Source organism: Archocentrus centrarchus, chromosome 18 (assembly GCF_007364275.1).
Source record: "Archocentrus centrarchus isolate MPI-CPG fArcCen1 chromosome 18, fArcCen1, whole genome shotgun sequence".
In the NCBI taxonomy this organism is placed as follows: Eukaryota; Metazoa; Chordata; class Actinopteri; order Cichliformes; family Cichlidae; genus Archocentrus; species Archocentrus centrarchus.
In genome coordinates, this window is record NC_044363.1 from 3,563,053 (window position 1) to 3,635,141 (window position 72,089).

Sequence of the window (72,089 nt, forward strand, 5' to 3'; positions counted from 1 at the left end):
AAAATTCACGGATGCTCATCGTCTTTATGATATAGCGAAAGGTAAGGTTAACAATAACAGTATGTAGTTCCCTCCAGGCTGGTCTCTAAGCTGCTGGACCTGGGCCTGGGCCCATCCCTGTGCAGGTGGGTTCACAGCTTCCTGACCAGCAGACCACAGGTGGTACGAGTGGGTCACCTCACCTCATCCTCCCTCACCCTCAACACTGGATCCCCCCAAGGCTGTGTGCTCAGCCCTCTGCTGTACTCACTGTACACCCATGACTGCGAGGCCACGTCAGAGTCCAACGTCATCATCAAGTTTGCTGACGACACTGCTGTTGTGGGACTAATCTCTCACAATGAGGAGACAGCCTACAGGAGAGAGGTCTCCCGCCTGGAGAACTGGTGCCAGGAGAACCACCTCCTGCTCAACGTCAGCAAAACGAAGGAACTGATCGTGGACTTCAGCAGGAAGCAGCAGAGGGACTACCATCCACTTGTCATCAGTGGTGCTGAGGTGGAAAGAGTGGACACTTTCAAATACCTGGGAGTGACCATCTCACAGGACCTGCCCTGGACTCATCACATAAACATCACTGTGAAGAAGGCCAGACAGCGTCTCTACCTCCTCAGGCGGCTGAGAGACTTCAAGCTCCCACTCAAGGTGCTCAGGAACTTTTACACCTGCACCATCAAGAACATCATGCGTGGGAGCATCACCACCTGGATGGGAAACTGCACCAAGCAGGACTTCATGGCCCTAAAAAGGGTGGTTCGTTCAGCTGAACGGACCATCAGAACCACCCTCCCCAACCTGCAGGACATTTACACCAAGCAGTGCAGGCTGAGGGCCATGAAGATCCTAAAACAGCCCAGCCACCCCGGACACTCTCTCTTCTCCCTGCTCCCATCAGGCCGGCGTTACCGCTGCCTGAGGGCTAAGACTGAAAGGTTGAAGAAGAGTTTTTACCCACAAGCCATCCGTCTGCTCAACTCTGAGCCCTAACTGGACCATTATTGCACAATGTAAATATTATAATTTATAATCTATAATTCCACATAAAAGTGTGTATAGTGTATAGTATATAGAGTATAGTGTATAGTGTGAATTACTTATTTTTATTTTTATTCTTCTTATTTATATGTGTGTGTATATATGGTTGCAGGTACAAAATACATTTCACTGTGCATTGTACTGTGTATAACTGTGCATGTGACAAATAAACACTATCTTATCTTATCTTATCTTAAAATCTGTGAAACATGTGTCAAACATATCTCTCATGAATGATATGTCGTTCTTAGCGAGAAACAACACTCCTGTCACAGGTAGAAGCTGCAATCACTTCTTGGCAAAGTGCCTTTCATAATTCTTTATTAATGAAGGTAAAAATTATCATTGACATTAAAAATGGCTTTTTTCCTGAGAGATCTGCCAAGAGGGCTGCAGAAATTGCAACAAATATAACATTACAGTTCTATAAAGGGTAGCCAAAAACGACTGGATTGATTATAATGCATTTACAATAATGCAGTCATAAATATATTTGCAAAACAAGTCATTTCTTCATTTTATATATAAGCCCTTCATAAATCCTGTGTGCCACAGTCTATTTACCGATATAAGCAAAGATAATACAGTAAAAAAAAATAAAAATAAAATCGGAACTCACTTTTTGGCACAACACCGGAAACATGAAAATTCCGTTGTTGCCATGTTTTGTGTACATACAGCAATACTGCGGCCCTTCCTACGCTGTGGCATCGCCCGGACCTCTCTTCGGCACAGAGGGGGACACCCCACCCCCAGACCTCGATTCGTCCTTTAGCGAGTTTTGAGACAGCCGACAGTGAGTTTTCTTACACAAAACTTGGCAACAGTGCCAGCCGCCAATCACCAGATTGTGTACAAATATAAGCATAGATGACAACACACCAGGAACATATAGAATTAATGTACATACCTTCTGAATAAAATCCATCATGGTTTTCTGCGGTTTACTGCGTACAGCTTACATTTTTGATTCAGCTTTTTGGAACACTACTTCCCCCTTCCTTGTTGAATTTATCTTCGGCGGTTTTGGCTGCTTTCCACACCTGCTGCGCCGCACTCACAGCTTATTCCTATCCAATATCGTTATTGAGTCTGTCAATCGATGATGGCCTATTTTAGAAAATTCAATGAAACCTTTGAATTGATCCGCCAGATCGGAGGCCATATCGCTGCAGACCACGCAATTGCGCAGTGGTGTACAAGTGAACTAGAGCGCCTCCGTGGATGTGCTGAGTTCTACGCTGTTGAATTTACTCGCGAGAAATGAATACCTGCACTCGCGGAATGACATTATTTGCGGGGATTATGTTTGTTTTTTTCTCGCGCATAACTTTTGACTTAGAAGTATTCCATATTCCTCTGATCCATAATTGGAATTTGCAGTTTTCCAGTGAACACTCATTAAAACAGCCACTCTCTGTCTTCGGGGGAGGGGCGTGGTCACAAACAGACTGACAGGTCACATGCAGACGGGCAGGCCAGACCCATGCAGAGAAATTTTCATTTTAGACTTTAGACTCATTTTAGTTCTCCGTTTCATAAGCGAACTGTTCAACCAGATAGTTATATTTTTATTTACAAAAAAAAGCAGATAAAATTTCAAGCACTTTCAAGCACTATATCCAGAATTCAAGCACTTTTCAGACCTTGAAAGGACAATATAAAATTCAATGGTTTTCAAGGATTTCCAGCACCCGTACGAACCCTGACTATTACATACATACTATTCACTCTTATGTTAGAAATGCATTACCATCTTTGAATAGCTGGGGGCTCATATATATGTTTCGACAATATTTATTAATTTACTGTTAATCTATTAGCATAACTTGCTCTTCAAATAGCCATTTAGATGACTGGGGGATGAATAAATGTGACTGCTGCCTGGGTCTTCTAGTTTCTTGTTTGTCTGCAGTGTTTTATCTCCTGACATCAGACGGCTCACTGTGCGCCTTTCATCCTCGCTGAAGCTGTTCAGCCTGGGATGAGCGTCTTCCTACTCACATCTGTATCTTTGCAAGAGTTTAATTTCTTAGGACATGGTGCAGTAGCGGGTGGACAGTAAAAAAAAGGCGCAGATGTGTGGTGTCTGTCTGTAGGCAACCGAAACTGCAGCACGCTCAGGCAGCACCGGGAAACCACATTTAACTTCCACATAACAAACGATTGCATATTTTTCGTGACGGGCAGCAACGCTAGTCTATACTATAAGGATCTACTCAAGATTAGAGCCTAAAGATGTTCTATTTGCAAAACATTAAGGTCACGTAATGTTAGCTAGCAAACAAATTGACTAATGCTATCCTAGTCTATTAATTAGCAGCTAGAAAAGACAAAAACACGTACTTCCATAACGTTCGATGAAGAATTTAACTTGTCTGCATGTCATAGTATATCCTAAAACCGTATTAGACTGTGTAAACTCCATGGCCATACGCATATGGCCAAAGGCGCAGGCATGCACAATCAACCTGCACATGAATCCTGCTCCTTCCCGTTTATTGACCAATAGTAGAGGAGCTGGAGCAAGAAGGCTGCCCTGCATACTGAGGCAGAAAAGGAGGCAGAAATGCACACGGTAAAGGAAAAGGAGATGAGGAAATGTAAAAAGAACAAAGGCTTGTATAAGGAAAAGGCAAAACAAAATATATATATTTCTTGACGAAAACGCATGCGTAAGGAAAAGGAAAAAGAAAATATATACAATTCCCGATGAAAACGCATGTATAAGGAAAAGGAAAAACAAAATATATACAATATATATATATATTTCTGCTTTTATTTCTAATTATGTCAGTTTTGGTCCTCCATAGATAGGTGCATGGACTTCATCTTCAAATAAAAGTTAGATATTTTAAAGTAAAATATATTGAAAATTTTTTTTTATTATTTATAATAAATTATTTATTTTATTTATTTATTTATTTATTTATTTAATACATTTATTTTACTGACCGATGTGGGATGGTGTCTACCTGCGAGAGCATTTCTGCGTGCTGGAGTAGCTCATCCATCTGGGGTGGTGAGGACGTGAACAGGCACTGAGTAGAGTAGGACAGCCTTTTATGCACTATATGTGCCATTATCTGTTCATGTGGATCAACTTTTTAAAAACATTTTTAAAAGTAAATAACATAAATTTGTAGTCATTGTGATCTAGTAATTTAGCATTGTATGTGACAACATTGGGTGGCAGCGTAGCATTTTGTGTTGTTTTCCAATGAGCTGCATTTATTAATTGCTTTTTGAGTTAGAAATCTAATAAATAAAGTATTGAGTTCTAATCCCAAAATTTAAATTTATGTCATGAGCAATCATTTAAAATGAATTTTATTATTATTTCTATTATTATCTACTATAGAATTGTGCAGTTAATATTGTTTTTAAAAATGTCAGTCCACCTGCAGTTCATGTCATCAGTCTATTAGGATGAAAAGAGGAAAGAATTCAAATGATGTGCAAATCAATGAAAATGCAGCAAACAGTGCTGGTGTGCTCTTGGAACCAAGTGCCTATCACAGAGAATGTTTTGCACTTTTATGGTGGCTTTCTTTTTTTTTAGCCCAAGAGTACTTCACAGTTATTCTGCCACCAAATTCCAACAAAGCAAGTAAAACGTCAAATGAGGTACTTTTTAGGGATGCGCCGATCCGATATTCAGTATCGGTATCGGTCCGATCATGGCCTAAATTACTGGATCGGATATCGGAAAGAAATAAAAAATGCAATCCGATCCGATCTGACCCACATTAGCTGCACTACAGTTCTCTGTCGTCGTCTTCTTCTTGTGGGTCTGCGGTTGACCAAACCAGCTTAGAGCTGCATTACCACCACCTACCAGTGTTGCCAACTTAGCGACTTTGTCGCTAGATTTAGCGGTTTTTCAGGCCCCCCTAACGAGTTTTTTTTTCCAAAAAGGGACTAGTGACAAATTTAGCGAGTTTTCTCAATGATCTCAGCGACTTTTGGAGAGTTTTTTGTTAACCTTAAATCCTCCGCTATCGCTGTGTTTTGTGTGCACACAGCCCGAGAGTACCTGGCTGTTGGTATGCACCGTAAGTCACGTGACCTTAATAACGGAAGTGGGTCTGTTTGTGTCCTAGTGATGCAGCCAGTGGATATGATGCCGCACTGAGCGGGTGGGCCTGTTGCTGTGATACGTCAGTGTATATGTCTATGGATTTACTGAGCTGGCTGAAATCCTGCTGACTGAAGGATGGAAGTTTGTTCATTGAGTCTGTTTACATGTTTGTTATCTTACACAGGAGGAAGCACTTTGGTGAAGTCTACTTCACTACAGACTGGCTTTTAAAAGATTAAGTCAGTCTTTTGCTATTTTTGTTCTGTATCTTTTCTGTTTACATTTTAACAGCAATTCTTCTGTTATGGAGGAAAAAAGCATTAATTTATTTGAGGAGCATTATTATTTAAATATGCCAGTGGTTTATTTTTGAGCAATTTCTCATGTACATCTACAGCTGAATGTTAATAAAAGTGTCTGTGTGACATTTGGGACATGTATCTTCGACTCAAGATACAGTTCGTAAATTGCCATTTGGGTAAAAAATATCGAGATATTATATTCCCCAGCCCTAGTAGTTCTAAACATATTTAGAGTGTTTTTTCTTCACTTTTTGTCTCTCCAAAAATGTTATTCCGCTCTCCTACAGCACTGATTGCAACTACATGCAAATAACCAATTATGCAAATTAGGTGATGATGTCATACAGCAACTTCTAGTGACTTTTAGGACAGCCAATAGCTACTTTCCTTACTGAGGAGTTGGCAACAATGCCACCTACTGAAATGGAGTGGGGATCAGGAGTTAGAAAAAAACCCAACTCATTCTATAAAGTTCTCCGTCGCTGCGACGGATTCCCTTTGACACTGAGCGATCATCGCTGACATGTTTTTCTACACCTCCACCATTCTCTGCTGTGTTTGTATGCATTGCACTATTCCTGTTCAGACATTAAGCACACCCCTTCATTAATCTGATGGTTTTATACAAGATTTTAGTCCTGACATCACTGTGAGTAACAAACTGCTCTTGAGCTTTATTTGTTTGCAAAATTTAAAAATTGTGTTAATTATCCCAAAAAATTTAAACTGTATTTTAATAAAAAGGCATTAAGGATTCTCTGGAGCTTGAAGAAGAAGAACTGGATAACTCCAGTTTACCCACCAAAAGGAGGAGAGACATTTATGGATTTATATTAGGTCAAGGTTAAGCCCTCATCCTGTGAGGGTGATAAAAGTGACCAATCATATGAGGGCTTGTGAATCCTTGGGGCTTCACCCCAAATGGTCAAAAGTCTCTTTCCTTGCGCAGAATTTTGCACCACATGCAGAGAATCACCCGCGGGAGCATGAAACTGCTGCAGCATGTGCACAGCAGGCAGTCTCACCTGTGCACTGGCTTCTTTGTGCACGTGGCTGCTAAGTTCTACGCATGTGGAAATTCATTGAGTGAATGTGAATGCATTCCTGTGCCAGTGAAATTTAATTATTTGAGCAGATTGTGTTTGCTTGTGCACTTTTGACCTAAATATAATTCCATAGACCTTGGTTTGAGAACTGAAGAAGCCTTGTGGATTGGAGGTGAAATGTCTTCAAGAAATTTAAAGAAGTAGAAGGCGGTTCTCCCGGCACCAGTTCTCCAGGTGGGAGACCACCCTCCTGTAGGTAGTCTCTTCATTGTGGGAGATCAGTCCCACAACAGTCAAGTCGTCAGTAAACTTTATGACTATGTAGGACTCTGACGTGGGTGTACAGCGAGTACATCAGAAGTCTTCACACATACCCCTGGGGGGACTCTTGCCCTTTGGGTGTGGGAACCCCACCTGGGACCTCCCTTCTGCTTCTCCAGGTTTGGGCATGTGGATATCACTGGGATGTCTGTTCTCGGGACTTCATTGCTCATGGGGGGCTACAGGCGGTCTGGGTTTCCTGAGTCTACCTGTGTTTGTCTCTGGCTATGTTGGTTCTTGTGGTGGCCTCTTTAGGAAGCTTCAGGGGCACCTGGGTGGCTTAGTGGTGAAGCTGGCGACCACATACATATGCCGCGTTGCGGTGCGGGCGGCGCGGGTTGGCGTCGCAGCCTGTCGCCAGTTTGCCTGCGTGTCTTCCCCTGTATCTTTCCCCCATTTCCTGTCTCTCTCTACTGTCAATAAAAGCTGCTGTGGCCAAAAATGCAAAAAAAAAAACCTTTAGGAAGTTTCATGTTTCATGAGAAATGCGCACACACATACACACACACAGACCTATATATAAAAACAACAGAACAAGAGTATGTGTTTGTTTCTTCTCTTTCAGGTGCTTTGTTGTAGGGGTTTTTTTGGTTTTGTTTTATTTGTGTGTGTCTGTGTGCGTGTGTGTATTAAATTACAAAAGCAGCAGTTGGTGACACCATTGTTTAGCACAGAAAGTCCCAGGTTTAATAAAAGATTATCTTTGACTGCTACACAGTGTTACAATAAGTAAAATATGTCAAAACTAGAGTCAAAAACATCACGCAATTCCAGAACAAACAGAATCAGTGCAAATAAAACAGCTGCAGAAGCTGTACAATTAAAGGCCCGGAAGCCTGGTATAAAGAGTTTTTCTCTTGAAAAGACAGTTAAATAAAAAAGAACTTGTTTTAACTTAAAACCTATAACTTGTTAAAACCTATAACTTGTTATAAGTTTTAATACAGGTCGATAATTATTCAGGGGCACCAGATTTTTCTTCTTAAAGAATGGTGGCACTGTTGTTTGTTTAACATACCAGAATGTAACCTCACATTTAAATCTGTTACAGAAGTGGAATGTATTATTATTTAACCCCAACAAGTGCAATGAGTTGCTTCTCATTTCTTAAACAACCATGTCTAAATCACACATCGCGTGATTGTGGAAAAGATGTCAGTCTGTTTGAGAAGGGTCAAATCATTGGCATGCATCAAGCAGAGAAAACATCTAAGGAGATTACAGAAACTACTAAAATTGGGTTAAGAACTGTCCAACGCATTATTAAAAACTGGAAGGATAGAGGGGACCCATCGTCTTTCAGACGAGAGGCAGGTGAAGTGTTGCACCCATCATGCCTAGTGCCTAGAGCCTGTGGGGGCAGAGCTATGATCTGGGTTTGCTGCAGTTGGTCAGGTTTAGGTTCGGCAACATTATGTGCTCAAAGAATGAGATCAGCTGACTACCTGAATATACTGAATGACCAGGTTATTCCATCAATGGATTTTTTCTTCTCTGATGGCATGGGCATATTCCAAGATGACAATGCCAGGATTCATCGGGCTCGAATTGTGAAAGAATGGTTCTGGGAACATGAGACATCGTCACACATAGATTGGCCACCACAGAGTCCAGACCTCAACCCCATTGAGAATCTTTGGGATGTTTTGGAGAATGTTTTGCGCAGTGCTCAGAATCTGCCATCATCACTGCAAGATCTTGGTGACAAATTAATGCAACACAGGATGGAAATAAATCTTGTGACATTGTAGAAGCTTACTGAAACAATGCCACAGCGAATGCATGCCATAATCAAAACTAAAGGCGGTCCAATGAAATGTGACCTTTTTTTTTTTTGGGTGGTGACTTTTTTATTAAGCCAGGCAGTGTATATTAATAATGCATGTTTGTCAAACTCGTTTAGAGTGATTATTAAGATCTTCTCAATTTCCCCGTTCGATGCAGAAACAGCAGAGGTAAGACCAGACTGCTAGGAAGAAAAAGCCAGTCGCTACATGTCACAATCACACAACTAGTACCACTGTTTGTTGCAAATATAAAAGTCCAAGCCAGATTCCAAGCGAACCTTATCAGTAGGACTCCCAGTATGGCTAGAATAGTGTAAAATGCCCTGAGCTTCGTTGGGTCAACCCTGTCCTTCTTCCCACCCTGTTCTCCTGGCCTTGGATGAATCAAAACACAGAGAACAGAAAGGCTGCAGAAGGAGATGATCGTTGAAGAGAACATCAAGAGGCAGAGATCAGCGATTGTGATTTTTACCATCAAAAGACTTGTCAATGCAAAACATACCGGCCAAACACACCCAATGATGATGTTTCTGATCCTGATCCCCCTTTTGTCTCTCAGGCTCAGGTACATGATGGGATGAACAACAGCCAAGTAGCGCTCCACACAGGTAAGGATGTGGAAGAAAGTCTGTCCATAACCGGTGACAAAATAAAGGAAGCTCCCCACTAATAATATATTCAAATCTTCCCTGAAAATACCACCAAAGCAGAGAATCCGTCCAACGAGACCAATCAGCTCCATGATGACCATGTGGTAGGTGAAGCTGTCAGAGTGACTCATCATTACTGCTGAGGAAGTGGAGCGCTTTTGCCACCATTCTTGGAGACCATGGTGGAGGATGAGGATGGAGAGAGGAAGGAGGAGGGAGATGCTGGTGGTGCTGAACGTGATAAAAATGATGGAGCCTGGTCTAAAAAGTATGCAATCAATGTCAAAACTTTTGTAGAGATCTATAGAGGAAAGGTGTTCTGGAAGAAGAGAATCATTCAGACTGATGTTAACTGGCATCTCTGGAACATAAAAACACAAACATACTGATTAAATAACTGTTCTAAAACAAGGACTGAGTTTCTTGTGATGTCTGTTATTACTTTTTGTTTGTAAGTTTCTGTTGTTTATGTTTTGAGTTAAGTATATACTGGATGTTTTTGATTGCATATATTCCAATATTCTATTATATTAAATGTTTTTTTTCTGTTGCTCTTTCTTATGAGAGCCTGACAGCTGACAAATTGCAACATGTTCAAATTGCACATGCCACACATGATGATGATAATAATGGCTCACTGCATTACTTTCAATGGATTATCCACTTGAAATACACCACCCCTGGTGTAAATAGACAAGATAAGCAAAACAACTCAATTTGTTGATAATGTTATAATATTGTGGAATATTTGAGACTGCTCTTCTGTAAATGGCACACTTACAATTTTCTAGACATCATCCAAAATGTATAAATAATACGTATTATATAAAAAAAATTGAAAACATCCTGCCTAAAATATGTTGTTTAATGTCCTGCCCCATCTAATATATTTTTCCTTAAATATTTTAAGTCAAAGTTTTTGAATTATGTTATGGACCCCACAGTAAGTAAATTTTCTTTCATTTGATTACAGGAAAATACAGAAAAAAAAATACATTAAAGCATTTCCCCAAATAAATGTCCAAACACTATTTTTTGGTTATTTTTCAGTGTATTTCTGTCACAGACAATATTTTGCATCTAAAAACAATGTTGGTATGACAGTTAATATAAATAATAAATAAACATTTACCTTACCAGTCTTTGTCTCTGATTTTCCTCCCTCTGTTTTTCCTGACTGTGACTGCAGCTCCACTCTACCTTTCACTGTCAGATGATTTAATTCAAATATGTGATTTGCATGACAAAAAAGAAATGACCAGTTAAACCACTACATGACAGACAAGCAATTACAGAAACATGTCTATTTTAATCAAAACAGAGGGAACTTATGCAGACATCATGTATTTATTTTAAACATTTATATTAATACTAGTAATGTCTTTCATTTATTTAAGCAGTTTTTGATCCATTTTGTACAAGGATTAAATGATATGAACAAGATTGGAAAGAATTAAGATGTATCGAGATAAAGGGCGAAGGAATGAGTTCAGTATTGGGGGGCGGCCACATATCAGAAACTTGACAGATAAGTAAATACTCTGAGCAAAGCATACAAAAAATGCTATATTGATCACGTCTATCGCAATACATATTTTTACTGATTTATTGCCAAGCCCTAAGATGTATACATTATATCTCAAACGCTGTCAATTCTGTTAACAGCATCACCTAACCCTTACATTAAAAGTTTCCACTCATTTATTTTAAGACCTCTCCTCGAGCCCAGTGCAACCCTCTCCTTTTCTGTCTCCTTTGTGCTGCCCCTGTATTGCTGCTCCTAAACATACAAAATGGTTTCAGAGATAAGGTACAGCTCCTGAACCTAAAGGTGGCTCCTTTTATACTACGGGTCAAAAAAATCTACTTAGTGGTCACACTGTAAACCCGGGTAAGTTGAATCTAATTTAAAAAAACAAGGTAACTCGTTGCCTTAAATTTTTTAAGTAATGAAGCATTAGTTGAATAAGTGCAGTGGACTATGTTCAATGTACTTGAGGCCCTTTTGGAATGGAATGAAAGATCTAAGTTGAATGTACTAATAACAGAGTTTCACTAACTGAAGATACTTAGTTTAAGCAATTATTCACCACCCATTTATAGAACTCAGCTTGTTACGTAACCACTACTCCACTACCAATTGAAATAAATTGTATGTTATAATTGACCAAACTTATCTTTTATAGTTCTTAAAAATTAAAATGTCTTTTAATCAATCAAGCTGGGTATATTAGTGACCAATTAACCTAACCCCAATAACTACATGTCTTCGGATTGCAACATGGGGAGAACATGCAAACTCCATATAGCAAGAGGCCCGGGCCAAGGTGGAATCAAACCCAGATTCTTAGACAGTTATTTTAGCTGTGAGGCAGCAGTGCTAACCACACTCTTAGAACAGATGTGTTGTTTGATGTCACAAGTTTTGTGTTATTCCCAAGTAGACACATATTGTGTTATTTTCTACACAGTATGCGTTGACTGGTCTAAATGCTGGGACACACATATCATGTGTTAAACCACTGACCAATCACATTGCTTCTTTAACTCCTACTTGCCCGCCTATTTTTCTTTTTTAATTCCTTTTGAAAATGGACGCACGGTAACTGTCACGGCAATTTTAACAAAGAAGAATAACTAAGGTAAGTGTATTTTATACAGGGATTGTATTTGTTGATGTGAAGCTTAATTTTTTTTTTGGTTAGACAAGTTTTCACCATTATTGCTGAATGTAATGTTAGCGTTGAACACCCTTTAGGTTTTCGGTAGTTAAGCATAACTAAGAAGGAGACTTGATCATTCTGCTATACATATCATCATGCTCTCACCCCATGTTACATGCATGCTTGACATGTTTAGTATGTAACGCTTATGTGAGGTCGGAGCAGCCTAGCTAATTTAACATGACAAACTTGTTTGCATAAATAGATTAGCTAAGAAAAACTTGAAAGCTTAGATAAAGTAGAAATCATGCTAACCGTTTAGTAGGCTTGGCTTTCTCTATATACACCCCAACAAATGCGGCTATGGCTGAGCTAGTCTGGCCTACTTAACAATTCTTGAGTTACCCCAGTTATATCTTTACACTGATAGAAGGATTTGAAACTGCATGGTGACTATGCTGAAACGAAGTTGATCCCATATTTATTTTAGCTTTATTTCAGTCACATTTGTGCTGCAGCAATTGTCTTAAAAGCTTTTTGTGAAACGATGTTGTTTTAGCAACATGCCCATGACCTCCATTCAGGGGCGGGCTGGGGTTGAAATTCAACAGCGGGAAGTTCGTGCCCCTGCCTCCATTTCAGAATTCTGTTATTTGTGGTGTTACAGAAACCATAGGCTTGAATACTATATCTTAAATGAATCGTATGGATGCTGGAAATCCTTAAAAATGCTTGGATTTTAATGTTGTATTTTCAAGGTTTGAAAAGTGCTTAAATTTTGGATATAGTAGTGCTTGAAAGTGCTTAAAATTGTAATTGCTTTTTAAAATAAAATTGACTTAATAGTTCACTTATGAAACAGAGAAAGAAAATGCATTGGAAAATCTAAAATTAAAATTTCTCCACCTGGTCTGCACGTCTGCATTTGACCTGTCAGATTGTGAGCCCACCCCTCCCCCGAAGACAGACAGCCACCATTTTGAGTGTTGGCTGGAAAATTGTGGATAGATGAGTATGGAATTATAATTTGGTCAGAAGTCACTCGTGAGAGAAAACAATATACGCAAATGTCTTTCCGCGAGCGCAGGTATTCAACAACGAGTGTGTGTAGAACGCAGCAGCCGCGTGTGCCTTGTTGTGAGGAGCATTCAGCAGCATTCAGCAATAGTGCTGTAAGCCCAGGGGTAAAAACCTGTATGCTTTTTTGCACCTCAGACTTTGAGGGTGTTAAACACATCTCCAGTATTAATCCTGTTTTATTTTAATATTTTTAAAAACCCATTTGTACCTAGTTATTTAACCTTTGTTTGAAAATGGGGTTAAACAATTTTATCTTAGAGGTTTCTGCACTGCAGAGTTGTTACTCCAGAGAGAAGTAGCTGTTTTAGTATACAAATTATACAGATTTATTCAAACTTTTGTCAAAATTACTGAATTTTTTTTTCTCTATTTTTTTTAGCAAATGGATGCTACAATGAAGAAAATCCTTGCAACAATTTTTCTAGATGGCAAAGAGATCTGCAAAAAAGTTTATGAACTTCATAATTCTGCAGAATTAATTGATGCAAGCAAATCCCAAGTGCCTTGTGCAGTCACATTAGATAGGTTTCTCAAGTACAACACAGACTTCAATGAATTCATTGATTCAGATCTTGACATAGACATTAAAGAGTTTGATAAATTCCACATCTTTTTTAAGTCGGATTCAGAGTTCGGGAATGCACCAAGTGAAGGGATCTGTTTGGTAAGACTGTTAGAATAGAAGACTTCTCAGTTTTTCAATATTACTGTAGTCTTGTTTTTTAATAAGACATATCATATGTTTGTCTGGAGGTATAATCTGCATGAATGGCTTGTAAAATTTGGATTTTGTTGTATTTTTATGTTCTCTAGCCTGCTCCCTTGTCAAACAGCGAGCCAAGATGGACTACTGTTTTACCTGCCTGTGATGGCAAGAATCAAGATGACTGTGGATGGGAAGCACTTAGAGCACTGATCCAAAAGAAGGCTCCAGGCATATTAAAAGAATATGAGGAATCTGGCACCATCTGCACAAAATCCAGAATGCTACTTGTTAGGATTGGTGTCAGCGATCTTGTGGAGAGACAAGGATTGTAAGTTTTTACTGTATCAGTTTGAGACACACAAAAAACACATGGCAATGGAATTAAATCTATTTTCTGTATTATACTTTATAGTCAGTGTGTGAGCGTGATTGGAGACTGTTAGTGATCTGACTGGTAAAAGCTGCTGTCTGCTATTTTCAGTTATCCATCCAGTGATGAAAAGATGCGCCTTGCCAAGAATATTGTCACCATTTTTCCTAAACTAAGTGTTAAAATCCAGGAGCAGAATGAAGGATATGTAAGTAAATATAAATTGTCATTCCTGTTGCACAGTGTTGTAATGAGTGATGCCTCATTCCCACTTTCTTTCTTCTTCCTTTGAACTATGCCAAGGAGCACTACTATGATCCAGACTCACACAGTGGCTTCATTGAAATGAAACTAAGAAACCTTCGAAGGGATATGGAGGAGAGCCAGAGAAGATATCGCAGGAAGAGCAAGTCAGCGAGCACTGTAACTTTGATAATGACAAACACGGATGAAGATGTTAGTGAGTGGGTCACCCTGGCTAAAAGAATGAAGCCATCCCCTCAAAACTTCTCAACAATCAAGCATGCTATGGATAAGACCTATACACATCGAAGAACATGGATAACAACACAGTCACCAACATTGGCTGAGATATTTCATCAGTATCCACGTTTTATTGACATGCCACTTCTGGTAAGGAAACTCATTGATGCTATAATCTCCTTTAATTTCTGAATACAGGTTTCAGTTGTCACTCTTTTGAAGCACAGCCAGAATATTTGATTGTAAGAAGCCATGCCTCAGTGAATGTGGAACAAGAGCAAAATGTATTGAAACTGACTAAAGAACGGTTTCATCTTCTTCTGTATCTTAGCTTGATGCAGATTTTGGAAAACTGTTTGAGGGGAAGACTGATATTTTTCTTCGCAAATGGGAGACAAACATCATCCCCAGGTTGATGAAGATTGGTTCTTTGGAGTTGCCTCAAGATCTGGTAAATCCTTCATCAGCTCCTGAGAACAACAGTGATGGTATGTTGTGTTGCACCCATTTAATAGCTTTAATGCAATTAATATATACTTCAGTCATTTTAATTGTTGAACATGACTAAGGTAAAGGTCTGTTTTCTTTTAGACATGCTTTGCTTTAGAGCCCTTCAGGTGCTCACGCAACTTCTTCCACCAACTGCTTCGGGACAGAGAGCAGGATGGAGTCGCTGCAGTGTGAAATCAGCCATCTCCTACCTCTTGGACTTTGTACCAGTATGTTATTTTTGTCTTAATCTTTCTGTTTCTGGCTTTTTGAATGTAGAACATAATTCATCTTATTCCAGATTTTTGGTAATGCTAGTGTCCATTTGCTGGTTTTGTAATGTAGTTTTTCAAACTTTTTGTGTTACAGACTGGAACAAGCATCTCTTCTCTTCTTGAAAATCCTGATTCAAAGACCCACCAGCCTGTCATCATTTGCCTTGGACACCCTAGTGGAACTTCCCAACAGTATGTGATCATCGCTAGAAGTGACAAGATTGCTCTTCCACTTGGAGACGAAGGGCTGACAAGTGCAGTTGACAAGCTGTTCAAGATGTATTGGGTTTGCAACCTTGTTTATCCAATCCAGCTGCAGTCTCTCTTCTCTTTTCTGGAGCACATTTATGAGATTCCCATTTCTGGTAAGAAGAGATCCAAAGTTGTTGAGCTCATCTCCAAACTCCAGGCTATTTCATAAGTAAACCATGTATGTGTGTCCAAAGTGTAAGCGTAAAACTGGAGGAGAAGTCAGGAACCTTATTCGGCATCTCAGAGCCTTTCATGCCTTATCAGATTCAAATGACTTTCAACTTATTTGTTGCCAGAACAGCTGCCAAAGAACATATCACAATCTAAACTCTTATGCAAAGCATCTCAAGAAAGTCCATTCAACAGTGCTGAAAAATGAGCAAATTGACTATGTCCCAGGACAATTGGAACATTGTAATATGTCAAATGACGTTGGTAATGAACCTGTTGGAGTAGAAGCTACAGCAGCTCTTGAAAATGAAGATGTAACAGCTGTTTCACCAAGTCTTAAAGACTGTGCTGCTGCATTTGTAGCCCAAATGTATTCCTCACCCAATACAACTCTCAGTGATGTGCAGAGGAGCATTACATGTGCAAAGGAAGTTATAGACAGGACTATGGACAAGGTTCAAGAGAGAATGCTGACCTTCATAGATACCCATTCCATACCTCAAGATGATGATGCTTTCATAACTTTGATGCAGGATTTGGAAAGTGGGAGGAAAATGTTTGAGGATGTTGACACTCCCTATAAGATGAGTAAATATTTCTCTGGTAAAATGTCTCTTGTGAAACCAACAGAGATATTTTTGGGGCACAGGGCAGATACTGCCAGAAAGAATGGACAAGTGGCACAAGTGCTGATCTCAGAAACATGTCAATATATTTCTATTCTTGACACCATCAGACTGCTTTTTAGCTGTGAGAATTTTCAGAGTCATTACATGAAGTCTAATAAAAGTATGGATGCTAAAATGCGAGACTACTGCGATGGGGCACATTTTGCAACACATCCTTTGTACAGTAGAAATCCAAATGCATTACAGATACAGCTCTATTTTGATGATGTTGAAACCACTAATCCCTTAGGTTCTAAGACGAAAATACACAAAATGGGTGCTGTGTATTTTTCTTTGAGAAATCTGCCTGCAGAGTACAACTCATCTCTGGCTAATGTTCATTTGTGTCTTCTTTTTAATACCATCGATAGAGAAAAATATGGCTTTAGCAAGATACTACAGCCATTGCTAGAAGACATTAAGTATCTTGAACGTCAAGGTATTGCAGTTAATGTCAAAGGTCAAAATTACTTGTTTTATGGTACAATTTGCCTATTGACTGCAGACAACCTTGCTTGTCATTCCCTTTGTGGCTATTTGGAGAGTTTCACAGCTAAAACATTTTGTCACTTCTGCTTAGTAGACAAAAAAACTGCTCAATATGTCTTTGATGAAGATAAGCTTGTAACACGTGACAGAGTCAATTATCAGCAACATGTAATGGTGAATGATCCCAGTTCCACAGGCATCAAAGATGACTCTTGTTTGAACACACTTAAATATTTCCATGTGACAGAAGGTGTTTGTGTAGACATCATGCATGATGTGTTGGAAGGTGTTGCGCCTTTGGAAGTAAAATTGATGTTGCGACAGTTCATATATGTGGACAAACAGTTTACATTAGAGCAGCTTAACAATCGAATATCAAGCTTTGATTATGGCTACATGAATGAGAGGGATAAGCCATCTGTAATTCTGAATCTAAGAACAAGTGAACATGCTGTTAAGCAGACAGCCAGCCAAATGTGGTGCCTCCTCCTATTTTTACCACTCATGATAGGGAACCTAGTTAGTAGGCAAAGTGCACACTGGAAATTGTTTCTTCTTCTTAGAGAAATCTGCAGCATAATATTTGCACCTGTAGTTACAAATGGACTAAGTGTGTTTTTAAAGCAGTTGATAATAGACCACCACAACTTGTTTAAGACACTGTATCCAGACAGACCACTTATCCCCAAGCACCATTTTATGATTCACTATGGTAGAATGATGATTAAGTTTGGGCCACTTGTGAAGCTATGGTGCATGAGGTTTGAAAGTAAACACTGTCCTTTGAAACGTCAAGCTCATGTAGTCTGTAACTTTAAAAATATTTCAAAAACACTGGCTTATAAGACTCAAATACAGAGTATGTACAACTGGAAATTGGGGAAGCCACTTGAGAGAAAAATATGCGTTCCAAATGCTTTTCCTGTCATTGTAGGATTATTGGAACATGGTGAACTGCTTCTTGAAAAGCTGCATGCAAAGAATGTTGATCTTGACACTCTAAGCACAGTCCATGTCGCACACACAGTCAGTGTGTTTGGTCAGACCTACAGAACAGGCAGTGTTGTCCCTCTTAACTATGATATAAGAGGTGAACGCCTGTTTGGTGAAATAGTTCACATCCTTCCACAATGTGAGAACGTAGAGGTATTGCTGTTTGTCAGAGTTTTATCAGTTGAATGTTTTGATGATCATTTCTATGCTTACTTGGTTGATAGAAGTGATGTATTTGAAGTGGTTAGCATAAGTGACCTTGCAGATGTCAGACCATTAAACCTGTTATGTCTTGAGGGAGACAGATTTTACTTAAATCCCAGGTACAAAATTCTGTAGATCATTCTGAATTGCATGTTCAAAATCTGGAAGTAATTTGACATCCAGTTTAACATTGTAGGCTGGGAAAAAAAATGACAATATGAATGTATTATAAGTGTATTTTGTTACAGTATGTTGGGAATTTTAGAAGGATGTTTTTCCTTTAAAACTGGTGATTTTATGCCTGGAAAAATTGAATGAAATGTTTTGTTCAGGACCATGGTTGTAAAAGAACTGAACAATAAATATTAACCTTTTTGTACAGTTTGGTGTTGGTTTATTTAAAATCCGATCAGAATTAGCACATATTAAAACACATTAATGTATCAATATAAGGACCACACAACCTGTGTAACATTTTACACAATTACTGTGTTGACGATCTTAACACAAACCTTGTGTTAAATTTTCAACACAATGATTGTGTGAAATGTTACACAGGTTGTGTGGTCCTTATATTGACACAGTAATGTGTTATAAATTGACACCACTTGTGTTGATATTAACACATCTGTTTTAAGAGTGCACCGTGCCACCGTGCTGCCTGTAGCAAAAATATTTTTTACAATGGTGAACTGTGTCTGTTTAAATTTGGTAAATAAACAAACATGTTTAAACTCAGCCCTGCTGAACAATGGTACATTAACATTTACAAATAACATTTGTCCATAGAACAATTAAAAAAAACTGTACAAGTAGAGAACCAGAGGGTGAACAAAAAAACGAAGAAAAAGACCAAACATCTGCTCTTTCAAAATGCACACAGCAAGAGGACTGAGCCAAGGTGGAACTGAACCGAGGCCTTCTATATGTCATTCTAGCTGTGAGGGAGCACTGCTAACCACCACACCACCCTGCTGCCACTCATCAATCAAGTCCGTTAAAACCAGTATAAACTTGATTTTTAGCAGGTGCAAAACCTGATATTAAGTTGTTTGAACTCAAACACACAATTACAATAAGATAGACCATCAAAAAGTACAGTATAATCAGAATTAATAAGTAATGTTGTGAAATAGCATCTGTTTAAGTAATATAAACTCAGTTTACTTCAGTAGGAGCTGTTGATTGGACTTAAAAACACAATTACAATTAAAAAAAACATGAAACAGCTCAGCTTATTCACCATTAACAAGCAATGTTCACATACTAGGCAATTTTATGCCAGCACACAAAAACCTTTACAAAACAGTAGGTTTTTGTGCTGTTGATAAAATTTAAAATACTTAATTCTACAGCTTCATTATATTTTCCAGTCAATACCTTCTACACTCAGTGTGTAGTAACATAAAAACAAACAGGAAAAATCCAGGCGAGGCAAAAACTCTCAAATTTTTCTGTGTTCCAAACTTAATAGCTACATACTCATTACAGTTACAGCATTTTTGACTGCAAAAATGAAAAATATAGCTTGTCTTCTTCACAAAGACACCAAGCTTTTGCATTTACTCCAAAGAGATCAGGAACAGCAGCTGATTTAATTTGGGTATGCTTTTTCAGGCATTTTTGGTGATTTTGGAGCAGCCAGTTAACAGGTTAAAACAGGCAGTTTAAAATATATTATGGTCAGAGCGCACTCTGCAAGTGTCTCCAGATGGCCATACTGGAAGCGGAAGTCTCATTTGCATTTATTTTAATGGATTGTCTGTGTAGATTCTCAGTCATCCAGGTCATAGTAGTCTCTGGAGCTTGAAAAAGGCGACTGGACTTCTTTTTGTTTCTTGAAGACGTTTCACCTCTCATCCGAAAGGCTTCTTCAGTTCTCAACCAAAAGGTGGAGAGACCCAGGTATTTAAACCCCTGTGGGCGTAGTCCCCTGGAGGTGGTTATGACCCTCTATTGATCATGTGTGTGAACACATGTGCCCAGGTGTGAAGGGGGCGTGGGTCATATTTAATCAGTGGTTTCAGTTGAAACCAATTTAGGACTCCGCTCCATTGTTTCCTGTGGCCTATTGAGGTCACTGGAACAAAGGTGTGAATGGGGGTTGAGACGTCTGGGAAGGGAGCTCAGGACAGCACTGTAAGCGGGGGAAAGTTGGTGACGTAATCCACCTCCTCTGTTCAATGATGGTTGTTCACAGTGGACATAGATGGCTTCTTTCTCAATAGGCCTTTATTCAGTGTCCAATAAAGACAGGTTGTCAGGCGAGGTCAGCGTGAGAGCCTGGTGCTACAGGTCAATGAGGAAGAGTGAGGCACCACACAGATTAAGTGTAGGCAGGAAGCAGTGTAATGTTGTTCACCCCGTTCAATGGGGTTCAGTTCAGTTCAATATTAAAGGCCCACCAACTTGAATGTTTTATCTCCCTGCTTTATCACACATAATTTGACTGGTCAGATCATTTGATCAATGTGTGTTTGGGTGATCAGAAACAAATTTACATTAAGTTAATACTATACAGCAAAGCTATTTCAGTTATCAAGGATGGTTAATCAGATTTTTTTCAGTAGGGAGAGAAGGCAACACTAAGCATTCAGGAGGGTATGCCTGTTTTATGAGCATGGGTCAGTAACCATAACACTGAACCATGCTCCTTGTTGGCTCTTTTTCCAGAAAGTGATGTTACATTTCTAATTTTCTTTCTTGTTCTTAGATTAAGCTTCTGGATTCATCACCAGTGGCGCTGACATCCAGCCAGTGCTCCTGTGTGGCAGGCACTGTTATGTGCAATCACACAGTGGCACTGCTCTTCCAAACAGCGCACTACTCAGAACTCAGAGTTCCTGTTGTCCCTCCTGTCCATAGCTGCACCGAATCTGAACAGCAATGGCACAAGCCACGCACAATGGTAATTTAAATGACATTAAAGTTTTTGTATTAGTCCATGTTTACATATAGACAGTAGAACCATCCATAGTAAATATGTCTTATGTTAGGGTGTGAAGACAGGACCCATCAACTCTATGGTCTTCACTAAGCCGGTACCAAATAGGATGGTCCAGACTGGAGTACGGTAAGTAGATTTATGAAATTTTGTTTCCCATGTGTCAAATGCATATGTGTATTTGTTCATGCATATACAATATGCCAGAAGCAAGTTTCTATAAGTTCAGAATATGCATTGATTTACATATGTGTTGTTTAGCACACTACATATGAGAAGGCAGCTGATTATTATTACAGTTATTCAGAGATTCACATATCTAGACATACATCCCAGTCTCAAATATATGCACTGTTTCAGTTTTTTTATTTTTACTTCAATATAATAACTTTGTCCCTTGTATTGTTATCATTATGTTTTTCCTTTAGGAGTGGATTCTACAGAGGCATGGTGGGTCCATTACCAGATCACTGCATGTTCAGAATAACAGAGGCATATGCAAAATTTAAAATTGAGGACAGGCCACTTGTGACCACGATGAACATGAGACCTGATAAGCCCCTTGTGGAAAGTGCCTTTGGCCTGGTGCAGGAGGGCAGTGTTCTATCATATCAGCAGCCAGTTTTGAAATCCCGGTACATCACACTACACCATGATGCACCACCAACACCACACTTGCCTCTGGAGGGTTACGACATCTTGCCATTAGACTGTGCGTTTGTGTGCTCAGAAGAGGAGCTCCTACATCTCAAGAGCTTGTCTGTAACTCTGGAAATGGTTCAGAAAATAGAAGCAGCTACACGTGAGCAAAGTTCCAGCTCTGAGTGGCATCTTCTCCGCAGGCCCAGAGTGACTGCATCTAGGTTTCGCGAAGTGTGTCATGTCAGAGGCCAGAGCTCTGCAGAGTCACTTGCTGAACGCATCATGAAGGGAACAAGGCAAACAGCAGACATGAGGAGAGGTGCTGAGATGGAGCCAGCAATAGCAACTGAGTACAGTAGGCTAATGAATGTAAACTACTCACCCTGTGGTCTAGTCATTCACCCCACTGCCCCCTGGCTTGCTGCATCTCCTGATGGTGTTGTATTTGACCCCAATGAATACCCCCAGTTTGGTCTTGTTGAGTTCAAATGCCCAAATGTACAAAACTTCATTGACTGCAAATATGTACAAATAGACTCTGGTTCTCCTGCACTAAAGAAGAGCCATGCATATTACTGGCAGGTACAAGGACAACTGCTCATCAGCGGGATGCAGTGGTGTGACTTTGTTGTGTGGCACAGGAGGACTACCTTGTGGAGAGAATATACACAGATGCAGAGGTGCAAAGAGCAATCAGAGAAAAGAGAGCTGACCATTTTTTTTTCTACACATATATGCCAAGATACCTGTGTCTGAAAAATGAACACTGAACACATAAGGGTAAAAAGGATTCTTCAGGTTTGCTTGTGTAACAGTTACATTTTATTTGCAATTTAAACATTTTATGAATTTGTTTCAACAGTTTACGTTTGTGTGAAATAAATTATTTTAGAAATGGCACTGATTGAGTTTTTAAAACACATTAAGATACTGAGTTTGTATTATATTCTGGACAAACAACCCCATACTGATGTAGTTAAACTTACACAAGTGAAGAAAATGACAAATGTTTGATGTAAAAAAAAAAGACTAACAAGATTTTAAATAATCTGGAACATGTATAGAAACACAGTAGCATAATATAGTATTAATATTCAACATCTGCAAAAAATTAGAACTATCAATAACTAGAACTCAACTATCAACATCCAAGTATAAGTTCTGTAATCAGATTTTGTCAGCTGACTGTAGGGGCTTCAGCTGCAGGCCAATTTCCATAAAGTCACCCTCCTAAAATAATAGCCTAAGTAACTTTTTTCAAAAAACAAAACTGAACCAAATATTAAAAATTTGATGATTTAGGCAAAAATAAAATTAATTTTAGGATGGTGACAATAAGCTACTTGCATTGCATTCTGGTGTCTTGTGGCTCACTTAACCCATTTTTTAACTAAAGCTGTATTCTGGTAATTTGAAAGCATACATGCCACTGCAAACAGCTGGTTGATGTTGTAGACATGTGATAAAGTGATGATGCCATCAAAAAGTTTGTTCTGTTTTATCCTCCTAATGACTCGCTCCACATGTACTCTCAGTCTGGCTATGGCCTGTGTCTCCTTAACCTGGTATGCTGGCATCTGCTTCTGCTTAGACAGGAAAGGTGGACAGTACACTTTGCACTTACAGCAGTCACTGATTAGAAAGCCCTTATCAACCATCACTGCCATGTCTTCGGTCAACTTCTCAGCGATGCCTGATTGCTTGAATAGCTCCTTATCACTAATCGAACCACCATACAGATCAGAGATGAATGTCACTGCACCATGTGGAGCTATGCCAACCAGGGCTTTCATAGTGCAGTGGGATTTGTATGAGGAGTACATTTCACTTTGGAGTAGTGGTGAGGATGGTGTTTGGCATCTCAGCTCTGTACAGTCTAGGATGACCTGGGTGTCTGGGAAATCTTTAAATTCCTCAGGGAGGTAAGCCTGCACTTCTGCACGCGTAAGCCAGATGCATTGAGACCCCAGTGCAGTGGCAAGAAAACTTGTCCATGTTGCAATAATACGGCTCACTGTGGACTGGTGTATGTTGAATCGATGTGCCAGGTCCCTCTCCTTCAAACCAACCGACAGGAAGACGAGAAAAAGAAAGAACTCATCGATTGGCTGGAGCAGCTGCCTCTGGGAGGTTAAAATAAAAGAGAAAATGTTACTTCTTATGCTACAAACTAGAAAGATTATGCTTTTTTTTTTTTTTTTTGGCTGAATGTTTTCTAATGGTTATGTATACCATACCATGGGGTAAACAGTGGGGGACTGTAGCACACAGGTGTATGTAAGGGAGGCTGAGTCCTTTAGGATGTAGACCTATATAAATGCATAGATCTGAGTACCAGCATAACTTACTGTTGATGAACGTGCAGGTGTCACCACTTCTTCATTCCTCTTGGCAGCTGATTTGGCTCTTGAGACCCTGACCATTTTATAAATGCAAGGCTCAATCAAAAACCAAAATGCCATCAAATGGTCATAGCTTGGAAATCTATTCACAAAAAAGAAAAACATAATTTCAATCATTAATTAATGCTCCACACACTGAGCAAAATGATGTCAGCTTTGACAACTAAACCAGTGTCTCAAATTGTATGCTATTTAACTTTCAGATAGTATGATTAAGAAGCTATTTGGTTCTGTATTTTATCTATAGCGTTAGGATATTGCTTAAATACTAATGCATCTACATGAGATATATATGTGTGTGTGTCTAGATACAGTGTTTTTATTATGACAGGAAACACTTTAATTTAACTCAGTGGTTCTCAAACTTTTTCCATCATGTCCCACTTTGCAGGTCGAAACGACATTGCTGCTCTATGTAAACAAAAGACGGTGGAAAATAGCGCTAGCCGCTATGCTAACGTACCTGCTGCCGTATACTGATGGGATTTCCCAGTTATGCCATGAAAATTAATCTTATGTTCAACTTAACATTACTTTTCTCCCAAGTCGTTTGCATCCCACAGATTGAGAATCACTGATTTAAGTGATGCTGAAATTTGTATATTTGAAACAGTTAGCTTGAACAGAACTTAGGTGTACCTGGTATAGAATCTGATGTCGGTGTCGGAGCCAGCAAACCGCTGTAATCCAAACTCACGCTGGACACGCAGCTCCTGTATTTCCTTCCTCAGATCCTCTACCTCTTTACACAGGTCTTCTGCAGCTGATGCAGACATGTCCAATGCAGACGGTTCAGGGACTGAGCAGTAGTCATGATCATTTGAGAGACCCTGCTCTTCCTGCTCCTCAAGATGGACAAGTTCAGTGGGTCGCTCTGTTCTCTCCCAAACACTACGCCGCAGTGGCTCAACTTTAAAGCCATTCCACTCAAAAAGCGTTGGTACAGCACCTTTAATCAGTCTTCTTCGACCATCAGGGGTCGTTGGCTCTATGAGCTGATCAGTGTGTCTGTGTAGATTCTCAGTTATCCAGGTCATAGTAGTCTCTGGAGCTTGAAAAAGGCGACTGGACTTCTTTTTGTTTCTTGAAGACGTTTCACCTCTCATCCGAAAGGCTTCTTCAGTTCTCAACCAAATGGTGGAGAGACCCAGGTATTTAAACCCCTGTGGGCGTAGTCCCCTGGAGGTGGTTATGACCCTCTATTGATCATGTGCTTGAACACATGTGCCCAGGTGTGAAGGGGGCGTGGGTCATATTCAATCAGTGGTTTCAGTTGAAACCAACTTAGGACTCCGCTCCATTGTTTCCTGTGGCCTATTGGGCCTCAGGAAAACTCAGAAGAATTTTCTCCAAGCATGACATCTCAGTATACTTCAAACCAAGTCACACCCTAAGACAAAAACTGGTTCATCCCAAGGACAAACCCGCCAAACACAAGATCAGCGATGTAGTGTATGCTGTTCAGTGCAGTGAAGAGTGCTCGGACCTCTACATTGGTGAAACCAAACAGCCTCTTCACAAACGAATGGCACAACATAGAAGAGCCACTTCGACAGGACAAGATTCAGCAGTACATCTGCATCTGAAGGAAAAAGGGCACTCTTTTGAGGATGCCAATGTCCACATTTTGGACAGGGAAAACAGATGGTTTGAAAGAGGAGTGAAAGAAGCCATCTATGTCCACTGTGAACAACCATCATTGAACAGAGGAGGTGGATTACGTCACCAACTTTCCCCCGCTTACAGTGCTGTCCTGAGCTCCCTTCCCAGACGTCTCAACCCCCATTCACACCTTTGTTCCAGTGACCTCAATAGGCCACAGGAAACAATGGAGCGGAGTCCTAAATTGGTTTCAACTGAAACCACTGATTAAATATGACCCACGCCCCCTTCACACCTGGGCACATGTGTTCAAGCACATGATCAATAGAGGGTCATAACCACCTCCAGGGGACTACGCCCACAGGGGTTTAAATACCTGGGTCTCTCCACCATTTGGTTGAGAACTGAAGAAGCCTTTCGGATGAGAGGTGAAACGTCTTCAAGAAACAAAAAGAAGTCCAGTCGCCTTTTTCAAGCTCCAGAGACGAGCTGATCAGTGGCAAAGTGTCTGCTACAGACCTTAGTGTGAGTGGTAAGAGTGAAATCATCCCGGCGTATGTTTATCAGCCATCGTTTTCTCAAGTCGGACTGAGTCGGAAAACTATGGAAACTTAAAACACCGTTAAATTTGGACGAAGCCGAACAAAGTGGGACACAGCAATGTTCGGAGTATTTCTTCTCCTGTCTTTGAAAATGTACCGTTTTAAATACTTTTCTGCGTACACTCATGCTGAATTACCAGACAACAACAGCTAACAAGCATTAAAACAAACATACCGGAAACGATGCAGCAGCATAGTTTCGAAATGGAAGTACGTCACAAGCCCTAGTGCAACTAGCCCATTCCTTGATTATTATGCTCCTCGGTGCCATGTGCTAACACAGTGCAGAGTAGCTGCCTAAACTCTGCTTCCAGTGAAGTAGATTATCTCGACAATAGACCTTTTGACAGCCTACGTCATCAAAGGATGCGCGCGCATTTTGGCAACAGAAGTGAACTGCTACTCCATTCACATCAACAAGAACAACGAGTCTTTACAGGGTTTAAACATGATTTAAAAGCGATATCAGCACAAGAAGACTGCACAGGGTGTAGCCTTTTAACGCCGGGCGATCGCTGCTGAAGCGCCAGTTACTTGCCCTCAATAGCTGATTGAGACGTGGCGTATCAGCGCGGAGTCGGCTGATCAAAGGAACGTTGATCAGCTGGCTTATTACCATAACTCCGTGTAACATAGTTAAAATGGTTCGTGTTAAATCCTGCTAAAATGCACCATCTGCTGGTCAAAAGTTATACTGCATTCACCCTTAGGAGCAAGGCATTGTGGGTAATCCTCAGAGTCACGAGGATCACTCATGAGGTAACATGTCTCTGCGATGTCTGACAAAGAAATATGATTGTCATGCTTATGGAGTATGTTTATGGTTTTCACTTGTGTATATTATTGAACTATGTGTACTGTAGGCCACGATCGTTCTGTTGTTCTGTCGTTATGGTCGTGCCTTAGAAGAATCTAGTTGTGTGAAAACGTGGGAAATTCCCGCGCAGTAACGCTATCGCTCCTCCTTGCAGAAGGAGCGCTTGTTTTGCTGACCAGAGACACCTTACCTCTGTGCTCATTTTGTGAAACTGCAGGTATGTTTTATCAAATAGCATTTTATCATTGTAGCAGATGGTTAATACTCAACTTTACTGAGTTTTATATATTCAGTTTTATATATAAAAAAAGTTCCTTTATTTTTGCATTAAGTTATAAACTCTAAGAAAATGGCATCCAGTAAATAAAATGTCAGTTTATTTTATTTTCAGAACATTTACTTAATTGCTTTATTTTTTTGAGAGGTTAGTTCCACTGAATTGATTGTAAGAGAAAAATATCCACTATACGGTCACTGTAATCAATGTTTTTATTATTTTATTGTGGGTAATCCTCAGAGTCGCGAGGATCACTCATGAGAAGGAGCGCTTGTTTTGCTGACCAGAGACACCTTACCTCTGTGCTCATTTTGTGAAACTGCAGATACAGGTGGAGAATTAAAGACAACTGATGCCACAGCCTGAGCAGCTCTCGTGATTTATTCCTACACTCAGAGAGGACACCAGATACACATAGGTCACATCCGCAACCGTTTGTCCTATCGAAAAAATGCAAGCGGTTCCTGAAAGCCCAGAAATTGGACGTCACAGCCATATAGGGGTATTACAGTATTTGTTGCCGCACTTTTGAAGTATGTTGTGTCAAGTCTGATACATTCAGAGTCAAAGGGTTAAACGTGATTTACAAGCGGTATCAGCATCAAAATGTCTGGCTGTTGCGTGTTTGGCTGTCAGAATTTCTACTCTACCAAAACTGGACTGATGTACCGAATCCCACAGGATCACGGCTGTTTGAGAGAAAACGGAGGTGTCTGTGGTTGCAAGCCATCATATGTATTGATAAAAATTGGACTAAGGACACGATCAGGACTGAGGACACGATCAGAAATCCGTTTGAAGCACCCATTTTATATCAGGTAAAGTTATTTATCTTCCATTGTTTATACCGGGAAGTCAGGTATCTAAAGTAAACAGTATTAGCTGGTAGGCTATTTGGCTTTTAAACTGTAGTGTGGCTGGCTATTTACAGGTGAGGCATCGCTGGACTCAGAGAATCCTCATTTTTAAATTAATATTTAATCGCACTATAGATTACAAAATGCAGTGCCAGCCAAAAGTCTGAGCAGACTCACATATGAATGGTTGAGCGTGTCTCAGTGTGACTGGAACAGTATATTTTTTTTTCATTGTAAATCAATAATTCTCCACTAAATACACGTGTATATATATCCACCCACGGATACTGGGCCACTTGCTAACGTACCACAGGGATCGGAGTCGGTTGCTGCTGGTCAAAATTAATTTTGCAGGTAGTTTTCACGATCTTTTGTTGATAATCCCTTCTTGTAGACTGAAACGCTATTGAACTCCGCCTTATTTCCGTTTCCAAAATGTGCGCGCATCACTGCCTACGTCATCATTGTTTACAAACAGTAAAAGGGTCTATAGTTTTACATTTGCACTGTGTACAGCTTTGTTACAACTTTGATATTGTGGCTCCTCTGAAAAGGAAAGCCTTAGATCAGAAGTGCCTTCTGATAACCAGAGGTGGGAAGTAACAAAGTACAAATACTTCGTTACTGTACTTAAGTAGATTTTTCAGGTATCTGTACTTTACTTGAATATTTTTTTTTGGATTACTTTTTACTTTCTTTCCCTACATTTTTACACAAGTGTCTGTACTTTCTACTTCTTACATTTTCAAAAAAGGCTCGTTACTTTCAGTCTAATGCGTCAGTGTAACAATGCCAGTTCTTTGTTAATAGTGTTTATAGTTTACAGTTGTCTCTGCCAGTTATGTTCATATTTATTTATGTAGAATTTCACAAAGATTATTTTATTGAATTTACCTGACGTGTTTGTGTAGCTCCGGTTGGTGTGCGGAACCTTTCTTTTGTTATTGTTTTCTGTACCCCTACGTTTAGTTTTCTGGGACAACTCCTTTATAAGGAGCAGTCTCGCGCTCACTCTCCCCCTTCTTCCTGTGGCATTCGGCGGGAGCGGTGAGTGAAAGTTTAGGAAGTTTAGTAATCGTAAATCCAGCTGTACTAGACAACAATGTCTTTGTGTGTTTTGTTTGTGTAGGGGCTTAAAGCGATCGTCACCAACCAGACTGTGATGTTTTGTTTACTATTTGGTCAGGTATGTTTTGTATGATCGATTGTTGTGTTTAATGTGTTGCTGTGTACGGCCCCTTCTTCCTGTGGCATTCGGCGGGAGCGGGGCTTAAAGCGATCGTCACCAACCAGACTGTGATGTTTTGTTTACTATTTGGTCAGAAATAAAAGGAGATCGCCTCCAAATCACGTCGGTGGCCTGATCTGATCATTGATGCACACAACGCAGAGAGCTGTAGAAGCCACCGGTTACACTTGGTGCCGTGAGACCCGTTGCATCGCCGGTCAGCGCTCGTCTGACCTCCCAGGTGTAGCTGCAGTCACCCTCGTCTCCTCTCCTGCTGGGCGGCGCAGCCCGCGCGCGCGCCCTCCGGTCGCCGTGCACGCAAGGTGTGTCGTCACCATAAAGAGAGACTCGCACACATTCTCCCTCATTTCATTTGTGTGTGTTTGTTATATCGAACTGCTCGTGCCCTGCCGCACGTTAAGAGGACGTTCCCGACAATCCAACCCTCTTTTTCTGTTTTGAAATAGACGTGATAAACATGAATAAGGGATGTGTATTTTGAATGAAGAGTATATATTGGACTTCTACATAGAAAAGTGAAAACATTTTTATTTCTGTTTATTGCTTTGAATTTTTTGAGGGTTTGTGTGTGTTTATTTACATTCTGCTGCATATTTGATTGTGTGTTTTGATCATCCTTTTTTAAAATTTTTTTTTTTTAATTTAATTTTTTTTTTCTCTCCTTTGCCATTGATAATTTTTATTCATGATGTCAGGTGTAGACCCCTTTAAGTTTCAGTCTGTGGTGGGTTGTGGGCGTGGTGTCACCTTAGGGGTGGGAAGGGGCAAACAGATGCCTTCACAGTGTTTTGGTAGGGGTGGGTCTGTGTCCCCTGGTGTCCCCAAATATGCATCTGATCAGTCTTTTGTCAACTCACCTTTGGTCCCCACTGCTAGCTCCACACCCATTGCCCAGCCAAATTGTGAGCCCACACAGGTGGTTCCTGTTGAGGCTCTCGGTAGTCTGTTTAGTGATTTTGCTAAACAAATAGGGGATAGTATATCAGCAAGCCTTAGTGCTATACATCAACCAAGTGCTGTCCAGCCTCAGCCTACTCTGTGTCAGTCTACCAGTGATACATCACAGCTAAAGGTTGTTGTACAGTCTGATGCCAGAGCTCCACCTTATTTCAGGGGTGATCACACAGACACATTTTCTGTTCATGAATGGGAAGACATGATGAAAACTTACCTGAAGAGGGTTAAGTGTGACAGTCATGCTGAAATGTATGACTTGATAATGTCGAGACTGACAGGCAGAGCTAGAGATGTGGTTAAAGTATCTCTCCGCAGTCGTCCTGAGCTGTGTACGTCTGATCTACCCACAGCTGTGTTTGAGATATTAAAGGGGAACTTCAGTGAGCTGGCATACTCTAATCTGCCTATGAAAGACTTTTATGGAACCACTCCCCGGGCACATGAAAGTGCTCTTGATTACTGGATTCGTCTTAACAAATCCATCGATGCTGCTGATGAATGTCTTCGGAGGCGAGGCAAATTTGTGGAGGACCCGAGTGCTGAAGTGGTCATGATGTTCATTAGTCACTGTCCTGACCCCACTCTTGCCTTGACTTTCCAGCTAAAGTCACCTGAGCAGTGGACCGCAGCTGAGGTTAAGGAACGTCTCGACAATCACACAAGGAACAAGAGGAAGACTGTTTCACAGCCTCAGACCTCAGTGGGGTTGTCAGTTTTGATCCAGAACACTATGGCTGATTCTCTTCACCCTTGTGATTCTCAGGCTGCCCTAGTAGCGAACCAGCCAAGGACTCCTTGTAACTTTCCACCTGCAGTCACTGTGGTCTGCAGTCAGCCTGACTCTGATGATATTGTGGCGGGCCAAAATCAATCTGCTCGCTTGTCTGTGCCCCCTGCTGTTCTTGATGTGCCTCCTGTTGCAGTAACTCCAACTGCTGCTGACAATGGCCTTACACAAGTTGTGACTATGTTTGACAGGGTTCTTTCTCTGTGCAATGCTTCTCTCACTGCCGGTGCAAGACCAAGCAACCACCAGCCTATCGGACGTCAGCCTGCCTGTTCTGGTAACAAACGGTGCCCTGAGCCTTGCAGAGTCTGTAGTTCGAAGGATCACTCGACACATGCACACTGCAGGCTTTATAGGTTATGCCATAACTGCTTCAGTCCTGGTCATATTAGGGCTCAGTGTTCACGTTCCACCCGTTATGGTGCCACTCCCACTCTTCCTCCCTCCAGTGCTGATTTAAACTAGCCTGCCTGTGTGATGAGAGGGGTAACATGGGCGATGCCGGAGACACCCTCAACAAAGAACATGATTTGCAGTCAGTCTATGTGAACTGTTGTAGCTCTCTCCCAGATGACACGGAAGTGATTGTTGTGGGCTCACACAGAGTAGCTGAAGCAAGTGACCTGTTTTATGCTTCAGTGACAGTCAATGGTCAGTGTACTCTGAGAGGGATGCTTGATTCAGGAAGCATGTCATGCACGCTAAGTGAAGAAGGGGAGTCCAAACTAAGAGCAGCAGGTGTTCTCACTGTTCCTCAACCTGTGCCTGAGAAGGTGGTCCTTGTTGGCTGTGGTGGCCTTGTAACAAAGCCCAAATGTATTTATGATCTCGACATTGAGATTCATGGCTCCAAGTTCTCTGTCCCTATGTTTCTTGTTCCAGGGCAGAGAGATGAGCTGATCATTGGAAGCAATGTCATCAGACCCTTGATCCAAAAGATGAGGTCTGATGTAAAGTACTGGGAGCTTGTAGGCTCCAGCACCTCTAATCCTGACTGTGAGCAATTTCTCGAATTGCTTTGTTGCACAACCCGTTGGTCTGGGTCTGACATGCCTGACAAGGTTGGGACAGTTAAGCTAAGACAGTCCATCACTCTTGCACCTCAACAGGAATATCTTGTGTGGGGGAAGTTGCCCAACAATGCCCATCTATCACTTGGGAGCACTGTCATAGTGGAGCCCACCTCCTCCCGTTCAGCCCCTAGAGACATAATTGTTGGACGGGTGGTGACACCCATGTGGGGTGATCGCTGGGTACCAATGAAAATCTTGAACCCGACAAAGACTCCTGTGACGCTGCGTCGCAATGCAAAGGTGGCAGATGTCTTTCCATGTCTTGCTGTTGAGGACTTGCCCATCTCTCAGGGTGTCAGTAGACCACAGACCAATTGGACTGCTGAATCTATCCCAGATCGGACATCAAACCCATCCCAACAGCTGAAGGAATGTGGTTTGGCAGATATTGACCTGGAGGCGTGTGAGGTGTCAGAGGAGTGGACACAGCGGCTGGCTGATCTGATACTTACCTACCAGGATGTCTTTTCTAAAGACAAGTTGGATTGTGGAGAGGCCAAGGGTTTTGTCCATCGCATTCACCTCACCGATGACCGCCCCTTCCGGCTTCCCTATCGTCGGGTCCCTCCAGCGCACTATCACAAGCTGAGAGAGGTTTTATCGGAGATGGAAATGAAAGGCATCATCAGTAAGTCAGTCAGTGAATATGCTTCGCCATTGGTCCTTGTCTGGAAGAAGTCAGGTGACTTGAGGATCTGCACTGACTTTCGCTGGCTCAATGCCAAAACTGTCAGGGATGCCCACCCATTGCCCCATCAGGCTGATTGCCTTGCTGCCCTTGGTGGGAACGCCTTCTTCAGCACTATGGATCTCACATCGGGATTCTACAACATCCCCCTCCATGAGTCTGACAGACGGTACACGGCCTTCACAACACCTTTGGGCCTGTACGAATACAACAGGCTCCCCCAGGGTCTGTGCAACAGTCCTGCATCCTTTATGAGGATGATGATCAGTGTGTTTGGTGACTTGAACTTTTCTAGTCTCCTCTGCTACCTTGATGATCTGCTCGTCTTTGCCCCTTCTGAAGAGGAGGCTTTGAAACGTCTGGACATGGTCTTTTCACGACTCAGAGCAAACAATCTAAAGCTGTCACAAAAGAAGTGTCACTTTCTTCGCAGGTCTGTGACATTTCTTGGCCATGTAGTGGATAGCAGTGGTGTCTCAGTCGACCAGGACAAAGTTAAGGTCATCTCAGCTTTCAGGAAGGAGGACCTCATGGACTCTGATGGGCTCACGCCATCTCAGAAGAAGGTCAAATCTTTCCTTGGGATGGTGCTGTATTATCAGCATTTCATTCCTGGCTGTTCTTCGATTGCAAGGCCGCTTTATGCTCTGACTGCTGGGCAGAAGAGGAAGGTTAAGGGCTCTCCCGGACGGCGGAGAGCGGGTACCTTCCGGGAACTGTCTCCTCAGGACTGGACACCTGCCTGTGAGGAGGCATTTGAGGGTCTTAAAAGTGCCCTCCTCAACAGTGTGGTGCTGGCACACCCAGACTTTGACAGGCCTTTCATCCTTTCCACTGATGCTTCCCTGGATGGTCTGGGTGCTGTTCTCTCCCAAGTGCCTGCTGGCGAGGAGAGAGCAAGGCCAATTGCTTTTGCCAGCAAGTCTCTCTCCCGAAGCCAAGCAAATTATCCTGCTCACAGGCTAGAGTTTCTAGCCCTTAAGTGGGCTGTCTGTGACAAATTCAGCCACTGGCTCAAGGGTCACAGGTTCACTGTGTGGTCTGATAATAACCCTTTGACATACATCCTAACAAAACCTAAACTTGATGCTTGTGAGCAGCGTTGGGTCTCCAAACTGGCCCCTTACTGCTTTGAGATTAAACACATTCCCGGACGTCTGAATGTGGTGGCAGATGCTCTCAGCAGGGACCCCTTTGTGAAGCCTCTGCGGGACCAGCTGTTGTGTGTCCCTTACTCTGAGCTGCTGGGACAGGCTCATGATGTCAGTGACGAACAAGTACAGGACACTTTCCGCTTTACTTGCCAGCCACAGTCAATGGGGGGCCCCTCTACTTCTGCTGCAGTTCATGGCTCACTGTCTGAGGATGATGTCTCCTCCCTTCTCTCCTCATTTGAGGAGTGGGACGCAGCTTCGAGACAACGAGCAGCCTCCCTTGCTGACCACCTCACCTCCTTGGAACCTGCTGGTCAGGATATGTGGCCTTTTTTGCCTCTCACTGATCTTCAGGCACAACAACAGAAGGATCCAGTAATCTCGAGGGTTGCTCATTATGTTGAGAGAAAGCGCAGACCCTCCAGACGGGAACGTTGTAATGAGAGTCAGCCAACCCTGAAGGTCCTGAAGCAGTGGGACAGGTTGACACTCATGGGTGGGATTCTCTACCGGGTCACAAAGGACCCTTTAACCAAACACAAGAGGTTTCAGTTTGTTGTGCCTGAGTCTTTGAAGGCTGATGTGTTATCGGGTGTTCATGATCATGCTGGTCACCAGGGTCAGCCTCGCACACTCTCTCTGGCTCGTCAGCGCTTCTTCTGGTCTGGTATGGAGAAAGATGTGCGAGATCATGTGAAGAACTGTCAAAGATGCGTTCTCAGTAAAACTCCTGAACCTTCTGCCAGAGCCCCACTAGAAAACATCAAGACCTCTGCTCCCTTGGAACTTGTGTGTGTGGACTTTTGGTCTGCGGAGGACAGCAACAACAGGTCGGTGGATGTTCTGGTTGTCACGGACCATTTTACCAAGTTGGCTCATGCCTTTCCCTGTCGAGACCAGACCGCAAAAGGGGTTGCCAAGAAGCTGTGGGACAATGTTTTTTGCATTTATGGCTTTCCCCAGCGCTTGCACTCTGACCAGGGAGCGAGCTTTGAAAGCGAGCTTATTGCCGAGCTCTTGAAGTTGTCAGGGGTTGATAAGTCGCATACCTCGCCATACCACCCTATGGGGAACGGCAATACAGAAAGGTTTAACCGAACCCTGGGCAACATGTTGAGAGCACTGCCCCCTCGCTCTAAACAGAAATGGCCACAGATGATCCACACAATGACTTTTGTTTATAACTGCACCATTCACGAGACCACTGGATTTGCACCTTTCTATCTGATGTTTGGGAGAGTTCCTAGACTGCCAGTTGACCTAATGTTCAAGAATGTACTCCGTGATGAGACTGTGTGTGACTATAATGTTTATGTTAAGTCTCTTTTGGGAGACCTGCGCTGGGCAATGACTCTGGCTCAAAAGAACTGCACAGCTGAGCAAAAACATCAACGTGACCAGTACAACAAAAGGGTCAAAGGTCTGCCTCTGTCACTTGGTGATAAGGTGCTGCTGGCGAACAAAGCTGCCCGAGGGAAACGGAAGCTTTCTGACAAGTGGGAGCCGGTTGTCTACACTGTGGTGGCTTCGAAGCCTGCTTTGCACATCTATCGGATCAGGGATCAGGATGGGCACGAACGGGTAGTCCATCGCAATCTGCTACTACAGGTCAATTTCTTACCCCTCAGTGGAGTTCCAGACGGTGATGAAGCAGGTGTGCCCTTGCCTGCCTGTAGTGTGAGCAGTGCCTGTCCATCTGACTGGAATGTGACTGAGATGTCTGGATTGAACACTGCTGCAGCAACAGCTGAACCTTCCTTTGCTGGTTCTCTCTCTGGGGTTAACGACTGGGATGGTGGCCGAACTGCTGCTTGGGTCAGCGAACAGTCATCTTTAGATGAACCACTTGGTTTGAAAAGTCCATCTCCTTCTTCCGCTGTGGTCGCCCCAGCTCCAGTTGGTCCTGCTGCTACTGTGGATCAGTCACCTGTTGCCCCTGCCCCCCTGCAGCAACCGTTGCATGTCTACCATGGTCCTCCTCGGGGACTTGATGCAGTAGACCGACTCACCTCGAGTTTTGGCAGGGTTATTCGACCCGTTTGCCGCTTAATCGAGTCCATGACACAACTTGAGTCTGTTCTGGGGGTGGAGCCAAGTTCTCCTACTGTTCTTCATGTGTAAAGCCTAAAGTTGCATATCTAGCAATTTTGTTTTTGTTTCATGGCATATTACATAACTTTTCATGTATTGCATTAGTGATGTACTGCTATTTGTACATCTTTATCTCATTTACCCTCTTTTGTCTGGCATGAGGATGCGCGGTGTATGAGGCACCGCACGTTATTTTTGGAGTACTATAGGTTTTTGCTGGGCGCCAAGCAAGCCTTTAGTTCTCCTATCCTTTTAATAGGAAACTTTTGATGTTGATTTTCTCTGCTTGAAGATTGTGTTTTTATGTGTATTACTGAGCGTAGTGTGTTGTACAACCCATAATTTTGTGTAATTCTAGGGGGGTGAATGTAACAATGCCAGTTCTTTGTTAATAGTGTTTATAGTTTACAGTTGTCTCTGCCAGTTATGTTCATATTTATTTATGTAGAATTTCACAAAGATTATTTTATTGAATTTACCTGACGTGTTTGTGTAGCTCCGGTTGGTGTGCGGAACCTTTCTTTTGTTATTGTTTTCTGTACCCCTACGTTTAGTTTTCTGGGACAACTCCTTTATAAGGAGCAGTCTCGCGCTCACTCTCCCCCTTCTTCCTGTGGCATTCGGCGGGAGCGGTGAGTGAAAGTTTAGGAAGTTTAGTAATCGTAAATCCAGCTGTACTAGACAACAATGTCTTTGTGTGTTTTGTTTGTGTAGGGGCTTAAAGCGATCGTCACCAACCAGACTGTGATGTTTTGTTTACTATTTGGTCAGGTATGTTTTGTATGATCGATTGTTGTGTTTAATGTGTTGCTGTGTACGGCCCCTTCTTCCTGTGGCATTCGGCGGGAGCGGGGCTTAAAGCGATCGTCACCAACCAGACTGTGATGTTTTGTTTACTATTTGGTCAGAAATAAAAGGAGATCGCCTCCAAATCACGTCGGTGGCCTGATCTGATCATTGATGCACACAACGCAGAGAGCTGTAGAAGCCACCGGTTACACTAGCAAAGAGTTATTGATTAAATTCGTGTCACTGTGTGTGCTCAAACGTCAAAACGATTTGATTCTAAACAGAGGGAACAATAACACACAAAAGACAATCCGATTGGTTATTGATGTACACATGACTGACATCGACAGTGTCGAGAGGAAAGGCACACAAAGCATGAGCAAGAGGTTATGGCATGTCAGTCACAGAGAATAGTACGATTAGCAATGGCATAACAGAAAATGAAAATGACGATGATTCAACAGACAGACAGCAAGAAGCATTAAATCATCCGTGGCCTTACCTGCGAGAGATGTTCCAAATCATCAGCAGCAAAAATGACTCATGGAGAATCCAATGTGAGTTATGTCTCCCAAAAAAACATGAACTGCTAGCGTTTAAGAACTCCCTGTCGAATATAACATATCAACGTAAGAAGAGTCTTTTTATTGTTATTAGAGAACCTATTGAATATCAACTTGTCTGTAATGTCAGGAATGCTTTGGGAGAATGTTGTTTGTTTGCTAACATTGAAAAAAGTAAGGCTAAGCTAGTGCTAACTCGGTATTGAAATTGATTGAAGACCTCAATTTAACCTGCCTGAATATATGGGCCATTGCTGTATATAGTTTTGTGTGCCAGTGCATCATTGTTTAAAATTTATTTATTTTATGAACAGAGCGACTTTATATTATGAAACCTTAGTCATTTGAATGCATTTTCAGTGCATTTAAATTATAAATTTAAATCAGCAGACTATGAACATTAAAAAAAAGGGGTTTCAAATGATAGTAAATTCAAAATGTAATATGCTGAATTGTCCTCTATTCTTTGTTGTGTTTCTGTGGCCTTCATGGGAATCTTGTTACTGCTAGAGAAAGCATGTGAATCACCTGGAGAGGTACAAAAGCCTCACTTCAACTGCTGTGAGGAGATCAACGTTAGATGAAGGCCCTTCATCCAAGCAGCTTAAACTGTGGGAATCCAAGAACCTGTCACAGAGAAGTGTTGATGAAGCCATTATTAACTTCAATATCCAAGGTCTGCACCCTCTGAGTATTGTTGAACAACAGGGTTTCAAGACTCTTGTGTATCGTTGATCATGTGTTTATCCAGTCTCACAACATTTTGTCTGTCGCAGACAGTGCAATGAAAGTTCCCATTTACCCTGCATGAAAAGACAAGAAAACATTGTTTGTAGACAAGTAAAAGTATTAGAGAAAAATAAACATATCAATATGTTATAGACATGTTTCAAGAAATATCACATTTATTTGCCAGTATATTACTTTGTAAAATGCTTTTTGGGATTAAACAAAAACTAACTTTGCCTTCCAGAACCATATGCCAAAAGGAGTTTTCTTTCTATCTCATTTTGGACATGATGAAACACACGTAGATGTTTGCCAAGGTTCTCATATGACTTGGAACATTTTCCATATGTTTTTTGGCCTGTTCAAACAAAACATCATTGTAAATAACATTAGATGCTGAAGTATTGCTCAAAGTCCAAGTAAAATATATCTGATCAGTCAATTCCAATGAAACAAAAAGCATAAATAACTTCTAGATTTGAAGGTAGTAATCCTCCAGGTCACTTACAGTAAACCACTCCAGCATAAGTGATTATTGCTCAGTGCAAGCCATGTAGAACAATGGTTTTTGGAGCACAGCACAGCTGATCAAGGGAAGGGCCCTTGATCATATAGAGGGAGTTAACTCTAAAAAGGGAGCTAGGAGTGCCCCAAAACATCCAGAGCCCTAAGAAAGTAATAAATGTACTGGTTTCTTTATAGCACTTGTCTTCTGTGCCTGATAAGCGCTTTATAAAACATGTCTTCATTCACCCATTGCTACAAATAAGTGCTTTTTATCTAACATTCACTATTCATTGAACACACAGAACAACTTGGAGTTCAATGTCTTGCCAAAGGATAGTTTGACATGCAGACTGGGGCAACTAGGAATTGAACCAACAACCCTCTTTTTAGCAGATGACCTGCTCTACCTCCTGAGCTACAGAATCTCAGCTCTTGTTTCCAGCTTCCATGTTTGTAATCGTTACTTCCACAGTGACAACCTTTAAAATAAAACCTAATCTGTGGTTTCCCAATTCTGAAATCAAATATTAGTCCAAAAGAAAACAAAAACATGGCCCAGTGATAAGAAAATCTCTACCCCAATAAAGCTCCTCATTTTCATGCAGCTACACTCACATACAGTGTAATCTGACCTTGTCCCAAGTCTACCATTTTGAAAAGAACCCAAGCACAGATTATAATACTGTACAGGTATTACATACTGAATTTAGATTAAAGCTTACTTGAGTGTGGCACAAAGTATGGAGTGTGAAAGCACCCTTAAGGTACACTCACTAGTAGGGCTGCATAAATTGATTTTTTTAGTAATCGAGTATTCTATCGATTATTTCATCGATTAATCGAGTAATCGGATTTTTTATTAACAGTGTATCTGCATATTTTAACTTCCGTACTGCAGTTTTTTGCGTGTGAATAAACAGCGATGGATGGAGCAGCTACAAAATTCTCTTTTCTTCACCTTAACACTTGCTGATCAGGTGGTTGATGAAGGACCTCCAGCTGTTTTGGGGGCGGGCCTTCCGGTACCGAACCATCGCTAGTGCTAATGGCCCGCGCTCGCTAACAAACCAGTTCTGGTAGCTACAGCTGAAGTAAAGACAAAAATAACAGCTGAAATTCTCAGCGAGCACAACACACACAGACTCACAGAGAGCAGAGGCGGAGGCGTGGAAATGCATGTCAGCGATAGTTTCCTCCCGTCCCGTAAAGCAGAGGTCCCCAACCCCCGGGCCGTGGACCTGTACCGGGCCGTGGGACATTTGGTACCGGGCCGCACATAAAGAATAAATAACTTAAATTATTTCCGTTTTACTTATCTGCGCCTAAACTATATTTTATTTTTAAAAAATGGGCGGATTCGCTCCGTTACTACCCTCCATGACTTCCTCTTGACGTGTCAAGACGTTTCTGCTCACATGATACGTCACCGCTAAAATTAAACCCAGAAGCTTCAGGCCTGTCTAACGAAATCGGTTGGTTGACCTACATAACGCTTCTTTAAATTTTTGAGTGCTCAACAAGAGTAGAAAAGCGCTATGTAAGAACTAGTCCATTTACCATTTTTATTTATCAACACCGGGAATAGCAGTGAGGTAGACCCAGCCATCAAACTGACTCTCCAGCGCTTGACACCGCGGCTCTGCAGCCACGCTCCATGTGAAATCGGCCGAACCCAGTCAAACCAGAAGCCAGCAAAAATGAGTATCAGAGAAACAAGCTCAGGGGGCTTACACTGATTCAGTGTTATGGTGAGTTGTATTTTTCATGCGCTTTATACAGTAAAAATCACCTAAGTCGAAGTCGCACAAATCGGGTTTTCGCTCTAGTTGGATGGCATCTGCAGGTCCTGATTTTTCCTAACATTAATTCCAATAAAATCATCACATAAATCCGTCGGATATTCACCTACCTCGGATGAAAAATCTGGTCCCATTGTAATAAATTTCCAGTTAAATGTGATCGCATAAACTGGATGAGTTTAGCGCTAAAACCCTCCTCAGCTCCTGTCCGCCCACTTCCATGCATCGGCTCGTTCGTGCACAACTACACACACACTAACAACGCCTGGAAATTGTTTTAGTGTTAATATCAGTTCATTTCACCGGGGATAATCGTGGCAAGTGTAAGCTACAAACTTGCACTTACGAGTAAAATTTCAGATTATAAAATTTGCAGAAGCAAATTCATAGATGAAGCAGAAGCCATTGCAGCGAAATTCGATAATAGACCCCAAACTGGGCCATTTGAATCCGACTGAGGTGATTTCTACTGTATTTGTTTTTGCGGTGTATCTTATTTTGAAGGCATGTTTTACCATGGCTCTAACAGCTGACCAGGGAGCGCTGTGGGCAGAGAGCCTGTTATTCATGTTGAGGCGGGATGTTACGAGAACGCTGCTGATAGAGTTGCATACGAATACAAAGTGGATTCCCGTTTTTTATTATTATACGTAGAAAATATCACACTTGGTTTCATTTATTTTGACGTATTTATTCGCCACACTTTAAAAGCCGGTCCGTGGAAATATTTTCTAACACTAAACCGGTCCGCGGCTCAAAAAAGGTTGGGGACCACTGCCGTAAAGTACGTAACCCCGCATGTTACGGAGCCGTATTCCACAGAGTCCCGTAACATACGGGGTTCTGTATTTTACAAGACAGGGGGCAACTCTAGCGATGATCCACTCTGTGTTAAAGGAAATCCATTGCAGCGACAGAGAGCTTTTTAGAATTTGTGTGTGTGTGAGCGCGCGTGATTTACACTCCAGTCCAGTACGTGGCGGTAATGCAGTTCTATGTTCGTTTGCCAGCCACCAATAAACCCACAAAAAGACGAAGGAGCACTAATGCTGCTAATGCTAGTGAGGAGCGCTGCAGAGTTTAAACGAAGCATCGACACAGTAAATTTGTGTCGATAATTTTTTTAGAATCGATTTAATCGAGTTAAATCGATGAATCGTTGCAGCCCTACTCACTAGGTATGGTTGCCTTGCACAGCTACCCTGGACTTGCAGAGCACAATGAGGGTTATGATTCTATGAATTGATGTGGCTAAATTGGAGCTAATTTTAGAAACACTGACACACTGCTCTCTAAAAAAACCCTCATATTGTTTAATTACATATCACAGTGACTTCCTTCACAGGCAATTGTCAAAAAGCATTGGAATTTTATGTTCAGCCACCACTGGCAGCTTATTTGCACCCAGCCATGGATTCTAGTAATCACTCCAGTATAACAAACTGGATAAATGTGCTGGGACACTGTACTGACCTAGATTACTTAGTATCGCTGGCCATACCTAGTATAACAATCGTCAGTCCTTTTCACTTCCAAAGTGCAATTTATTCAGTGACTTCAAACTTCCAAAATAAGATCTAATAATGACTTTCAACCTGCAAAATGAAAACTGCTCTGTGACTTTCCACTTACAAAATCAGTTCCATATTATTAGACATATGCCTGTAACAAAATCACTGTGTTTATTAGATAGCAGGTATTATAGCATGAGTAAACCATATGCAAACTTCCTGTTGCCAATTTATGCTGACTTCCAAATGTTAGTTTTGCTAATCTTCCAACTTCCCTAAACTTAAAAGAGAAACCATATAATTCAAGTTCCTTCCAAATAAAACATTGTGTTTAAGTACCAGCCTTCAGATTGTCCTTTCAAATGCAATCAATCATTATTTTCTACATTTAAAGTTATTTTTAAAGGAAGAAATACATTTTTAGGGGATAAAATGGACCCACAATAGACCCTTTTACAGCCTATGTCATCAAAGGGTGCGCGCGCATTTTGGCAACGGAAGTGAACTGCTACTCCATTCAAATCAACAAGAACAACGAGTCTTCACAGCGTTTAAACGTGATTTAAAAGCGATATCAGCACCAAAATGTCTGGCTGTTGCGTGTTTGGCTGTCATAATTTCTACTCTACCAAAACTGGACCGAAACTGTACCGAATCCCATGGGATCACGGCAATTTTGAGAAAACTGAGGCGTCTGTGGTTGCAAGCCATCAAATGTACTGATAATATTTGGACTGAGAACACGATCAGAAATGCTCACGTTTGAAGCGCCCATTTTATATCAGGTAAAGTTATTTATCTTCCATTGTTTATACCAGGATGTGTAGCGTATCTAAAGTAAACAGCATTAGCTGGTAGGCTATTTGGCTTTTAAACTGTAGTGTGGCTGGCTATTTACAGGTGAGGCATCGCTGGACTCAGAGAATCCTCATTTTTAAATTAACATTTAATCGCACTATAGATTACAATATGTAGTGCAAGGCAAAAGTCTGAGCAGACTCACATATGAATGGTTGAGCGAGTCTCAGTGTGACTGGAACAGTATATGTTTTTTTCATTGTAAATCAATAATATCTGCAGTCGGAAAACTCTTAGCAAGCTAGAAAAGCAGTTTGACAAAGTACTCACGCTGCCGTGCAGGTACAATCTGCTGTGTGGCCATAGTTCTCTGACTTGTTTACAATGACCCGAGCCTCAAACACAGCGGCCCTTTTTCCTTGTCTTTGACTTGGAAGAACTTCTGCCTTCAAGACACAAAACTCTGAGTCTGTATCATGATATTTGACGTTCGGTACACAGCGGCAAACAACATAATTGTAAGCATCCAGTGATCAGGAAAAAAGCCACAGAGAAGCAGGTGAGGTTGTGGCCTGCGGGAGTTATGGAAAATCTACAGGACTGCTTTGCGTGCACGGACTGGGACATGTTTAAGGCAGCTGCTACTGAAAACTGTCACACTCGGGTGGATGAGTACATGGAGTCTGTGTCTGCATACATCCAGAAGTGCATAGAGGATGTTAGTGTGACTAGAAACATTGTTACACAAGCCAACGAGAAACCTTGGATGACCAGTGAGGTACGTGCAATGCTGAAAGCACGGAACAGCGCTTTTAAATCTGGTGATGTGATGGCACTTAGAACTGCTAGAGCTAAGCTGAACCGAGCCATAAGAATTGCAAAACGTACTTATGGTCAGAAAGTACAAGATTTCTTCCAGCAACCGACAAACATCAGACGTATGTGGCAAGGCATCCAGAAAATCACAGACTACAAAGCTACTCCACCCCCCTGTGAGAGCAACATAAACTTTCTCAATGAACTGAACAACCACTTTGGGAGCTTTGAAGCACTCAATACCACCCCTGTGAGGAAGTCTACTCCTCTGCCCAATGAGAAGACACTCTGTCTACACACAGCAGATGTCTGGAGAACATTGAGGAGAGTGAACACTCGGAAAGCAGCAGGCCCCGACAACATACCAGGACGGGTACTAAAGGAATGTGCTGATCAGCTGGCGGAGGTTTTCACAGACATCTTTAACACATCGCTGAGTCAGGCTGTGGTACCAACATACCGGTGCCCAAAAAGCCCACAATCTCCTCCCTCGATGACTACCGGCCTGTAGCACTCACCCCAATCATAATGAAGTGCTTTGAGAGGCTGGTAAAGGACCACATTACCTCCAGGCTCCCTCCCACATTCGACCCATACCAGTTTGCCTACCGCCCAAATCGCTCCACAGAGGATGCTATCTCCTCTGCAGTCCACCTGAGCTTAGAACATCTGGAGAGGAAAAATGCACATGTGAGAATGCTATTCCTGGACTTCAGCTCAGCATTCAATACCATCATTCCACAGCACCTAGTGAGCAAACTAGCCCCCCTTGGCTTCAGCACCCCCCTGTGTAACTGGCTGCTGGACTTCCTCACAAATAGACCTCAGTCGGTACGGGTGGGCAATAACATCTCCAGCGTCATATCCCTGAGCACTGGCTCCCCTCAGGGCTGCGTCCTGAGCCCACTGTTGTTCACCCTGATGACCCATGACTGCTCTGCCAGGTCCACTACCACTCACATTGTGAAATTTGCAGATGACACAACGGTAGTGGGCCTTATCCAGAATTACAATGACATGGACTACAGAGCTGAGGTGAACCACCTTGTCAGCTGGTGTCACACCAACAACCTTGCCCTGAATGTAAATAAAACCAAGGAGATCATCATAGACTTCAGGAGGAGCCGGCAAAACCATGCACCGCTTCTCATCGATCACACTGCAGTGGAAAGAGTCAATGCAACCAAGTTCCTGGGGGTACAGATAACAGACTCTTTGACCTGGTCCACCCATATTGAAGCTCTGGTCAAAAGAGCTCAGCAGCGCATGCACTTCCTTCGGCGGTTGAGAAGGGCACGTCTCCCTCCTCTGATCCTCACCACTTTCTACAGGAGCATGATAGAGAGCCTGCTGACCAGCTGCATCTCTGTCTGGGCAGGTGCCTGCAGCACCTCAGACTGAATGTCCCTGCAGAGGGTGGTGAGGACAGCAGAGAAAATCATTGGGACCCCCCTCCTCCGAATACAAGACATTGCTAAAAGCCGCTGCCTGTCCAGAGCTCAAAACATTTACAAAGATCCCTCACACCCCTACCACGGGCTGTTCTCCCTGCTGGCCTGTGGAAGAAGGCTCCGCAGTCTTCAAAGCAGAACAGCCAGATTTAAAAACAGCTTCTTCCTGTATGCCATCAGACTGTTGAACTCAAATTAAAATGCTGCTCCAATCTTCCTGGTGGCTCTATTCTATGGAGCTCCAGTGAAACACTTTTTTATGCAACATATCTTATATCTTATATATTATTATTGTGTATCTATCTATATATTATAGTATGTATATGTGTATGATATATATATGAAGATAGATTTATACTTAAATATGTAAAAAAACTTGCTTATGTACCACAGGGATTGGAGTCAGTTGCCGGTGGTCTAAATTAAATTTTTCAGGTAGTTTTCATGATCTTTCGTTGATATTCCCTTCTCGTAGATTGAAACGCTATTGAACTCCGTCGTATTTCCATTTCCAAAATGCACGCGCATCGCTACCTACGTCATCATTGTTTACAAACAGTAAAAGGGTCTATAAGCAAGAGCAATTAATGCTGTTAACTGTTTCTTGAATGTTTGTCATGTCATTTAGACCTAATATGGAAAATTGTGATTTTTAAAATGGTATACAGTATCTTGTAGACTCTGATATTAAAAAACACTCCTTACATGTTGCTGTTTCTCATCTGCACCACTTCTCGCAATTTATTTCCCCATAGCCTTATGGAATGAGCCACACCCCTTCCAAAATTAAATGGGTTTATGTGCCAGCCTTCAGACTTACCTTTCAAATGCAATCAATTATTCAGCCTTATCTTCACTCAAACATTCGTATCATCTCCACGATCTAGACCTTTTTCCATCAGTGAGCTTTACAACATGACCAATGATCAAACATTGATCATTGTGTTCTGTGTCTAAATCTTCATCCAGATCAGTGTGATGTAACAGTGATGCTACAGTAATTACAGTAAATGTTTCAGAGAAACTGACAGTCTGACAGCTGCAGCTGCACTCATTATAAATCTGTGACATCATTCATGCATTTACAGTGAATGACTGTAAAAGCGTCATGTTACATACAAAAATAAGGACCTAATGTCTAACTGGGAATTCAGTGCTTGTAGAAACATAAACATCTCCAGATGAATTTACTCTCTGTTAAGATGCTAGACAAATTATTTATGGCATCTCAAAAAAACAGTTTCTGTCCTCCCCAAGATTGAGGGGCCCATCACAGGCAAAACTTGCCAGTAATGTTGTCTCTTTTACCACTTTTTCACTTGTTCCTCAGCAGCCAAATGCACCCAAATGCATCGTGTTCCCGCGTAATTTTAACAGCTCTTATTTTTATAAAAGAAAAATGAATTTGGAACTAAAATGTTAAAACCAAAAAAAGAAAAAAATGCATAAATAAAAATTCAAGCACTCCTCATGTAGTGATAATTTACAATATATTATAATTTATACTGCAGTGAATACTTGAAGAAAAACTCAAATTTGTGTATACAATTGGACAGTCATTGTTTAATCATAAGAGCTTTTGCTTTTTACATGAAGCTACTTTTGAACAATTCAGACCTGGTGAAATTAACTGAGGAGAATAATACATATTTGCTTAAGTACATAAAAAAAATACATTGAAAGCATGTCTCTACCACATCATCACTTCTTTTATTATATAACTACAAAAAGTGAAAATAAAGAGTGAATAGTACAACTATATTAGCATAATCATGTAATGCTGTGGCTGTTGTTCATGAGTTAGATCTAGATTAAATAAAGTCAATACCCAGCTTCTGCAGTTTGCATATCTTTGGTAAAACAGTGATCCCTAAACAATTAGTAAGCAAGTACAAAAGTTATATAGCACATTTAAGACCAAATTATTGCTTTAATCTGTTCCCTTGTCACAAGGGGTCATCATGTCTGGTAGCTCCATGTTAGATGTGGCAGAGTTTTACATTGGATGCCCTTCCTGATGCAGCCACAACAGAAAATCATGGCTCCAATTGGAGTCAAACAAACAACCAGAAAATCAGTTAACCACTACACCATGGAAGCTCTCACCAAAGTGCTTTCCAATAAAAATAAATAAAATAAATTACGGGGTTCTTAAAATTCTATCTACACATGTTCACATTATTTATGTAAAATAACAACAAATCAACCACAGTTCCAGAGGTCATCAGGTTATGAAATCTTGACAAAAGTCTTCAGCTTAGATTAAAAGACAGTCACAGATATTGCTTGTTTGAGCACACTTGGCAGATCATTCCAGAGTCTGGATGAAACAACAGCAATAGCACAACCCTCTTTTTCAGTTACACCTCATTAGTGGGATGGTCATGAGTGATAGAGAAGCAGGTTTAAGAATTTGCAGAAAATGTTTAGTTCAGCATACACTACCTGGCTAAAAAAAAAAAAAAAAGGTCACACACTATTATATCGCTGGACTGCCTTTAGCTTTGATTACGGCATGCATTCGCTGTGGCATTGTTTCGATAAGCTTCTGCAATGTCACAAGATTCATTTCCATCAAGTGTTGCATTATTTTTTCACCAAGATCTTGCAGTGATGAAGGCAGATTCTGAGCACTGTGCAAAGCCTTCTCCAACACATCCCAAAGATTCTCAGTGGGGTTGAGGTCTGGACTCTATGGTGGCCAATGTGTGAAAATGATGTCTCATGCTCCCAGAACCACTCTTTCACAATTCGAGCCCAAGGAATCCTGGCATTGTCATCTTGGAATATGCCGTGCCATCAGGGATGAAAAAAAATCAGCTGATGGAATAACCTGGTCATTCAGTATATTCAGATAGCTGACCTCATTCTTTGAGCACGTAATGTTGCTGAACCTAGAACTGACCAACTGCAGCAACCCCAGATCATAGCACTGCCCCCACAGACTTGTACAAAAGGCACTATGCATGATGGGAGCATCACTTCACCTGCCTCTCTTCTTACCCTGAGGCGCCCATCACTCTGGAAGACAATGGGTCCCCTCTATCCTTCCAGTTTTTAATAATGCGTTGGACAGTTCATAACCTAATTTTAGTAGTTTCTGAAATCTCCTTAGATGTTTTCTCTGCTTGATACATGCCAATGATCTGACCCTTCTCAAACACACTGACATCTTTTCCACGACCTCACGATGTGTCTTTCAACATGGTTGTTTAAGAAATGAGAAGCAACTCATTGCACCAGTTGGGGTTAAATAACTTGTTACCAGCTGAAAGATAATAACCCATGCAGAAATTATCCAATAGGGGGCTCAAACCTATTTGCTTAATTAAATCCAGGTGGCGACATTTTTTTTTTTTTTTGGCCAGGCTATGTATTTAGCACATGTGCAAGTGGTAAAGACAATTTAAGGCTTAAAACAGTGCTGTATTATATCCATTTGTATCAAGGATCAGCTGTGTAGCAGGCAGGAAGGGGACCCCAAGGCAGATGAGGTAACGGTAAACTGTCTTTATTAGGTGTAGTGCAGGGTAAAGCCAGGAGTAAAAACAAAACTGAAACATTTACAGGCATGAACAGAAAACCAGGAAGAACACGGGAGGTACACAGCCGGGGAGCAGACCAAGACGCAACAACAGACAGCAAAAACACGGGACTTAAATACACAGAAGGATTGATGAGGGAAGAGGAAACAGGTGGGAACACAGGTGACGCTGATAACCAAGACGAGACCAGGGGGAAGCAAAACTGAATACAACAAACGGGCTGGACAACTATCAAAATAAAACAGGAAGTATGATGAGGGAACAGAAGCGCAAACCTGAAACAGAATACTGGGAGACACAAGGAACTAGAAATAAATAACTGAGGGCAAATACAAAAGATAACAAAACATACCCTGAGAAAAAAGAAACAATACCAAGAAAACATAAAACACTGGGCCACTGGCCCAGGACTTGACAACTTGATTCTGTAATATACTGGGAGCCAGTGTAAGCTTGATAACAATGGAGTACTATTGTCTCTTAATTTTGTCTCTGTCAGTAATCTTAATGTGGCATTTTGGACTATGTGTAAATGAACAAAAGATGACTGACTAGTATCACTACAATGCATTATAGCATTTGGAAATTACATTAACAAAAGCATGCATAGCCCGTTCTGAATCTGATGGTTTTAGAAGAGATTTTAGTCTGGAGATCACTTTGAGCTGGAACGAATAGCTCTTGACCTCTGCAGTTCTGGGTTAAAAATAAGATTAACCTTTGACTCCTACACAGCATTACAGTAAGTAAAGCATGGTCACTAGTGTTAAAACCACCACTCAAGATCTGTAGATCAGCATCAAATACAATAGTTGGTTACTTTCAAAACAGCAGACTTCAAACAGTACTATTAAAGTACTATTAAAGGCCCTGAAAATTTGAACAAAAACAACTTTTCTAGAGCTTTAGTTTGGGAGTTGGGAGTTTTGATATAGGTCAATAATTATTCAGGGTAACAAACAAGTTTTGCTTCTTTAAGAATGGCTGGACTACTGTGTGCTTAAAACATCAGAAGCTAGCCACACATTTACATTTGTTACAGAAATGGAACACTTAACAAGAAACCAAACCTGACAACATGACAAAGGAAAATTGTCCAAAATTTGCAAAAGAGGCAAAAGAATGGAGGCTGGTAAACAAAGGGATGCAATACCAAAGTTAAATATTTCATCTACTATTTTCAACCTTACCAATAAAGACATTTCTTGTGTGAGTTTATTTTTTAAAGATGATGCCGGCCATTTGAAATTGAATCTGTTATAGCTTGCCCAAGCCTGCCATTATGCAACCCACCTCAACCCAGCTCCTTTCATTTTTTTTATTTCTTAATCAGTGTCACATACAATGTGTTCGCACAGAGAATTACCACTAAATTCTGCAGATGCTAAATGACAATTATTAATCTGCAATCATTAGTCTACTAACTTTTTGTTAACCTATGACACATTTGTAATACATCAGTATATTAGGATTATATGTCTGTCAGACTAGTTTGTAGCAATTTTTAAGATCTTCTTAATTTCCCAGTTCTATACAGAAACAGCAGAGGTAACACCAGACTGCTGGGCAGATTAATCCATTCACTACATGTCACAATCACACAAGTAGTATTGCCGTTTGTCACAAACATGAAAGCACAAACCAGATTCCAAACAAACCTTATCAGCAGGACTCCCATTATAACCATAATAGTGTAAAATGCCCTGAGCTTTGTTTGGTCAACCCTGTCCTTGTTCCCACCCTGTTCTCCTGGGCTTGGACGACCCAAAACACAGAGAACAGAAAGGCTGCAGAGGAAGATGATGGTTACAGATAAAATCAAGAGACAAACATCTGCTATTATGATTTGTAACATCACAAGACTAGTCCCTGCAAAACAAAGCACCCAAACACACCCAATGATGATGTTTCTGATTCTGATCCCTCTATTGTCTTTCAGGCTCAGGTACATGATGGGATGAACAACAGCCAAGTAGCGCTCCACACAGGTAAGCATGTGAAAGAAAGTCTGTCCATATCCAGTGACAAAATAAAGGAAGCTCCCCACTAATAATACATTGAACTCTTCCCTGAACATACCACCGAAGCAGAGAATACGTCCAAAGAGACCAATCAGCTCCATGATGACCTGGTGGCAGGTGAAGCTGTCAGAGTGACTCATCATTACTGCTGAGGAGGTGGAGCGCTTTTGCCACCATTCTTGGAGAAAATGGTAGAGGATAAGGATGGAGAGAGGAAGGAGGAGGAAGATGCTGGTGGTGCTGAGTGTGATAAAGATGATGGAGCCTGGTCTAACAAGTATGCAATAAATGTCTAAAACATTGTATTGATTGATGGGGGAAAGGAGTGGTGCTGGAAGAAGAGAATCATTCAGGCGAGTGTTAGCTGGCATCTCTGGAACTGAAAAACACAAACATACTGATTGCTCCACTGAGTCTCTTGTGACTTCTGTCATTTTTTTTGCATATAAAGAATTTTTTGGATTGCATATATTCCAAAATTATTTAATACCAAACAAGTTGTTCTTCATAAGACAAGACTACTTTTGTTGAAGACACTAATCACAACTTAGAGTAGTTGAACATTTAAGAGTCATAATAGAATGCCTTTATTGTCATTATACAGGATGTGCAATGAGATTGGAGTGGAAGAGCTGTAAGCCATTGCATCTGAGCCTGTGAAGGGATCATTCATAATTATCATCATTTTGATGCAAACTGTACGCCAGGGGGAAGGGGGTTAACACCCAGCGAACGCTTTTCAAGTAGTTAGAAAATGTCGGTCAGAACTATGTAAATTGACCACTGCCACCTGACTGCCAGTGCCCGAGGCATTCACTCTTGTTCACTTGTACACCATCGCACTACTGTGTAGCAGTGTTGTAGTCAAGACCACCTAACCTGAGACCGAGACAAGACCAAGACTTTTAGGGTCCAAGACCAAGTCAAGACCAAGACCAGTGCCTGATGCTATATGACACAATAAAATGTGAAACATGATCAAAATCACTTCTCAAATTGATCTGAAAGATCCACATTCCCATAAAATTACTTAGATATTAAACACTCAGAGCTTAAATAAATTTAACAATCTTTATTTAGAGAGGATTTTCAGTTATGCAGAAAGGACCAATGCAGAACTCTAAATCAGGCCTTATTTGATTGATAGAATGATCATTTTTGCATATAATCCAGAAAAATTATTTATATAGTATGCATTTAATGTGTCCTAGAGTGCTGTTTCCTTCCACTAATGTGTTTGCAGAAATCACATAAAAACATACACAACAAAAATATAATCCAGATTTTTTAACAATCAGCTGCTAAAAGCATTTCCTACATTTGAATATCAGCCACCATGTTGTGAGCATAAATTATCACGTTTTTAATGCAACAACAGGAAGTGACATCTTACTGGGAACTGTAGTTTTTATTCTTGAGGACCTCTCATAGCTCCACTGGTGCTGAAATATAATGTTTGATTATGGCTTTCTGAATACAAGTAGGACTGCAACTATCAATTATTTTAGTAATCAAATATTGTATTTATTACCCAATTAATCAAGTAATTGGATAAGAAATAATTTTTCATTTTAACAATTCATCAGCATATTTTAACTCCCGTACTGCAGATGTTTCTCTGTGTGAAACAAACAGCGGTGGATGGAGCAGCTACAAAGTTCTCTTTTCTTCATGTTGCTGATCAGGTGGTTGATGAAGGACCTCCAGCTGTTTCCCAGTAAAGGTTTTAAGGTGGTTACAGGAACAAGAGCTCCTTTCACTCCACCTGAGATCACCGTTGCTACTTTTCCACCGCTGAGCTACCTTTGATCTTCATTTTCCCTCTTACTTCTAGCGTTCATACCGGCTGTCATTTTAATTTCTGTAGCCCATGAAATCAAGCGCACACATGACCATAGTGAGATCAAACGTGCACATTGTGAATTAAACTGTCCGTGCTCTGTGGAAGATTGCAAACTGCGGTGAAATGATAAAGGCGCAAGCGTCGATAATAGCAGCGACCTAGCCTGGGCAGAGTCTGTGAGGTGTGCTCCTTTGAGAGGCAGAGCGCAATCTTTGTTGGATTTGAATTTGCATCCAACAAAAGCAAGGATGTTAACAGATAAATTGGACAATATTCTGGCAATTTAGTGATATTTCCACAGCTGTGGTCTCAATTGGTCTTGAAATAAAATCCGCAGTCCACAATGTCTGAGTCCATGACAACACCGAGACCATCAAAAAGCGGTCTCGAGATCAAGACCGAACTCAAGTACCTCAACACTCATGTATAATGACAATAAAGTTCTATTCTATTCTATATATTTTGTAAATAAGTGGCTCATAAAGGCAATTGTACTTGTAAACCTGTACTTCTTACACTAATAAAAGGGGCAAATTTAGAATGGATAGTAGTAATAATAAGTAACAGATTTAAGCCTGCTCTACTATGAATGTCACAGTACCAATTTGCTAGACATCATCCATAATAGAACTGAAGCTTTGCTTATATACAATATCTATGAAATATCCTGCATAAAATCTGTTGTTTGGTGTCCTGCCACCATACAACACGTTTTCCTCATTTAACTCAAAGTATTGATAATGATTTATTATGGACCCACAGTAAGTAGGATACAGTAAATTCTCATTCATTTGAGTAGAGGTAAAGCTGTGGCCAAAATAAATCACCTGCTGTTGTTTTTCTGTGCATTTCTGTCACACACTATATTGCACTTAAGATAATCTTGGTTTAAAAGTTGATATAAATAAATAAATAATAAATATTAACCTTACTGGTGTTTGTCTCAGATTTTCTTCTCTCTGTCTTTCCTCTGTGACTATGATTGCAGCCTATCTCTACCTCTCACTATCACTCATACAAATATGTAATTTGCATGATAAATAAAAGAATGACTGTCAGATAAACCACCACGTGGTAAACTAAAAATTACAGAAACATATACCTATTTTAATAAAAACAGAAGGATCTTATGCAGCTGTGATTGCAGCCCCACTCTACCTCTTTCTGTCTCTTATTAATTCAAATATGTGAAGATGTTTCACTTCTTACCTGGGTACATCACCGTGGTTAACTTGTGCTGCGAACCTCACCTGCTCTGCAGCAGGGCCCTACTCCAGGATACATGTTCAACAAACTCTGAATTGAAGAATAATCTCTGAATTTATCAACTCTGAGATCAGCAACTCTAAGTTTTCTGTTTCAGAACAGCTGATCAGAGTTGGTTCAATCAGCTCTGGGTAGGTTTATGATGAGTTAAGCGCATGCATGAGTACAGAAAGAAAGCCATTATCAATGAAGCTCCAATACCATCATTCACCTTGGAAAGGGGTAAAAAAAAAAAAAAAAACTGCCTCCATTTTAATGCAGTGGACTGAGGACTGAGAGCATGTCAGTGCTGCCCATGATATGTAGCTTTAAAAAACAAGAGGGAAGAGTGATTTTAATCAGCATGATTCACTTTGTCATGATCATAGCCAGAATAAAAGTGTGATATAAAATATATAATTTTTAAAATAATTTATGTTGTCATCAGTTGCCCAACTTGAATTTTCATTGCATGATGTTGGAATATTTATCTTACATTAGAATTCTTTATTTTTTTAAATCTAATTATTCATTTGCAACCTGAGAGCATGAGCTGCAGAATGTGTCTGGAAAAATTAGGCCATTATGAACAGCTCCAGACAGGATGAGCTGGGAAATTACAAGTTTTGAACTAAATCTGGGCCTGATTCAATCTGAATCTATGATCCCTATCTGTTTTGGATCCATGATGCTGTGAGAGTGGACTCCAACTCGGACACAGTTTTTTTTTTTTAATTTAAACAGTGATTTCTACAGTAAAGTACAGTGAATGTTTGCAGCGCAAGGAAACTGAGAATCTGACGGCATAACTATCCAGAGTCACAGAGTTAGTTTATCAAAATGTCAGTCCACCTGCAGTGCACTGACAGTCTAGTAGGACTGAAAGAGGAAAGAATTCAAATGATGTGCAAACAAAGTTTTGCTTGCATCCAAATCAGGTGTGGTATGTGTTATTCTAGTCACACCTGTGGGTGCAGTTTAGTGATGATTTGCAGTTGTAATCATACTGACATTAATACCTGTGTATTTTTAGGGGAAACCAATGTTCAATTTAAATGGGCCAAACAGTGCTGGTGTGAAAACACTCTTAACCATTAAAGTCTATGTAAAGTTATATGTTTTTGGAACTAACTTCAAGTTTACAAAACGTGTTACAAAAACTAAATTCATTTGGTGTAAAGAATATTTCAAATCAGAACAAGCAGACCTGAACAATGCAAGCAGAAATTGAACGACTGATCCCTGTTTAAGTGGCCATTTGACCAGTCCTATAGCTATTAGCTAGGTGCTGCCAGTCCCTAGTAAAAAAAATTTGATCCTCACACATTCTTCAAACCATGCTTTCAGTACGATCTCTGTTAAATATGTTATGTCTGGATTTACACAGATTATTCTGATATCTGAGTTCCTTTTCACAACTACACGATGAGTATTTAATTAATTTCACTCTAAATTTACTCACATTAATTTAGCTTTTTCCCTGCAAATTTCAGTTATCTACATCCTTGCATTTAAAAACACCAGTCTTTGTCTCTGAGCTGTCTTCTTCTGTGTCTCCTTTGTGAAATCCTGCTCCAAATATACTGTTCTGGCTGTATGTTGACCCTTATTACTGCGTTTTCTCTCTCTTTATATGTTTTCTTTGTATAAAAACAAATGCTGACTAACTGAAATATAGATAACCACTACATAAACAAGCATACAGGATGTGTAACATGCTATGAATTAATCTAGAGTAGTGGTGGTAAATTCTGTTTCTTATTTGGAGTCAGGTTATTCTGAGTCACTCATTAATGTAAACTGGTTCACTTGACCCAGAGAACATTTTCTGTTGGCCTAAACAATTTTAGATCATCCTGTGCACCTCTGTGATGTGGGGTGCCCCAGGGCTCAATACCTGGACCACTACTTTTCTCTTTGTATTTGCTCCCCCTTGCTTCCATCCTTAGGAAGCATAAAATTGCTTTCTACTGCCATGCAGATGACACTCAGCTTTGCTTGCCCCTAAAACAAAGTCATGCGAACGCCGTCCATACTCTAACGAAGTGTCTCGATGACATCAAAGCTTGAATGGCTTTAAATTTTCTGAATTTTAATGATAAAAAGACGGAGGTCATCGTTTTTGGTCCGGGCATCATGGGGCGGGTGACTCCTGTGGATCTTGGTTCTTTATCTCAGTATGCTAAGCCCACGGTCACAAATTTGGGTGTTAAAATGGATAAAAACTTAAGTTGGAGGGTCAGATTAATGTGGAAAAATCTAGTTTCTTTCACCTGAGACAACTCACCAACATAAAAAAATATCCTGTCGAAAGATCACTTTAATACAGTGATCTACGCCTTTGTTAGAAACCAGGCTGGATTACTGTAATTCTTTGTATTTTGGTGTTAACCAGTCCTCACTGTCTCGTCTTCAGCTGGTCCATGTCACTAAACTCTGCAGAAGCTAAATGACAATTACTAACATGCTATTTTAGTTTTTTTTTTTTTTTTTTTTTACTTCTGACACATTTGTAAGATATCATTATATTGTATACCAGGTGACAAAGTAAAGGAAGCTCCCCACAAATATTACATTCAAATCTTCCCTGAACATACCACCAAAGCAGAGAATATGTCCAAAGACACCAATCAGCTCCATGATGACCAAGTGGTAGGTGAAGCTGTCAGAGTGACTCATCATTACTGCCGAGGAGGTGGAGCGCTTTTGCCACCATTCTTAGAGACCATGGTAGAGGATGAGGATGGAGAGAGGAAGAAGGAGGGAGAGGCTGGTGATGCTGAACGTGATAAAGATGATGGGGCCTGGTCTATCAAGTATGCAATAAATGTCTAAACCTCTGTAGAGATGGATGGAAGCAGGCGGTTCCAGAAGAAGTGAATCATTCAGACTGGTGTTAACTGGCATCTCTGGAACTGAAAAACACAATCATACTGATTAAATCTCTCTGTTCTGAAACAGGGATTGCTCCCCTGAGTCTCTTGTGATTTCTGTTATTTTTTTTTTTTTTTTGCAAGTTTCTGTTATTTTCTAAAGTGTATTTAGTATGTTTTGGATTGCATGTATTCCAATATCCTATAATAACAAATGTATTGTTCTGCCTAAGAGAAGCCTACTTTTGTTGAAGCCACTGATCACAATGTACAGTAATGAAACACTTAAAGTTCATGTCATGGTCACTGGGTCTAGGACCCAGGGTTTTGAAATGTCTTAGTATTGTGGTTCCTGGTCTCTTTCTATTCCTAGGTTTTGGTTCTGTTTTAGTTCTGTTTTAGTTCTGTTCGTGCCTGCTGTTTACATTTCCTGAGTTCCTGTGTGTTCCTGCTCACCTTGTTTTGTCTCCATCTCTGTGTCCCCGTGACTGTCTCTCTGTGTCCTGTCCTCATAGTTGTCTACTTTCCTTTTTTTTTAAATCTTGTTCCCCCATTCAGTTATGTCTCCTGTTTTCTGTGCCTTTTGTTCCCTGCCTGCTTGAGTTCATAGGTTAAGTTCATTTATTCATTTTTATACTGTGTTTAGTGTTTCTCTCAGTATGCTTGTCCCTCACTCTGTTTCTCTCTCTCTCTCTCTCTCTCCTCTCTTCTCTCTCCCTCTCCTCTCTCCCTCGTCTCTCTCTCTCTCTCTCTCTCTCTATATATATATATTATATATATAGCTCTCTCTCTCTATCTCTATCTCTCTTATCTATTTCTATCTCTCTCTCTTCTCCTCGCTTCTCCTCTTTTCTCCTCTTTTTCTTTTTCTTTTCGCGCGTTTGCTGCCCTCCCCAATCTCCTTGTCCCTCCTGTATACTGACCAATAAAGGCCTTCTATTCTATTCTATATATACTTTGTTTTCAGTGCATTTCTGACATCCACACTATATTGCAGTTAAGATGATGTTGGTTGATGTAATAAATAATAAATGAATATTAACCTTACCAATATTTGTCTCTGATTTTCCGTGATAGAAAAAAAATGACCATGACTGTCAAATAAACCACCACATGATAAATTAATAACGATCAGTGGAAGAACATGGATGGATGGATGGAATAAAACCAGAGGGAACCTATGTAGACATCCTTTATTTATTCATTTATTTATTGAACAGAGATATTCATATTTGTAATGCCCTTCATTTGTTTAACTGGTTATTAGTACATGTTGTACAAACTATGCAGGTTCACTTGTTATTTGCATTGTTGGTCCATTAAAATGAAGAGTGGAAAGAATTCAAATGTATCCAAATCAGACTGAGTGGCGTTATTAACTGCCTGTGGCCTGCACTAGGAATAAGGGTTTTGTCTTATCCAGGTAACTTCAGGGATAACTTTGGGTTTTCTGTACTGCAAAGGTGTTTCATTCTTACCGGGTTACATCGCCATGATAACGTCCCTGAACATGCTTCCTGGAGCAGGGCCCTACTCCAGGAAGCATGTTCAACAAACTCTGAGTTTAAAAAGAATCTCCGAGCTGATCAACTCTGAGAACGGCAACTTTAAGCTTCCTCTTTAGGAAAAGGCTTATCAGTGTTGGTTCAATCAATCAATCTGAAGAGGTTTATGAGTTAAGTGCATTTGTGAGTAAAGAAAGAAAGCCATCATCAGCGGAGCTCCAACACCATGATTCACCATGGCAACAAGCAAACAAAAAACACTGCCTCTATTTTAATCAAGTGGGCCGAGCACATTTGATATTTAAATCTATTTATTCAATTGTACCCTCACAGGAACAAAATATAGTTGACAGAAAGTGTAGGTAAAAATCTGAAGAAACAGATCAGACAAGGTTTACTGATGGACCCGTGTTACCCAGACAGCAATACACTCTGGACAGATGAGCCTTGAATTCAATTTTTTTATTATTATTAAATATAATCAGTTTCTGCTACAGTTTGTACCCACTTCACTGTTTGAACAATAATTAAGTTTAAAAAAATCTACTGATGGAATGTAGCGACCTCTTTTTTTTTTTTTTAAATGGAGAATTTCCATTAATTCTTCCACTTAAAATAAAACTGTTTAACAAGGGACACGGTTTGCTAAGCCATTATGGAGTCTATGCCTTCAGGCCTTTCTAGGTCAACTGAATTAGGTGATTTCAGTGGAAAATATGTTGAGATTGAAACTGTCTTCAGGCTGCATTTAAAAACTAACTTTAATGTGCAAGTAGTTCCATTTTAAAGTCTTAAAATAATTTCAGCCCCATCTTCTCTCAAATATTCGCATCATCTCAAAGATCCAACTGTGACAGACATTTTTATTTCCATCAGTGTTGCCACTAATAATACGGCAAATGATTGATCATTGTGTTCTAAAGCTTTATACAGAAATTTTTTATTTAAACAGTGATTCCTACAGTAAAGTACAGTAAATGTTTGCAGTGCAAGGAAACTGACATTGTGACAACATTACTGTCCAGAGTCACAGAGATAGAAAGATGCTGAATTTGTATGTTTGCTCACTTACAAAGAAATGAACAGTCTCTAATTCATATGGCAGTTTCATTTTAATGAAGAGACAGAGTAGCATCCAATAATCCAAACAAATATCACTACATTAAAGTCACAAATTGATTTGTATGTCATTGAGTGAAGTATTTGATCCCCTACAACTGTGCCCACGTGGCACACAGATTTCAATCGATCAATTACAGAAACTCCTGATTCCAACCTCTGCACCTCCATGGGCAATACCAAAGAGGTGTCAAAGGACGTCAGCGACAAGATTGTAGACCTGCACAAGGCTGGAATGGGCTACAAGACATCACCAACAAGCTTGGTGAGAACATGAATGTTGGTGCAATTGTTCAGACAGACAAAATTTTAAAAGACCATCAACTGCTAGATGCAAGATTTTGCCTCATGGGGTGAGGATGAGAAAACTAAAAAAAAATTAATAAATACACTGGAGGAGCTTGTTAATGATCTGAAGGCAGTTGGGACCACAGTCACCACGAACACCATTGGTACCACGCTCTGCCGTAATGGATTGAAATTTTGCAGTACCCGCAAGGTCCCCCTGTTCAAGAAGACACATGTACAGAACGATTTTAAATTTGCCAGTGAACATCTAAATGAATCAGAAAGGTCTTGGGAGTGCTGTGGTCAGATGAAACCAAAATCGAGCTCTCTGGCATAAACTCGACCTGCCATGTTTGGAGGGAGAGAAATGCTGAGTATCACACAAAGAACACCAGCCCCACAGTCAAGTGTGGAGGTGGAACCATTATGCTTTGGAGCTGTTTCTGCTAAGGGTACAGGATGGCAATCACCACATTGAGGGGCCATGTACCCCTAAAAATCTTTAACGAGGACCTCCTTCCCTCAGCCAGAACACTGAAGATGGCTCATGGATGGGTCTTTCAGGATGACAGTGACCCAAAACATACTGGCAAGGCAACAAAGGAGTAGTTAAGGAAGAAGCATGTTACAGTTACAGAGTGGCCTAGTCTGCAGAACTCAGTCCTATAGAAAATCTGTGGAGGGAGCTGAAGCTTCAAGTTGACAGGCAGCAGGCAAGAAACCTAAAGGATTTAGAGAGTTACTGTAAGGAGGAGTGGGCCAAATGCCCTCCTGAGAAATGTGCAAACCTGGTGACCAACTACAAGAAACTTTATGCTGTGCTTGCCAACAAGGGGGTCTCTGCACCAAGTACTAAGTTAAAATTTTCTTGGGGATCCAGTACTTATTTGACTAAATAACATGCAAATCAATTCATCACTTTTATGTAATATGGTTTTTATAGATTTTTGGTTGATATTCTGTCTCTCTCCATTAACATTAAACAATCTAAAAATTAGAGTGTAAACTTACAAATTCAGCAGGGGATCAAATAATTATTTCCCCGATTGCATCCTTACATATTGACTGTAAAAGTTTTTATGTTAAGTATAAAAAATAGCAAACTATAAAAACCTAAAATGATATAGAATTATAAAAATGTTACACAAGAGATTGTTGAAGAAAACCTGCCAGCAAGCAGGTTTGGTCTGTCACCCCTGTTACCACCCTGACAGCTGGCTCAAAGTTGAAGTCCATTCTCTTTCTGGAACAGAAAACCTGGAGTTTCCTTCATCTCAGGTTAACAAACTCAGAGTTGTTAGCTAAACCTGCTTTCAGGAGTATGGCTCTGGTTAGGTTACAGATTAGAGATCAACAGGTATGAAATATTACTTTAATTAATCGACTTGTCAATCAAGTCTCTGGAAAAAAAGTTTCACCGTGGATGATAATGATGACGATTATTATTATTATTAATTCGAATGTAATTAAGGGAATGGGAATTGTGAGTGCAGTTCTTATATAAAACCAAATTATTTCAATAAGGACAGATAATTCTGGAAGAAAAATATATTTATTGGAAAAACCTAAGCACACAAAATTAAAATAGCATTGTCAGTTATATCCCAATTAAAAGCAACATTATAAAGCGGTGATATCAACTGGACTCCAAGGAGTCTAACAACTAGTTGTAAGTAAGTTTTTTGCATAACTGTTAAACTTCAAAGAGATAAAGAGCAGGTTGCAATAGAAGTTATTATATCTGGGAGACTGACACTCAGGACGTGATGTGGTTCATCCACCAACTATAACATTTTACAGAAAATGTACTATATTTCCAAAAGTATTCACTCATCTATTGCAACAGGTGGCATCCTATCACAGTATCACACTGGAGAGAGCTCCTGAGAGCGACCCATTTTTTCACTAATCTGCATGCCCAGGTGCTTGGTTTCACCAAAGGTGGCAAAAGTACTAACATTCTGTACTTAAGTAGAAGTACAAGTACTTGTGTTAAAAAATACTTTGGTAAAAGTCGAAGTACTGGTTCAACTTCTTTACTTAAGTAAAAGTAAAAAAGTACAGGCTCTGAAATTTACTCAAAGTAAGAAAGTAAAAGTAGCTCTTTGGAGGACGTTTCTACCTGCTATTTTTGTGTAAAGCTAACTGAACCTTATTATATATTATTGTAATAATATAAAATAATACATGAGAACAAACGTTATTCCAATCTAAATTTTAATTCTAATGAATGTACTCAGCTTGAATCACAAACTGTGAAAGGGAATTTAAACACAGCTCTATTCTCTTGTCCTCCATAGTAGAGAGTGACTGTGTCTCCACCTAAACACCAACATGAGGATACTCAGGGGTTACAGTGGGATTCAGAAGGTGGAGGAACCCTAAGATCAGCTGTAGTGGCTCTGCATGGGGAGAAGAATCACAGCTTTCTATTGTGAGCTGCAGTAAATGATGTTGGTGTGCAGGCTGTGATCAGCTGACCTGCTGCTGCTGCTCTGAGGTTTACTGCTCTGTGTGGATGAACTGAACTCACAAAGATGTAACCCAGTATTTCACAGCTCTCTGAGCTGATCTCCATCCCCTACACTCACAGCATACAGGCTGTAGAAATGTTGGATTCAGTGAATGAATCTCAGCATCAGCAGCTTTGATTCAAACTCATCTCTGCTGCACTGATGTAACCTGTAACTCTGACCATGAACACAAAGTGCACCAACACAGAGCTTTACTGTAAATACAGTACAACTAGATAACCTGTTTATTACGTACTAAACTGCAGTATTTTCATCCAATCTTTGAATTACACAAAGTCAGCATACTTCAGTTTATTTTCCAGTCCTTACCTTTAATTCTAACCTCTCTTCTTCCTCTCCTGTCCTCTTTCTCCATCTCTGAGTGAACTTCTCTCTTTGCTCTCCCTGAAATACAGCAGCTCTTCTTTTAGCTAGCAGACACACTGTGTGACAACTGCACACACTTTGTTGTTTGCTGATATTTGTTGAGCATTTAGAAACGTTGCATTTACCTGCCACACATTACTCCCTTCATGCTCGCTCCTCTTCAGTAGCGCTAGCTAAGCTGTTTATGTCCTGCGAGCATAATTTACGGACTCGGTCCGGCCCGCTGTGACCCCTGATTATAGCGCTATAAATGAGACATTAATTACATGGGTTTGTGTATTTAATCCCTTTGTACCCGATAAGCCCCGGTGATGGAGGATACGCCAGTACGATTGTCTCTTATATGTTAATATTCCTCCGTTTAGGCTCAGATCGCTTGATGACTGACGGCGCACTGACCGGAAACGCAAACTTCTCCCTGACGTGTTAAAAAGTAACGAGTCTGTTTGAAAATGTAAGAAGTAGAAAGTACCGATACTTGTGTAAAAATGTAGGGAGTAAAAGTAAAAAGTACTCAGAAAAATAAATACTCAAGTAAAGTACAGATACCTTAAAAATCTACTTAAGTACAGTAACGAAGTATTTGTACTTCGTTACTTCCCACCTCTGGGTTTCACACACCTGTGGCCATGGAAGTGATTGAAACACCAGAATTCAAGAATTTTGATGGATGAGTGAATGCTTCTGGCAGTATAGAGCATTTGTTAAGTGTTTGATCTAAATACGTCTTAAGAAGCTTGTCCTACTCTTGCTAGTTTCTGACACATCATATTAAAAGAACATCAAAGGGGGAGGGGAGGGGGGGTGATGCCTGGAGAAGTTTAAATGACAGAAACAAAAGGAATAAGAGTGTCTTCTGCCTTTTCAGTGACTCAAAAGTAGCGTACCTAAATTTTATTCAAACAAGCAAACATTATAAAATAGTAAAAATGTGAAAAGTGGAAAATTAAAAAACATAAAAAGGCTAAAATTCTGCTTACAACTTCTTTTACCATTACAAACATCTTATCAGTTATTGGACACATGCAGTGGAAGTGGATACAGGAAACAGCAGCCACAGTAGTGTAGCAAAAATGTGTAACCCAGTCATAATTTAAAAAATAAATAAATAAAAATGGTCAGCTGTGTGGAGGAGAAATTTTGGGAGATTCCAGTAACATGGGAACCCAGTCAAAATCTGACTACAGTGCAGAGTGAATCAAATACAGAAGAAAAACCATTAAAGAGAAATGTTTTTATATATATATATATATATATATATATATATATATATGTGTGTGTGTGTGTGTGTGTGTGTGTGTGTGTGTGTGTGTGTGTGTATGTATAAAACATTTGTCCAACAGATCGGTATGAAAACATTGATTCCTTAATTTGGTTCCAAAATTTTGAGTTGTTTTCTAAAAATTTCAAGATACATATCTCAAACTTTCGTGTCAATAACTTGAAATTTCAGCTTAGAGCTACCAATCTGGAAACTCCGAGAAAGAAAAAGAAATTCGATTCAGTAACTCGAAATTTTGAGTTAATTATTTGAGTTACAGATGGCATTTTTTTTTTTAGTGGTGGAAATGGGCTTCCATACTGTACAAACCATCAGATGACCATCAGATGACTATTTATTTATTTAGTGCCTCTAAAACCTTTGTAAAAAAATATTTATGTGTGCCTGTCACTTTGAGTTTTGTTTTAATATGATATTCTTAAAATGCACTAATTTGCCTGTTCTGTGCAGAAAAAGGAGTGGTAACACTAGACTGCTGGGTAGGTTAAGCCAACAACTCCATGCCATTATCAGACAATTGCTACTTCTAGCTGACACAAACAGTAGACACCAAACCAGAGCCGAAACAAATTTCAACATCAGCGCTCCTAATATGGCCAAAATAGCGTAGAATGCCCTCTGCTTTGATTGGTCAGCCCTCTCCCTGTTCCCACCCTGTTCCCCTGGTCCTGGACGAATCAAAACACAAAGAACAGAAAGACTGCAGAAGGTGACAATGACCAAAGATAAGATCAAGAGGCACAAATCCAAAATCAAAATTTCCATTGTTAGGAGACAAGTGAGTGCAAAGGTCAGAAGCCAGACGCAGCCATTGTTGATATTTCTGATTCTGTTCACACTTTCTTTCCTTAAGTTCAAGTAAATGATGGGATGCACAACAGCCAGGTAATGCTCTACACTGGTCAGGACATGAAAGAAAGTCTCTCCATACCAAGTGAAGGACAAAAGAATGTGCCCCAATAACGTCTTTAAAGTCATGATGTAGATACCAGAACAGCTGAGGATACACCCAAAGATAGCAATCAGCTCCATGATGACTACGTGGTAGGTGAAGCTGTCAGAGTGACTCATCGTTACTGCTGAGGAGGTGGAGCGCTTTTTCCACCATTGTTGGAGACCATGATAGAGGATGAGGACGCAGAGAGGGAGGAGGAAAATGGTGACGATAATGCAGGTGGTGTAGATTAAGGAGCTTGGTGCAGAGAAGAAGCAATTCTTATCTAAAGGGATCCTGTTTGAGGAATCGCGTTGATAAGGAAAGGATTCATTGGAGGATGAGTTTCCTGACATATCTGGAACAGAAAAATACAATCAAATGGATATAATTTAATCCCTAATTTTAATGTTTATTCATCTATGAAGCGTGAATACTCAGCTGGTGCTGTACTTGTGATTTCACTCTTTTCTTCTACTGTTTTAAGTCATGAGGCATTGCATATAATATACATCCTCTCACAAAAAACATGTTGTGGTGTGTTACAGTCTGAAAGATTCTTGACCAGATAGCCAAGGCTGGACCACAGTTAGCTCTCCTTAATGGAAGTCACAAAGTTAAAACTGCACTATGTGTCACAAGAAGTCTTAAACTCTGTCCAACTGTACCACCAAACCTAAGTTAGCTCATTATATGTTAAATGTATACTGTGAACCAATTTGAACACAGCCAAGCTTCCTTTGGATTTACTGGCGAGATAAAAATCAAAAACTCCACTCAGAGATTGTGGGTATCATGGCAGCAGTTATCAGCTTCCTCGGGCTCTGGCTGCAGGTGTGCTGACATAAAAGTTATTTAACTGTTCAGAAAAAAAAAGTCCAGCTTCAATCCAAGGAAGGAGGCTTAGCTTTTCTGGCCAAATCTAAGTGAAGTTAATTATGCTGACTGGATAATCTCAGATGGAGTGCCATCAGTGTAAAACGAGCTTCGCAACAAATCAGGACTAAATGTATATGCATAGTCAAGCATTTTCTGGGTCACTGATTACAAACTTAATGCACAGCACACAGGCAACACAGTACACACCACGTACTCTACTCTAGCATAACTCCATGGTTTCTTCCACAGTATTACTAAAGCTCCATCCCTATCTGAAGTGATTTTTTAATCATGTGTGGCGTTTGAGCCACACATGATGAAAAATCATCACTGGACAGTCAATGCTCTAGTTGTGTAGGTAGCCCTCTAATGTACGCATCACCCCCTCATGTGACAATCTGCAGTATGTTATGCTTCCACTGGTTGTCACTTCAGTCGCTCACCTCAGAGTTGACAAAAACTTCAGACTCGCCTTTTTATTTTGCCTATGGTCACAAGTTGTGTAGATGTGACCTTTAATGTACAGCTCAGCTGGTTTGTATTTATAAAGTATACTGCCCCAGCTGAGAATCAGCCACTCGGAATATTGTGAGGAAAACAATTGGTAAAGTCACAGCTTTTTATAACCAATTTTAAAGTCTATATATAACCTTTCAAGCTGCAAACATATGCAGTGCAAACATACTCTATATAAGGATGACAGAGAGGCGACAGAAAGGAACTGCCTACACCAGACCACAGGCATTTTAATTATAGTCTACCTACACTGTGGCTCATAGTTTGGGAGGGAGGAGATTTGCACATACAAGACAGAAAAAACATGGAAAAAGTGTTAGTCTCAATGAAGCGTTAAGTCTGACGGTTGTAACTTATGGTACAAAAACAACAATACTGCGAGACCATAGGAACCTATGTCTATGTCAAAGTCAGGGACTGATTTCACTACTTTAATATGTAAATAACCAGACATTTTTTTTTGTCCTCAAAAATAGAAGACCAGAACAAGAAGCGACATTTCAAGAGGTGTGAAACAGGATAGAGCCACAACTCTGTGTAAATGATATTTGGTAAAGGCTGTAATATATGTTTGCCAGGACAACTTGATGTGTTATGTTTTTTGGGGTTTTTTTCTTCACAGGTTCTTGTGTTTCCTCTAAAAACGAACAAAACCTCAGTAAATGCAGGAGTAACTTTAAATTACTAACAAAGACACAGTAACACAATAGGAGCTATTTTAGTGACTAAAATGACAGAGTGAAGTAACTTATGTCTCCCATCCATCCATCCCATCCATTCTCTACCGCTTATCTTGTTCAGGGTCGTGGGGGGGCTGGAGCCTATCCCAGCTATCGTAGGGCGAGAGGCAGGGAACACCCTGTATGGGTCACCAGCCTGTCACAGAGCCAACAGAGAGACAGACAACCATTCACACTCACATTCACACCTATGGGCAATTTAGAGTTTCCAATTAACCTAACCCCAGTGTCTGCGTGGGCTTCCTCCAGGTACTCCGGTTTCCTCCCACAGTCCAAAGGCATGCACTTACTGGGGTTAGGAATTTATGTCTGTACTATATTTATACAGGAACACTTTTTTAATGACTCTATTTATGTTTATCATACCTATATTGTATTATGAGAGATAGATAGATATATAGATAGATAGATAGATAGATAGATAGATAGATAGATAGATAGATAGATAGATAGATAGATAGATAGATAGATAGATAGATAGATAGATATGTGCATAAACACCCTCTTAAAATAAACTGAAACAAATATTGATTAAAATATTACTTCTGTGATATTGTGCACTTAGGATAAAGCTGATTTTTTTTAAAATAAAAAACATACCTTGTGAATTTTTGGTTTAGCGCTTCCTTGGTTTGAGTGTCTTCACTGTCAGCTAAAGTGTTTGATCCAAATGTGGTCCACTGGCTCTAAACTACAGCTTCAGTTCACCTCTCACTCTCCCCTCCTCCTCTCCTGTCATAATTTCTTATTTGTTTATTAAACACACACACACACACACACACAATACTATGAATAAATTCAAAAGTGCACACATCCACAAACTACATATCATACAGAGCTCCACATCTTCATAATAACATCATAAGTTATTCCTTTGTTCTAATACAGCATCCTTCACATAAAAATGTTTTGCATTTAAAGACGTGTCCATGCAAATCAAAGTCAGTACACAAATGCCAAGTGTGTGTGTGTGTGTGTGTGTGTGTGTGTGTGGTGTGTGTGTGTGTGTGTGTGGTATTCACACCATTATTACCCTGCTCCTTGGAGGGTAATAATGGTGCTCCAGGGTGCTGTTTTTCTGTTAGGTTGATTACAGAAAACAGATTACAGTAAAAAATAAATAAATAAATAAAAATATCAGTCTGATTCATACCAAATTTGCATGGAAATGGCCAGTGACCCCTGGATAACCTGATTAAATTTTTGCTATAATTTAGTCAAGGTCTAGGTAAAAATAAATAAATTAAAAAAAAAACAGAAAATTAAAAAAAAATCATCATATTTAATATAGGGAACATTTTGAATTCAATTTTATTTTTATAGTGCCAAATCACAACAACCAGTCACTTTAAGGTGCTAAAGACCCTACAATAATTACAGAGAAAACCCAAGAGTCAAAATGACCCCCTATGAGCATGCACTTGGTGACAGTGGGAAAGAAAAACTCTCTTTTAACAGGAAGAAACCTCTGTGTGTGTGTGTGTGTGTGTGTGTGTGTGTGTGTGTGTGTGTGTGTGTGTGTGTGTGTGTGTGTGTGTGTGTGTGTGTATATATTACTTGACAATGTGGAATATATTTTTTTCAGTTGTTAAGGAACTGGGATGTTTGCATACACTAGTCACCTAACACAGATGACCACCTCCGTGCATTCTGGCTCTGTCCACAATACAAAGTTTCTGGAAAGAAATAATCACCAAACTTTCTCAAACCTCAGTCCCCTTGGCAACCACTGTGTTTTGGAAGTGAATGCGCTCTCGTTCAGGGTAAATGAAATCTCCGGTCATAAGCAGTGTTTTTGAGCTGTGCTGTGTTGTTGAAACTGAGCAGAATAACATGAAACACAATTAGTTCATCTCTCTTTGCTTTTAATTGGGATATTTTGTAACAAGCAGACAGACATTGACCTGTTAACTGGCCGCACCAAAATCACCGAAAAAACTGTGTGTCGCCCTCTGGTTATTATTGGCTCAGGAAAACTCATGCCTGTTAACTGGCCACATCCTGTCTGTGGGACATATGTAGTGTTTATGGCAGGCCAGACCCTCCCACTTTGATTGACACCTCATTCAGCCAATCATGTTGCCATGACTGGGTCTGAATGATGGCTTTACAGCAGACAGCTGCTCCCCCTCTTCCAAGTACTGCGTACGGGCGTGTAATCTTTTAGTGGTATGCAGTACTGGACTGTACCGGCTTACTTTCAACCCTGGGAACCTTTCAGCAGCCTAGGCCTATTGCAGCGTAACTGGGTCACCTGATCCAGCCCTACCTATGAGTAGGCAGACAGGCAGTACGGGTCAGCAGTAACACATCCAGCACCATCAAACTGAATACGGGGGCCCCCCAAGGATGTGTGCTGAGCCCCCTTCTATTCACCCTGCTGACACACAACTGCACTCATCATACAGCTCCAACTACTTCTTCACGTTTGTAAATGATACTGTGGTGGGTCCCATCAGCAACGAGAAACAGAACACAGGAATGAGGTGAGCCGCCTGGCCCTGAGGTGCTAACACAACAATCTCTCTCTGAATGTGGAAAAGACAAAAGAGATTGTTGTGGACTTCAGGAAGATGCACACCCAGCATGCTCCTTTGGACCACTAGGGTGGAGAGTGTCTCAGAGGACCTGTCCTGGAGCAAGAACATAACATCAGTGGCCAAAAAGGCTCACCAGCACCTCTACTTTCTCCACAAGCTGAGAAGAGCTGGAGCTCCAACCCCCATCATGTGCACAGGGCACGTGGCACAGGGGCGCCATCGAGAGCATCCTGACTAACTGCATCACGGTGTGGTTTGGTGCATGTACCGCATCCTGCCGTAAGACCCTCCAGTGCATCGTGAGAGCAGCTGAGAATATCGTCGGCACCTCTTTTCCCTCACTACAAGACCTACACAGTACTCGCCTCACTCGGAAAGCCCTCTGCATAGCAAGCGATCCTACACATCCACTACACAGCTTCGTCAGCCTGCTGCCATCAGGGAGGAGACTGCAGGTCTCCGGTAGACTGAAGGACAGCTCCGTTCATCAGGGAGTCAGGATGCTTAACTCTCTGCCTGCTGTGCCCCCCTTACCGCCTTAACAAACATACCAAATTTCACACTGAACTCATTGAAAACTGGTTATTCACTCAACTCAAGTTCATGTGCTCATTCAATTTGCACTACTGTTTACATTTACACTAGCGTTTATATTTACACAATCGATTATATTTACAGTAGTTTATATTAGCATCAGCCTTAATACACTGCATACTGTATGTCACTATACAGTACTGTATGCCAATATCAGGGTCTCCATACATATACTGTGTACATTCACTTTATTGCATATGTCACTTTACTCAGATGTCAATGCCAGGACCTCTATATACTTTTATACTTTATATATTTTATACTGCTATATTTTACAATTTAGGATAGTATCATAATTTACTTATTTATTATGCTAATGTTTATTGATGTTTAGGAAAAGGTTTACTGTTTATTGTTGCACCATGGGTCTGAGAGTAATGGAATTTCGATCTTGTGTATGTCCTGTACAATAAAGCTGACTTTGACTTGAGCCTTATCAAAAAAAGTTTTAAGCCTAATCTTAAAAATAGAGGAAATTTAAAATTTTAAATGTAAAAATTTTTAAGAAGAAAAGAAAAAGGACACATCCTACTCATTTGTTACAGTAACAGGTATGTGACTATTTGTTTTTTTTTTGTCTGTCATGTCTGTCAGTTATTGTTCCATTGATTCATCTTTGGAATCACTGCCTGTTCTTACAGCACAAACACTTGCCTTCTCTGTAAAGAAACAGCAAAGGTAACACCAGATTGCTGGGCATATTAAACCAGATATTAGATGTAGCTACCAAACAGTCATTCCCTCCTCCTTTCATGTTAAATGCAGCCCAAACTAGACCCCCCACAAACCTCAACACCAGTGTTCCCAGTATGGCCAGAATAGTGTAGAATGCCCTGAGCTTTGTTTGGTCAGTCCTTTCCCTGTTTGAACCCTGTTCTCCTGGACCTGGACGATCAAAGCACAGAGAACCGAAAAGCTGCAGAAGGACATGATGAGGAAGGATAACATCACAATACAGAGATCTGATACGATGAATAAGGTTTCATTCACTGCTGCACTTGTCCCCACAAAGCAAAGCAGCCAGACACAGCCAATGCTGATATTTCTGATTCTGACGCCTCTTTCATTTCTCAGGCTCACATAGATGACGGGATAGATGACAGCCAGATAGCGCTCCACACAGGTCAGGACGTGGAAGAATGTCTCTCCAGACCAGGTCAAAGAAGTTAGAAAGAACCCCACAATCATTAAGTTTGAATCATTCACATAGATACCACAAATGCCTAAGATACATCCCAAGTTACAAATCAGCTCCATGATGGCCAGGTGATAGGTGAAGCTGTCAGAGTGACTCATTATGGCTGCTGAGGAGGTGGAGTGTTGTTGCCACCATTGTTGGAAACCATGGTAGAGGATGAAGGTGCAGAGAGGAAATAGGATGAAGATGTTAAAGATGAAATATACTGTGAAGATGAAAGAGCCAGGTCTGGAGATGAAGCAGTTCATGTCTATATAACGGTTAGATGTTAGCAGGGAATGGTGTGGCTGAAAAGAGAGTTGCTGGAGGATGAGGAGTTGACTGCCATATCTAAAAGGGAAAGAAAAATAGCATGACAAACAAGTAAATCAGATGTATACATTAAATATAATGCTTCTATTTTTCTCGAAAAGTGAAATCCCATTGAGTACACAGTTAATATTTTTCTTTCTGAACCTTATTTTTCAAGTCATTGTACATTATGGGATTTATATTTGTATACATTTTAATATTTTCTAACACAAATAGATTTTTGCAAATGGTACAATGGCCCACCAAAAATAAGACTACAGCATGCATACATGATTAATATTGCATTAACAGCTAAATATGGAAGCCTGACATTTATCTGAAGAGTTAGAACGAGTGTCAGTAATGAGCTTGAACCAGACAGAAGAAAACCAAAAACTATGTTTGTGTTCATGTGTAACTAGTTGGTTGGCGGCTAATATGTTTGGAAAAACAGCTTAAATTGTAAACACTATCGTTTAGCCTGGTCTCAAAGCAAAATGTTAAATTGTCTCATAAAACCAATGTATTTATTTACGTTTGTGGATACCAATTGACCCACTTTTTCATGATAGTCAGAATGACTTTAAATATAATGTAATATGATAT

At 40.6% G+C, this 72,089-nt stretch overlaps 2 protein-coding genes and 1 long non-coding RNA gene across 3 annotated transcripts; 2 read left to right on the forward strand and 1 right to left on the reverse strand.

The window, feature by feature from the left end:
* Nucleotides 1-20,511: 20,511 nt before the first annotated feature.
* LOC115797622 (uncharacterized) lies at nucleotides 20,512-22,407 on the forward strand. Its single transcript, XM_030754219.1, has 3 exons — nucleotides 20,512-20,973; nucleotides 21,062-21,138; nucleotides 21,438-22,407. Exons 1-3 carry the CDS (start codon nucleotides 20,848-20,850, stop codon nucleotides 22,405-22,407), a joined length of 1,173 nt encoding a protein of 390 aa, XP_030610079.1. The 5' UTR covers nucleotides 20,512-20,847.
* A 614-nt stretch (nucleotides 22,408-23,021) lies between these two features.
* LOC115797623 (uncharacterized) lies at nucleotides 23,022-25,042 on the reverse strand. The gene is made up of 3 exons (XM_030754220.1): nucleotides 24,693-25,042; nucleotides 24,000-24,135; nucleotides 23,022-23,774 (listed from the first exon to the last, which is right to left on the reverse strand). Exons 1-3 carry the CDS (start codon nucleotides 24,827-24,829, stop codon nucleotides 23,022-23,024), a joined length of 1,026 nt encoding a protein of 341 aa, XP_030610080.1. The 5' UTR covers nucleotides 24,830-25,042.
* Nucleotides 25,043-26,999: 1,957 nt separating this feature from the next.
* On the forward strand, nucleotides 27,000-27,677 carry LOC115796677 (uncharacterized). The gene is made up of 3 exons (XR_004021320.1): nucleotides 27,000-27,016; nucleotides 27,229-27,291; nucleotides 27,592-27,677. It is a non-coding gene; the product is annotated as an uncharacterized LOC115796677 (long non-coding RNA).
* The last annotated feature ends 44,412 nt before the right edge of the window (nucleotides 27,678-72,089 follow it).

Coding starts and splice junctions, on each gene's coding strand:
- LOC115797623 (XM_030754220.1), bottom strand. CDS start 24,829: ATGTCTGCATCAGCTGCAGAAGACCTGTGTAAAGAGGTAGAGGATCTG. Junction 24,136..24,692: donor GACATCAGATTCTATACCAG/GTACACCTAAGT, acceptor TTTTGTGAATAG/ATTTCCAAGCTATGACCATT. Junction 23,775..23,999: donor CACCTGCACGTTCATCAACA/GTAAGTTATGCT, acceptor TTAACCTCCCAG/AGGCAGCTGCTCCAGCCAAT.
- LOC115797622 (XM_030754219.1), top strand. CDS start 20,848: ATGTGCAATCACACAGTGGCACTGCTCTTCCAAACAGCGCACTACTCA. Junction 20,974..21,061: donor GGCACAAGCCACGCACAATG/GTAATTTAAATG, acceptor GTCTTATGTTAG/GGTGTGAAGACAGGACCCAT. Junction 21,139..21,437: donor ATGGTCCAGACTGGAGTACG/GTAAGTAGATTT, acceptor TTTTTCCTTTAG/GAGTGGATTCTACAGAGGCA.